The 72,089-nt window shown below is 34.4% G+C and overlaps 4 protein-coding genes and 1 pseudogene across 4 annotated transcripts in view; 2 read left to right on the top strand and 3 right to left on the bottom strand.

Moving 5' to 3' along the window:
• Nucleotides 1–22,183: 22,183 nt before the first annotated feature.
• LOC130941660 (7-ethoxycoumarin O-deethylase-like) lies at nt 22,184–24,571 on the top strand. The gene is made up of 2 exons (XM_057870217.1): nt 22,184–23,268; nt 23,807–24,571. Exons 1-2 carry the CDS (start codon nt 22,261–22,263, stop codon nt 24,377–24,379), a joined length of 1,581 nt encoding a protein of 526 aa, XP_057726200.1. The 5' UTR covers nt 22,184–22,260; the 3' UTR covers nt 24,380–24,571.
• Nucleotides 24,572–25,636: 1,065 nt separating this feature from the next.
• Nucleotides 25,637–37,393, top strand: LOC130940048 (DNA-directed RNA polymerase subunit beta'-like; annotated as a pseudogene).
• Nucleotides 37,394–50,591: 13,198 nt separating this feature from the next.
• On the bottom strand, nt 50,592–54,962 carry LOC130941551 (1-aminocyclopropane-1-carboxylate oxidase homolog 1-like). Its single transcript, XM_057870103.1, has 3 exons — nt 54,279–54,962; nt 52,109–52,436; nt 50,592–51,053 (listed from the first exon to the last, which is right to left on the bottom strand). The coding sequence occupies exons 1-3, from the start codon at nt 54,815–54,817 to the stop codon at nt 50,802–50,804; spliced, it is 1,119 nt and encodes a 372-aa protein (XP_057726086.1). The 5' UTR covers nt 54,818–54,962; the 3' UTR covers nt 50,592–50,801.
• Nucleotides 54,963–60,427: 5,465 nt separating this feature from the next.
• On the bottom strand, nt 60,428–61,048 carry LOC130940049 (uncharacterized). Its single transcript, XM_057868098.1, has one exon. The coding sequence runs from the start codon at nt 61,046–61,048 to the stop codon at nt 60,428–60,430; it is 621 nt and encodes a 206-aa protein (XP_057724081.1).
• A 9,883-nt stretch (nt 61,049–70,931) lies between these two features.
• LOC130940451 (receptor-like protein 15) overlaps nt 70,932–72,089 on the bottom strand; it is a 4,347-nt gene continuing 3,189 nt past the window's right edge. Inside the window, exon 4 of the mRNA XM_057868579.1 lies at nt 70,932–72,089. This exon is cut by the window's right edge and continues 890 nt beyond it. Within this exon, the coding sequence (XP_057724562.1) occupies nt 71,076–72,089 (1,014 nt within the window). The 3' untranslated portion in view covers nt 70,932–71,075.

The following is a 72,089-nucleotide window of genomic DNA, read 5'->3' on the forward strand; positions in this document are numbered from 1 at the left end:
TTTTTATCTACAATTGAATCATCTCCCATTGGATTTGAAATAGAGGTTAAGAAAGAAGGTGCACAACCTCCAAGACCCTTGGCAAATAATGAATAAGAAATTGAATTGAAAGAAAGTTGTCAAGAGGTGGAGGTAAATCAAGAAGAGCACAAGGGAGTAGAGTAAACAACAAGTCCTCCTATTGATGAGGATTCCGCATCAACATATGATCCTTTTGAGCCTAATGAATCTTTTCCCAATGGATTTGAATTTGATGTTGATATTGATCTCACTCAACCTCCAACTTATGACTTGAGTGATGGGAAAGAATTAGAAAAACTTGATGAGGAAGAGGTTGAAGTGAAAGAAGCTTGTTAAGAGGTGGAAGTTATCAAGGAGGAGTCAAAGGGAGTGAAGCTCACATTGCCAAAGTTATTGGAGACCTCTCTTCCTAAGTCGCCATCATCCTTTACACCATTCAAGTGGGTAAAATTCATACCCCTTAGCTTTCTTATTCACTTGAATATGGTTTGCTTGAAATGGATGGTCAACTTAGGAATATTTGTGGATTGAAAAGTAAAAGAGAGATGGCTAGTGGTTAGAAACAACATTCAAAGTTCATTATGGTTGAAAGGTCAAGGTCTAATTACAAGGATTATTGTAGATCTCAATCGCTTGGGTCAAGGAAGGCGTTTGTGTACCTAAGTGAGGATTCCAAGGCTAAATCACCCGGATAAAATTTTGATGATCAACTTGAAGATGGGTGTGAAAACAAGATATGGGATCCCAGATTACAAGATGAAGATCAACTTTGGGAGCTCATGTCTTGTGAAGAACTTCATCAAGGCTTGGTGAATTCATTTGGAAATGTTGGAGATTATTGGAAGACCAAACTTTGGTAGAAGTTCAAGGATGAATTCAAGAACAAGCCACCATGACAAGGAGCCTTCTACATGTCCAACATAATGACAATAAATAAAAGTGCTAGGTGTGAGACACCTCACCATGGTAACCTCTTTCCATTCTCTTATATATATAGTTGATGAATGAATTGAGTTGCCATTGTTAGGTAATTTCTTTATTTTATATCACTCTTGTATATTTTTCTTTAGTTGTTAGTTGGTTTGGTTAGATTTATGATTTAACTTGTTGGTTAATTATTTTGAATTGCATCTTGTTTGGTATTGCATTTTTTGTTTGAATTGCTTAGTTGCATGTTAAAATAAGTTTAATTTCAAGTTTTGTTTGGTTGGTTGAGTTTATTTGATAGTCTAGTGTGTTAAATAAGGTTTGGTGGTGTTTGGATGACTGTTTGGATGTTTGGAATGTTTGGTTTAGTGCTAAAACTTGAAAAATTTTGAAAAACAGAGCACCCTGTCACGTGTACGCATGACCCATGTGTACGTGTGACCCCAAGTTTTTGAACGTGCCAGGATTGTGCTGGTATTGTGCAATCGCACGGTCCAGCAGAGAGTTGTGCACATACGCATGACCCACGCGTATGCGTCACGCTCTATTTCCCCCAGTCCCGCATATGCGTGACCTATGCGTATGCGTCACCCCTCCATTTTTCCAACCCACGCTTACGCGTGGGCACCCCTATCTCACATACTCTTCTTTTCTTCTCTTCTCTCCAATTCTTTTCTTCATTTCTCTTCTCCTCTCTTCTTCCCTTCTCCAACCATTATCCACCACTACCATTTACCATCCACCATCATCTCATTTAGTTAGTTAGGTTAATTTTTGTTTTAGGTGATAAGTATTGGATTATTGATTTGATTTGCTGTTTCTTAATCCTGAAAATATTTATTGTTAGATTTATTTGTTGAGGTTATAATTTTTTGATTGGTATTGAGTTTTGAATGTTGAACATTTGTGAATACCAAGTATTTATGACATTACCTTCCAAACATTCTAAATCTTTTGAATTGTATGTTTTGACCACCATGTGATTTGAATTCTTTACTTTGACTAGGCAAATTCTTGTTGGATGTTATGCATTTATCTTAATGCATTGTGTTGCTTGATCATATGCATCCATATGTTATACTTATGCCTTAATGATATGTTGACCCTTAATTAATTAACTATGTGCTCTACACATACTTGAAACTATTCATTTTGGCATAATGCTTCATTTGTGAAATTGGATTGTAAGCTCACCTACAGGCATCTTTTTGAATTTCTCAAGCTATATGGACCATGCTTGCTGTGATTGATTTTAACTTCTATCTCTCTTTTCCTAAGTTGCATAACAACCATGTATCCCACTTCATGTCAATTAGGTGATGTAAATAAACTTCAAGTGTGTTATTGATTGATGTGTAAGCTCTATATTTCATTTAGTTCATTGAATTCTTTTGCACATCAATCAATGTCCACTCATTATCCATTTCTCAATTGCTTGAGGGTTTTCATGCTTCTTTATTGCTTGTTTGTTTGTCTTAACCTACAAGTTTTCTTTGGAGTATTTCAAGCACACTAGAATGAGTGAAGTTTATACTTCTTTTGTGTAAGTGTGATATAGCTTTTGATTCTAGTGTGTGATTACTAAATCGCATGCAATCTTAGAATTTGCACACTTGTTTTCATCAATGTTATGCATTAATTCACTCAATTCATTCTAGTGATTCTTACCTCATTCCAACAATCTACGCTTTCTTGCTTTTGCATTTTCTCATCTTACGGTGTTATTTTCTATTTTTCATGAATGATTCACCATAAGCAAAAAGGGAAGCAGGAGAAAGAACATGCAATAGCCAGTTGATCCACCAGCTGAAGGTGGCAACCCATGTAGTCGCCGTACCCCTTTACTCATCTTTGAATGCACCGAGGACGGTGCAAACTTTTAAGTGTGGGGAGGTTGTTCAACCAATTGGCCGTTTTTGGGTGAAAATTTCTAATCCTAATACTTTCACATTCTATTTTATTTTATTACTAGGTCTTTTAGAATTTTTAGTTGTATTTTCTTGGTTTGCATATATATAATAAGCTTAGTCAAAATAATAAAATTTTCCAAGAAATTTATCTATAGGACACCCCAATTGATTTGAGTAAAAAAATTTCATTGAACTTGCTTGAATTATATATTGTGGAACATGTTTTTAAGCTAAGAACACATAAGCTTGTGAGTTTTGAGCCTAATTATGTGGTTACATCATATAACCACTATTTCATTCTTGTGTGTGTTATTCTCTTTCTATTGATTGTAATATTTGATTTGTTTGATTCTTTATGTCTATTATTTTGCGTATGAATGCATTTATATGATTGAGGCCTTTATTTTATTAGCTCACTTACCCAAATAGTTTTACCCTTTTATCCACCATTGTTAGCCTATTTTGAGCCTATTTTAATCCCCTTTTGTTCTTAATTTTAGCACATTACTAGCCTTAAAGTAAAAAATCAATAAATGTCCTTAATTTGGGTCTTTGATTAGCTTAGACTAGTGAGAGTGTGTATCATTTAAGTGTGGAGAAATTTGGGAACATTGATGGGGGTAAAAGTGCATTTTAAATTTTTATTGAAGATCATGGGAATTGGGTACATACTCATACATTAAATATTTAAACCATTTGCATTGATACTCTTGTATATATTTTGTTGTGTAAAAAAAAGAAAACTAAAAAAGAAGGAAAAGAAAAAAAGAAAAAGAGAAAAAGAAAACAATAAAAGGGGACAAATGTTCCAAAGAAAAAGTTCAATAATAATCAATGCATATGTGTTGTGATAAAATAGGGAATGCATGTGTGTGAAAAAGTAAAGAATGGGTACTTAGGTTTGAATTTGAATTGTATAGGTTGTTATATGTGCTAGGTGAGGGCTTAGGTTAATCAAAGATGCAAATTTCTAGCTCACTTAGTCATATATATCCTTATCTTCATCCTAACCCCATTACAACCCATCAAAAGTCCTCATGATAATTGTATACATGCATTGAATAATTGTTGATTGTTAGATGAAAAACAAATCATAGAAAGTGTGATTAGAGGAGAATTGAGTGAATCAACCCTAAATACTTGAGCGACTAGAGCAGATACATATCTAGTGAGGGGTTCGATTGCTCAATTCTATGTTTCCACCGGTTATTATTTTTTTATGTTGCAAGTTGTAAAATCTTTTCAGTAACTCAATTCAATTGTGGATTTGATTTGATTGTGATTGCTTTAGCCCTTATGTTTATATATGTATTCGTAGAAATTAATTTATTTTGACCAAGTAGTTACGTTGCATGCATTTAGATAGATTGCATGTAGATATGTTGCATTTAGATAGTTTACTTGCATTGAATAAATGTTGATACCCCTTTCTTGTATCTTTCTTGGTTTAGCATGAGGACATGCTTGATTTAAGTGTTGAGAGGTTGATAAACTTCAATTTTGTGGTTTATCTTGTATTGAATTTAGTAAATTTTATCAACATTTCTGACATTTATTCAATAAAATAGCATGGTTCTATGAATTTCTCCTAATTTGTGCTTAAGAATGAACATATACCTTTTAGGCCCTTAATTTGCTAAAGTTAATTCACTTTGATTCCATTCGATGCCTTGATGTGTTTGTTGAGAAATTCCAGGTTTAGAAGGCAAGGATTGGATTGAAGGAATAAGGAAAAAACATGTAAAAGTGGAAAAGAAGAAATGAAGTTTTGAAAATCTGCCATGCGAGGCGTACGCATGACCCATGCGTACACATGACAAGAGTTCATCAAGCGACGTACGTGTGACACCTGTCACGTGACCTTATTAAAGAAATATGCTGAGGGTGATTTCTGAGCTCACTCTGGCCCAGATCCAACTCATTTTTGAAGTATTTGAGGCCAAAATCAAGAAGGAACAACGGGAGAGCAATTAGGAATAGCTTAGTAACATGCTTTAGGTCATATTCTAAAGAGAAAAACTCTCTTTTTTTCTCTAGAATTAAGGTAGAATTAGGTTAGATTTCTCTTAGATTTAGTTTTAATTCTTGTTTTCATTTAGTGTTCCTTGCAATTTATTGTTCTTATATCTTGATTCTTCTAGTTTTATTTGTTATTCCCTTTATTTTGTTACTTTTATATTTATGAACTCTTTGTTGATTTTAATTTCTATTAATGCAATTTATGTTTTTGTGTTTATTAATGTTTAATTGAGTTGTTATTGTCATTTTCTTGCATTGGGTAGTTTTAGAATTTATATTTCTTGCCAATTTACTATGCTTTTCTTTTATGCCTTCCAAGTTTTTGATAAAATACTTGGTTGGATTTTAGAGTAGATTTTCACTTTTGGCTTAGATTGAGTAAATTAGAGACTCTTGAATTATCAAAGTCTCTTGTTGATTGGTGATTGATAGTTGCTAGTTGGCTTGAGCTTCACTAAATCTAGTCTTTGATTATTAGGACTTGTGAACTTAAGTTGATTTTGCTCACTTGACTTTCCTTCATTTGTTAGAGGATAACTAAGCGAAAGCAATTTACACTTACTATCACAATTGATGAAGATAATGAGGATAGGAATTCCAATTCTCAACCCTTTCTAGGACCTTTCTTAGTTGTTAGTTTTATTTTCTTATTCATCAAACCCAAAACCCCAAAAATATACACCCCATAACCAATAATAAGAATACTTTCCAGCTTCCTTGAGAGACGACCCAAGATTTAAATACTCTCGATTTTTATTGGGTTTGCACTTGTGATAAATAAATTAAACTTTGATTGAGAGTGATTTGTCGGTTTGTATCTATATTTACAACGAAATTATTTTTGTGAAAATTTCTAATCGACGATTTTTTTCTGTCATCACTCAATTAGTGTACAATCTAATTTCATTATTTAATGCATAAACTTGGTAATCAAGGTAATAAACCATGAAAACAAGCATCACTTAGTAACCAAATGCATCATTTGTAAGCAATTACCAAGATATAAATAATAAATTCAAATTACATGGTGGTCACACATGAAATTCAAAAATATCCAAGAACATTCTTAAGGCAATATCACAAACATTAAAGATGCAAAATTGATGTACTCAATTAGCAATTGGCAAGCGACAATTCAAAACAAGGATTAATCTTTAGCAAAAACGACCTTAGTGTAGTGAATAAACACAATCAAAATTATTCAAATAATTTCAGTATCAAAATTCATCAAAATTAACAGTAAAATAGTGACTCATCAATACAGTCAAGTATTTTTCAAATAATTTAGTAGCAGAAATCAGCAAATAGCTCAATAATTCAACACTTTTCTGTAATCTCAGGGCCTAATCCAACCTATTCTAACTTATCTTATTCACCTAAAATCACTAAAATAGAAAATTAAACTAATTAAATTATACTAACTAATTAATTAACTTGAAGTAATAGAATTTGAAAGAAATAGAGTTCAAACAAAAAATCTTGAATGTAGGACAAGAGAAAATGGAGAAGATGGGTGGAAGGTGCAGTGGCGGCAGAAACGGAAGTGACAAAGAATTTTCAGCAGCGGCAGGGGCGTTTGTAGCAACAATAGGGGCGTTCACGGCAGCGATGGGGCATTTGCAGCAACAGCGATGGAAGAGGTTGATGGAGAAGAGAGATGAGAAGGCTAGAGAGAGTGGGACAGTGAGTGGTTAGACAGAGAGGGAGAGGGAAAGAGAGAGAGGGGGCAGGTGAGAGGCTAGAGAGAGAAAGCGAATTTGAAATGAAAGGAGGAGAGTTCGTAGTTCGAATTTAGAGCATGGTTATTGTCAAATTAACGGCGGATATCTCCGACGGTAACGCAATACGGATCACTAAAATGTAGCGTTCTATTAAAGTGTCTAACGTCGGATTTTTCCGACGATAACTCCGATGCTAAATTTGGTGCCTATTTATCTTGTTTTCTCGCCATAAGTTACCGGCAATTTTACTGTCAAAAGAGGCTATCCGCCGATAATTATTTGGTATGACGAATCCCACAATAAAACCATCGCTAAATCTATGGGTAAAGCTGACGCTAATGTGCGACGCTAAATCCGACGGTAAATTCGACGATACTTAATGCGTTTCTTGTAGAGTTAAGTATCGAAGTCTCTTGCAAATACTTTCCAGTGTTGTTCAGGGTCGACATAATGGCACATTCAAGACCCTCGTTATCACCTCCGATCTCCTTTTTCTCAAGGCCAAATCAATTGAGTTTGTTTCCGATACGTCTTGGAACATTTTTCAAAAGTTTTAATTATTCTATTGGTCCCTATAGTTTTGCGAAATTTTCAATTAGGTCTCTATACATTTTTTCCTTTTAAATGGGTCTTTGCACCATTTTTTTTTCAATTAGGTCCTCTTGACAGTAATTGGCTTAATTGCATAGAGATCCAACTAAAAAAAATTGGTGTAGGAACTCAAATAAAAAAAAAGTGTAAAACCCAATTAAAAAAAATTAGTACAAAAACTCAATTAAAAGAAAAAAAATAAGAATCTAATTAAAAATTTTGTACAACTGTAGGAATTAACAGAATAATTAAATATTTTCAAAACAATATATCATGCTTTTAACTACCATTCCATTTCATCTAGATAAGGTTTAATATATGTTTGAACATTCAAGCGAGAATATTTTATTTTGATTTGAAGTTGTTTCAGATTTTGTGATGAAATTTCATTACGCGATTTTCGGATCAAGCTTTTAGAACATGATCACTTGCATATCCCGTTTTATTGTGTGTTACTCTTTTAAAATATTCATTATGTAGAGAATTTGATTAAGACATGTGCTTCAAATAACATAAAATAAAACGGGGCCAAATAATTCAAAGTTCAAAACTTAATAAAAAATATATAATTATTTGTCCATTTTACACTTTCATTAGAACCTTAATTTCTATACATAAACATTGTAAAACAACTTTGCACTGTTAAACAAATAGAAACTTAATTAGTAATACAAAATTGAAAACCAAATAGGAAAATTGTATGTTTACTTGGCAGCATATGTTTGCTTTAAATTTCTTTGTTCAACTACCTGTTTATCTCACCTTTATTTTTTTATGCCATTTGTAACACTTTTCCTGGTTTGATTTCTTTACTGTAAGTGTTAGTATTAGATATATAATTATTTATATATTTTTTTTAATAACTTCAATTCTTGGAATAAGTACTCTTTTTGTATGGTATCATAAATTTTCAGCCAAAATTAAAATAAAATCCAAAAGATAGTCTTACTAATAAAATGCGTTAATAGATATATAACTACTCATGTATTTATACTTCATATCTTAAATATTGGCTTATTCATATGCATAGAAGAAAAAAGGATATAGAAATGAATAATTTTAAAAAATGTTTCAAAAATGTGATGTTTGAAATGTCACCGCCGTAAAAGAATATAAAAAATACGATAAAGAACATGTAAAATACTAATTCATCAATATTTATCAAGGAACATGATATCTTGGATATAGTATTCATATATAAAAAATGCAAAAATACCACATCTATTATTTGTAAATAAAATATTAATTAAATAGTAATGAACATTTTTAACTTTAATTAATGTTTGGAAATTATATCAACTTTTAAACAATTTTAATTTTAATTAATATACTGATGTATGTTACGTTAACTTTTGAATGATTTTAATTAAAAACTGATGTTACATCAACTATTAAACAGTACTAATTTTAAATGATGTACTGCAATATTGTATTTCCACATAAAAAAATTATTTAAAAAATTATAAAATATGAATTGTAATATGTCATTTTTTGCTATAAATACCCAATTCTTTATTTGTAGAAGATGCACTCCATCTTACTCTCACTTTTCATATTTCTGTTTATGTGAATTTGTTTCTTGTGCTGCACAAATCTGTGTTTCTTCTTCTGTTTTCGCTTAATGATTTTCTTTATATTTACGTCAAAAGGAAATTATAAAAAATAGATGTTCCAAGTATTATTATCTTAATATATTTTAATGAATTTGTTCACTACAACATATTGGGTATATGGTCATGGTTTTTTTGTTAAGATAAAATCTGTGACCATAGACTCCTATGGTCACGGTTTTTTATTATGACAAAAAAAATTATGGTTACGATTTTTTAAAAAAGAATGACCATAAAGTACCTATAGTCACGATTTTTAAAAAAAGAGTGAACTAAAAGGGTTTATGGTTATGGTTTATGGAGGTGACCGAAAGGGGTCTGGTCACAATTTTTTGAGGTGACCAAAAAGGGGTATATGGTCACGGTTTTTTATAAAAGGGTGACTTAAAAGGATCTATGGTCACCGTTTTTTGGGGTGACCTAAAGGGTCTATAGTCACGATTTCGGGGATGACCTTAAATGGTCTATGATCACAGTTTTTCAAAAAATGATGACCTAAGGGTCTATGGTCATGGTTTTGAGAGGTGACCTAAAGGTGTCTATGGTCACAGTTTTGGGGGTGACCTAAAATGATCTATGGTCACGATTTTGAGAGGTGACCTAAAAGAGTCTATGGTCACAGTTTTACGAAAGAGTGACCTAAAAGGGTCTATGGTTACAATTTTTTGGAGTGACCTAAAGCGATATATGGTCATGGTTTTGGGGGGTGACCTTAAATGGTCTATGGTCACGGTTTTTCAAAAAATGGTGGCCTAAAAGGGTCTATGGTCACGATTTTGGAGAGTGACCTAAAGAGATCTATGGTCAGAATTTTGGAGGTGACCTAAAATAGTCTATGGTCATGGTTTTATGAAAGGGCATCCTATTTTGATTTGTGTTGTTTGAATTAAAAACATAGGGATAAGTATGATTTTGGTCCCTAACGTAGAGGCCGAAAATTTATTTCGTCCCCGGCTTTTTTTCGCTATGAAATGGTTCCCAAGGTTTTAGTTTGTTTTAAAATCGTCTTTTTTACCAATTTTATTTTTTTCTTACCAAATTACCCCTTCATTAAAAAAATTTTAAAATAAAATAAATATAAAATAAAAAAAGAAAGAAAGGGATACAGAGAAGCGGGGTGGGTAGAGAGGGGAGAGAAAGAAAGAAAGGGGCGGCGAGAAAGGGGGGAAAAGGGTGGAGGGGGGAGAGAAGGAGGACGCCATGCCGCCACACCACCGCCCGCCGCTGCACCACTGCCCGCCGCCGTACCGCCGTCCGCCGCTTCTTTTTACCGCCGCACCATTGCACCATCGCACCGCTGGCCTGCCATCTGTGATCCTGCCACTGCCCAACCGACGCACCACTGCCCTGCCGTCTCTGATCCCGCCACTGCCCGCCCTGCTGCCCTGCCGCATCGCACCACCGCACCACCATCTTCTTCTTCTTCTTTTTCTTCTTCTGTGAACTGGATTTTTTGTGAAATTTTTGAAATTTAATTTTTGTGATTTGGCTTGAATTAGAATTTGTTGTTGCTGAATTTGTTTATTGAATTTGGGTTCTGGTGTTGATGATGATGGTGGGGGTGGTGGTGGATTCTGTAACACCCTACCATACAGAGTCTTATGCTTAAGTCATAGTTCAGAGATGGCAAGGTATTACGACCTCTAAGATAAAAATTTAGTACGTATAGTAGTATGAATGATTGATTATAACTAGGAGCCTTTGTAGAAAAAGGGGATAAACAAAAATCGCAACTCAAAGCGCAACACTCCGGTCGATAACGTAACGAACAAGGATAACCAACGCGTGATTATATATATACAAAGGAGTGTCAAAAACAGGAATATCAAGACTCAAGATCCGGCTGCGAAGATAACCGGTCCGAGCATAGTAATATATACATATGATAAAAATAAGGAAAACCCCAAAGGAAACCCAAAGGGACACAAATACATAAAACCTATTCTCCAAAATCTCCCATAAGAGCAGTCATCACAGTTTGTATTATTTAATGGAGATAAAAGTATCTAAGCAAAACATATAAACCAAAACATAATCCCGAGAACAAAGGATCTTCGCAATTCTAGAAGTCTCCAGCATGCCTCAGCGGAAAACTTCACATCCTGCATCTGAAAACCACAAAATCCGCATGGGTGAGAACCAGAGGTCCCCAGCATGGTAACAACTTCCACATATATAATACATAATAATGGAGGAAAGCCGAAGGCAATCCTAGAACTTCCTCCAGATAATATCAAAGCTTATAAACAAGCTAAACCATATAAGGGCATCTGACTAAAGATTCTTCAGTCTAACTAATACTTCCCTTTCAATTCCTTCAAACCTCCCATCCACCAGCAGGAGTATAATGTAGCAAACACAAATATATCAAACAAGAAATATACAAATAGGAGCAATTAAGGCAATTAGACAATTAGCAAGTAGTATGCAGTCAAATAGGCAATCTCAAACAATTCATATAGTATGCATATGATGAATGCCTGTCCCTAGTGGCTGATGATATCATCTGTCGGTTATAGAGCCAACCCGACAAGTCCTGGTAGCTAACCCTTGGACTGTCCCTCTGTCACGCATCCCCAACTCGAGTTATACTCATCATAAACTTGATCATAATCATGATCTATATCCATCACCTTCACTGGTGAATATTTACGGGGGCGAGCTCATCCGGGTCTTTCACAGTGCCCGGCCACACTTATGACATAGGGTCAAAAGAGCTTCGAGTCTCAACCTGGAGCACGTGGTGGCTAGCCACTGCTTTCTCCCAGGAAAACTCTCATCTCCATTAGTGGAAGTGAAAATCACAATTATCAATAATTCAGCATAAACATGCATGAATTCTCATCCATGGATCAACATCCATATCAGCCATCCGGCTCACGGTTAAATCCATAACCAGCCAATATCCATAGCATACACAGCTATTCCGGCTCACGGTTCAATCCAGAACTAGCCAATATTCATAGCATACACAGCTATTCCGGCTCACGGTTCAATCCAGAACCAGCCAATTCATAAACAATTACAGCCTTTCGGCCCATGGCCTAACAAGCACTTCCACCACCATCCTCCACATCTCACATAATCATCTTTGATCCTCATTGATCATTCATTTTTCCCTTGCTTCACTCGCAAGTTACCTCATTCACTAGCCCCTTTTTAATAGCTAGGCATGTCATAAAGATTTAAGACATAAATGGTGAGATCGGAGGCTTAGAAGTATGAGATTTGGCTTTGAAAACTCAAAAATCAACTTTGGGATGAAAAACAAGGCCACGCGTACGCGCACTCCACGCGCACGCGCGGATGGCCTCAAAAACTCATCGACGCGCAAGCGTCATGCACGCTAACGCGTGGCTTAAAATTTTGCCAATCGACGCGCACGCGTCAACCACGCGTACGCGTGGGTGTTCTCGTGCCCCAGGCACAACACTGGTACAGTTCTGGCATAACTCTCTGGAAAATGGCTGGGCATTGGGTGCAGCACAATCGGCGCGCCCGCGCACATCACGCGCACGCGTGGATGGCGCTTTCTGGAAGATCGGCGCGTACGCGCCAGGTGCGCCCACGCGCAAGGGGTCATTCTGCTAAAAATTTTCTAAGTTAAAAGCTGCAGAATTCACAGAATTAAACCCCAATCTTCCGACGGACATAACTTCCTCATTTTAAATCGTTTTGCACCCGTTCTTCGAACGGCATGGACATCCCGGATCCAATTTCATTTCTAAACAGATTTGGTACAAAACAGAGATCCGTAGTCCAAGTTATGTCCCATCAAAGTATACCCAAAAAAACCATATTTTTCATACAAAATCACAAAGTGCCATTTTCAAAACAAGCCATTTCCAACTCTTTTCAAAATCTATCAAAACATGCCAATTTCATCCCTTTTCTTTGAAAATCAATCAAAATATGTCAAATTCAACATCAAGCCTCCTCAACTCACACATTGACACATTACCACAATTTATAAAATCACTACCTCATCATTTTAACCCACTTCACCCAAGTGGCTCAAACTCAAACATATTGACATATCATATACTATTCCTCATGCCAATTCTCAACAACACCAATTCCAATAAATTATTATTGTACACAATCAACATCATATTCACCATCAACATGGTTCAACCCACCATTCAACCATAACCAATCATCAAGCATATATCACAACATGCATATTTCTCATACATCATACCACCAAGGCATCAAATATCATCATCACATATATGACCACATCATATATCTCAATCATTCAACAACATCAACAATTCAATGCCTATCTTAGGGCCTCTAGCCTAAGTATTTCCTACTACATTACATATTAGATACGGGAAACCGAAACCATACTTTAGCCGATTTCCCAAGCACAACCGGAGCACTTCCAAATCACTTATCCACAAGCTCTCAAGGCCTTAACACCTCCAAGAACAGATTTTTCACCACCAAACCCTTTCCAAGCTTTTCAAAATCACCAATCAAGCTCCAATATTCACATATACACAACCTAAGCCACAATCATCATACCCATACACAACATCTCAAAACCCAAACATCATAAAATCACAAATTACACTAGGGTTGAGAATCTTACCACACCCAAGGTCCAAAGAGACAAGATTAACCTTCTTCTTCAAGAGAGTTGGGTCCTATAACATCAAAGAACCCAAAATCTCAACATTTTACCCATGAAACTCGAAAATAAGGACTGGAATTTCGAATAGCAACACGTGGCTTACCTCAAGATTGATTGTATGGGTTTTGTAGAGCTCTCCGCGGTGAACGCGTGGCCGCAAACGGAGCTCTAGATCAAAAGTTATGGTGGTTTGAAGATCAACCAAGGGAGAAAACTTGAGAGAGTGTTCTTCCCTCCATGGCCTCCATTTTCAGCATGTGAGTGTGTTTAGTGAGGAGAGAGAATGCTGAAAACTAGGGTTTTGGTTTAGTTATGTTGGGCCAAGGGCCCACTTTAGGTCCATTTGGCCCGGTTTGGCCCGTTCGGTCCAATCTTGGTCCGAATTCCATAAAATTGGTACCAAAATTCTCGTCTCAATCTCCTCTATCACATTTAGCCATAAAAATTACATTTTAGGCTTTCTAGAATAAATTCTCATTTATGGGTTAATTAGCCGTTAATTAACCGGGTTTTACATTCTACCCACCTAATTGGGAATTTGCCCACAAAATTCAAATGCAATTACCTGAGAATAAATGCGGATAATCCGTTCGCATCTCCGACTCAAGTTCCCAAGTGTGTTCCTCAACACCGCCTCGACTCCAAGCCACTTTCACTAAAGAAACCTCTTTTCCACGCAACCGTTTGATACTAGTATCATCAATTCTGACCGGAGCCACTGGAAGCGTCAAATCTTCCCTTAACTGAACCGACTCAGGTTCCAACACATGGCTAGCATCAGGAGTGTACTTCTGAAGCTGCGACACGTGAAACACGTCGTGCAGGTTCGAAAGATGAGGTGGTAGAGCCATCCGATAGGCCACCGGTCCGACCCTCTCCAGGATCTGAAATGGACCAATGTATCGAGGATTCAATTTCTTTGCTTTAATCGCCCTACCTACTCCCGTAGTAGGAGTAACCTTAAGAAAAACATGGTCTCCTTCCTCAAATTCTAAGGGCTTTCGCCTCTGATCGGCGTAACTCTTTTGACGACTCTGCGCCGTAAACATCCTATCTCGGATTTTCTTGACTTGTTCAGTAGTCTCAGCTATCATTTCTGGCCCCAACAAGCTTTTCTCTCCAGCTTCATACCAACATAGCGGAGATTGACATTTCCTCCCATACAAGGCCTCATACGGAGCCATTCCGATACTCGCATGATAATTATTATTGTATGCAAACTCCACTAATGGCATATACCGATCCCAACTCGCCGGTTGGTCCAAAACACAAGCTCTCAACATATCTTCTAGCGTTTGGATCGTCCTCTCAGATTGACCGTCTGTTTGAGGATGGTAAGCCGTGCTCAAGCTTAATCGGGTTCCAAAAGCTTTCTGAAATGCACCCCAAAACCTTGAAGTGAAACGAGGATCTCTATCAGAGATTATAGTAGCAGGTACACCATGAAGTCTCACAATCTCCTTTATGTATAACCGTGCTAGCTCCTCGAGGGTGTAAGTCATACGAATGGGTAAAAAGTGAGCTGACTTCGTCAGTCGGTCCACAATCACCCAAATAGCATCAAAACCAGCCCTAGTCCTTGGCAATCCAGACACAAAGTCCATTGCAATACTTTCCCACTTCCATTGTGGAATCTCTATGGGTTGCAATATCCCGGAAGGTCTTTGATGTTCAATCTTTACCTTTTGACAAGTTAAGCACTTTGAAACATATTCCGCCACATCATTCTTCATACCCGGCCACCAAAACATCGCCTTTAAATCATGGTACATCTTAGTACTTCCCGGGTGAATGGAGAATCCACTTTTGTGTGCCTCCTTTAAGATATCATGCCTCAAGGTGCCAACATCCGGCACAATAATCCTACCCTTGAATCTCCATAACCCATCTATTTCTTCCGACACTCTCCACTGTTTTCCTTGCTCAATAGCCGGTATCACCTTCCATAACGCTTCATCATTTTGATGAGCCTTTAGGAGTTCGGACTTAAAGTCACTTGAGATTTCTAATCGGCTCAAACACAAGGTTCCGGATACTTCTCGAGTACCAATTTTCAGACTCTCGAATCCCTTGAGCAACTTCTCCTCTTGGAGCATCATCCAAGCCGCATATAACGACTTCTGACTTAACACATCCGCCACTACGTTCGCCTTTCCCGGATGGTAATGCAACTCAAAGTCGTAGTCCTTCAACAATTCCATCCACCTTCTCTGCCTCATATTAAGCTCTTTCTGATCAAAGAGATACTTCAAGCTCTTATGATCAGAGAAAACTTGGAACTTAACCCCATAGAGATAATGCCTCCACACCTTCAAGGCAAACACAACCGCAGCGAGTTCCAAATCGTGCGTAGGGTAACTAACTTCATGAGGTCTCAACTGTCGTGAGGCATACGCCACCACATTACGATGCTGCATCAGCACGCACCCTAGACCCTTCAATGAGGCATCACAATACACCTCAAATGGCTCATTCGGCTCGGGTAACACTAACACAGGTGCAGTGGTCAACTTTTTCTTCAATGTCTGAAAGCTCTCCTCGCACTCAGGAGTCCAAACAAACGGAGTGTCTTTGTGGGTTAACTTTGTCATTGGCAAGGCTATCTGTGAAAAGCCCTTGATAAACCTTCGGTAATAGCCAGCTAAACCCAGAAAACTCCTTATCTCTGTTACGGTGGTTGGTTGCTTCCAATCCATCACAGCCTCCACTTTAGTTGGATCTACGGCTATTCCCTTCTTACTCACCACATGACCCAAAAACTTCACCTCACTCTTCCAAAACTCACACTTAGACAGTTTTGCATAGAGTTTCTTCTCCTTTAGAATCTGCAACACGGTCCTCAAGTGTTCCGCATGCTCTTCTTCAGTCTTGGAGTAAATCAGTATGTCATCAATGAAGACAACAACGAATTTATCCAAAAACGGACGGATGACCATAGAGGCTATGGTTACGGTTTTAAGGTGGGGTGACCATAGAGGCTATGGTCACGGCGAAAACCATGACTATAGATTAGGCTATGGTCACGGTTTTTACGCGTGAGCGTGACCATAGATTAACCTATGGTCACGGTAATAAAACATAGCCTAAAGTGGCAGAATTTGAACACTACAACTGTGACTATAAAAACCGTGACTATAGATAAAAAAATCGTGACCATAGGTCTATGACTATAGCAGAATAGGTCACGGTGAAAAAGCCGTAACCATAGGTCAAAAACCGTGACCATAAACCTATAATCACCCTTTTCACTAGCTATAATAATGAGTTTTTACCGTGATCATAGACTTTTTTTTATTGTAATGGTTGTAAATTGTGATAATGTAATTAATAATAATAATATATAATAACAACAACAAATGATGATAGATGATGATTATATTTGGAATTAATAAAATCTAAAATTTTAAATAAATATATTTAAATACATTTTAGCCAATATCTAGAAAGAAAATTATTTTAATATTAAAGAAAATAATTGGTTTTATAACTAATTAGTAATAATAATAAATTATAAAACATTTGAAAAAAATAGAAACAAATCCTTCGTAGTTATGGGACAATTTTTTCCGAAAGAAAGCTACAAAAATTGTGTAACTTTCTTTTCAATTTCTGAATTTGTTTCTTGTGCTGCACAAATATGTGTTTCTTCTTCTGCTTTCGCTTAATGATTTTTTTTATATTTACGCCAAAAGGAAATTCTAAAAAAAAAATAGATTTTGTAAGAATTATTATCTTAACATATTTTAATGAATTTGTTCACTATAACATATTGGGTATATGGTCATGATTTTTTTGTTACGATAAAAAACTGTGACCATAGACTTTCTATGGTCATGGTTTTTTACTGTGACAAAAAAAATTATAGTTACAGTTTTTTTAAAAAAATGACCATAAAGTACCTATAATCACGATTTTTAAGAAAAGAGTGACCTAAAAGACTCTATAGTTACGGTTTACGGAGGTAACCTAAAGGAGTATGGTCACGATTTTTTGAGGTGACCAAAAAGAGTCCATGGTCACGATTTTTTAGAAAATGGTGACCTAAAAAGATCTATGGTCATGGTTTTTTGGGGTGACCTAAAGGGTCTATAGTCACGGTTTTGAGAATAACCTTAAATGGTCTATGATCACAGTTTTTCAAAAAATGATGACCTAAGGTTCTATGCTCACGGTTTTGGGAGTGACCTAAAGGGGTCTATAGTCACAGTTTTGGGGGTGACCTAAAATAATCTATGATCATAGTTTTTCACCGAGACCAAAAGACATCTATAGTCACGATTTGAGAGGTGACCTAAAAGAGTCTATGGTCACGGTTTTACGAAAGGGTTACCTAAAAGGGTCTATGGTTACGGTTTTTTGGTGTGACCTAAAGCGATCTATGATCATGGTTTTGGGGGGTGACCTTAAATGGTTTATGGTCACAGTTTTTCAAAAAAGGGTGACCTAAAAGGGGTCTATGGTCACGGTTTTGGAGAGTGACCTAAAGAAGTTTGTGGTCACAGTTTTGGAGGTGACCTAAAATAGTCTATGGTGACGATTTTATGAAAGGGCATCCTCTTTTGATTTGTGTTGTTTGAATTAAAAACATATATAGTTTATAATGTAAATTTTATGATTTAGATTTTTTGAATTTCTCCTTTGTAGACTGATTTCCTGATTATAAAAAATTTGGGATATGATTATGCTATAAAAAATATAAAAAAACAGAATAAGATATGATCATGGCTTTAAGATGGGGTGACCATAGATAAGCTATTGTCACGGTAAAAACTGTGACTATAGATAAGACTATGGTCACAGTTTTAAGCTGGGGTGACCATAAAGGCTATGATCACGGTGAACTGCGACCATAGATAAGGCTTTGGTCACGGTTTTAGGTGGGATGACCATAGAGGCTATGGTTACAGTTTTAAGGTGGGGTGACCATAGAGGCTATGGTCACGGCAAAAACCGTGACTATAGATTAGGCTATGGTCACGGTTTTAATAGAAGGGTGACCTTAGAGCAACCTATGGTCACGGTTTTTACGCGTGAGCGTGACTATAGATTAACCTATGGTCACGGTAAAAAAACGTAGCCTAAAGTGTCAGAATTTGAACACTACAACCGTGACTATAAAAACCGTGACTATAGATAAAAAAATCGTGACCATAAGTTTATGACCACGGCAGAATAGGTCACGGTAAAAAAACAGTAACCATAAGTCAAAAACCGTGACCATAAATCTATAGTAACCATTTTCACTAGCTATGATCATGATTTTTCACCGTGATAATATACTTTTTTTATTGTAGTGGTTGTAAGTTGTGATAATGCAATTAATAATAATAATATATAATAACAATAACAACAAATAATGATGATAGATGATGATTATATTTGGAATTAATAAAATCTTTTAGCCAATATCTAGAAAGAAAATTATTTTAATATTAAAGAAAATAATTGGTTTTATAATTAATTAGTAATAATAATAGATTATAAAACATTTGAAAAAAATAGAAACAAATCCTTCGTAGGATGGGACAATTTTTTCCGAAAGAAAGCTACAAAAATTGTGTAACTTTCTTTTCAATTTCTTTGACCGCTATATGCATTATGCCGCGCTCTTTAATATTTTAATTTTTTGTATATATCACATCTTGGTAACATAATCTATATCTTCACATATTTGAAACTTAGTTTTACTTTTGTTATATTGAAAATTTCTGTTAAATACCTGTGTTTTTCATATAGGAGGCGCTTCTTTATTTAATCCTTTTTTTTAATATTGTTTTTGGAGGGGACTTAACATTTAACAATGTTTGATATTACTGATTAGAGTCAAACATTACTTCAGTTTTCGCCACGCCGATACTAGGTTAAGCTGTTATTTAATCGCATTGATTAATTAATTGGATGTTCACATACACGCAGACATAATAATAACCGCATACGTGTATTATTTGCTAGGGTTTTGTATACAAATACCATACTAGAAATAATAACAAGGACAAGCTGATTGTTTCTGCTGAAACGTGTTTGATTCAGGTTGTTGAGAGATTTAACAACTCCAAATTAACCATTTCAAAAGAATCAGAGAGTAAAGTTAGGTGTCCTTAAAATGTGTTAAAATTAAAGATCATATAACCATTCATATATTTTTTTATCGGCTTAAATTAAAAAAAAAATATTTCATATCATAAAGAAATTTTTGTAAAAAGAGCGTACTAAAATATAATCATTTATATATAAGCGGTTGATTTTACTATCTTATGATAATACACAATTTTTCAGAAATTGGTTAAGTCTCTCATCATTCATCTACTATTTTCATAGGCACAAGTGTATTTTCAAAAAGAAGATATAGCAAAAAATTTGCTCAATAAAAGGAAAAACAGACTGAGTACGTTTAATGGAATCCTATATGACAGTGTAGTATTCCTTGCAAAAACATTAGGTGATTGTAATAATATATACTTTATGTCTCCTTTTTTTTTTCGTGGCGCAAGTCACCAGCGTCACATTTTTATAAATTTTTCGAGTTATTTACTTTTATAATCAAGATTTTTTTTCTTTATTTATGAAAACTAGCCAAGATATAGATTTGTGTTTTACAAAAGTGTTCTTGTGCTGAGAAATATAACTCGTCCTATTTTAGAATTGAGCTCGTCTTCGCCTAAAATAGATGAAGTATAAATCGATTTCGAAAGGACCAATAACAATGAACACTTACAAAAATACTCTAACATTTAAGTAAATAAGATTTAAGAATAGTGTATATTTAGAGTAAAAAGTGTATTTTTTATAAATATTTGTATTCGATAATACTAAAAAAACCAAAAAAATAATTAGAACTTATCTTATTAAATATTCATTAATTATCACAATAATTAATAAATATTAAATAAGATAAAATATAACTATTTTTTTGTTTTTTTTTTGTTACCAAATATTTTTAATTTATATTTTATAAAGTCTTGTTCTACACCACGTAGTATGATGCAGTCATCTTTTTTAACTTGATTTCTCGATTAATCAGCATAACGTTGAGATTATGTATAACAAACTCTTATCCTTTTTTCATTATAATTGAATTAACAATCCCGCTATGTCACCAACATCATTTTTGCCAACATCTGTTTACTCTTATTTATAATTGTGTTTAATGAATGCGTCTTTGTAGATGTGTCTAATGAAAATATCTTTTTTATAGTTGTGTTTAATAAAAGTGTCTTTATAGATATATTTTTTGGATGTGTCTCTTTATATATGTGTTCAAAATATAATAACTAATCATTGTTGACAATAAGTTGGCAGATAATATGTTGGTACTTTATACTTTTCCAATCATATATAAAAAAAATATATAAATATATAATAATCGGTTCCGCTACGTTACCAACAGCATATCTGCCAACTTCTGCCAACTCTTATTTATAATTGTGTTTCATGGAAGTGTGTTCGTGAATGTGTCTAATAAAAATGTCTTTTTTATAACTGTGTTTAATAGAAGTGTCTTTATAGATATATTTTTTGGATATGTCTCTTTATATATGTATTTAAAATATATTAATTATTAGACACATCTACGAACACACTTTCAAGAAACACAAATATAAATAAGAGTTGACAAAAGTTGGCGAATAATATATTAGTACCCTATACTTTTTCTTGAATTAAACGTGGAGTATTTATATATCACGCCTGCCGATTTATAAGCAGAGGCGGAGCTTCTTTCTTAATATGTATCTTGCACTAATAATGGACAATGCTATTATGCTAAAATGGGATTAACAATTTCACAAGACTATATATATCTAATGACACAACTTCTTACCTCACCCTTTAATGAAAAGAAAAACTAATTGAACAAAACTACAAGCTTATTTAGATTTTTTTTTATGTAATTTAGTGGTATTTTAGGTTTTATTGGTTTTTTAAATTTAAATTTACATTAGACAAAATACAAAATTTTTCAATAAATATTAGTATAATTGTATTCATATATACTAATAAAGAATTTGTAAGCCTTTAAAATATTGAATAATTTTTTTATTTATCAAATTTAATATTATTTTATTAATTTTTCAATTGATTTTTTAAAAAAAAAACATCAAACATTCAATAAATATTCTAATTTTTAATATTTATTGTTCTAACTATAATTTTTTACATATTTTACGGTTTATAATACTTTAATTTTTTACAATTATAATTTTTTTTTATATATCTTTTGTCATACTAATAACAAACTTAAAAATAATTAATACAATAGCATTATATAATTTTATGTTAAAATTTTTGCCCCTTTAAAATTTCTTTTAAGCTCCGTCACTGTTTATAAGCTAGTTGAACACTAGCTATAAGGGACGGATCAAAAAGTGTTGTTATTGTTGTTTTCTATTTTCTTTTATTGTTTTCTTTAGTCGTTAACATTGCTTAATTATTCTATTAGAGTTTGTTCAACAACGTAACCTGTGCTAATGTCAAAGTGTTTAGACGCGCTTCGATGTCATGACTACCCATGATAATATAAAATATGAAATAATCACTATTTAAATTACCCCAAATGGACATGTGTTAAGATTGACAATAAATTCAACTATTCTTTGAAGATATTTAAAAAAATAAAAAGAAAAACACCACGTGTGTGAAAGATAATGGATTATTCATCTTAATTAGAGTCACTGCACCACTATATAAACAAAGCCAGAGATGTTCCTTACTCTCATCACCACAACCACTTGCATCAACACACTTGACACTACTACACTCTCTATTATTATTTGAATCAAAACATACAATAATTATCTGATTTTGTTTTTCTCATAAAGACATTAATGGAATCAACATTGTTATTAGCACATTGGCATGCATCAATGAATTCAACATTATTTGGTGAAGTAATTCTTGAACCAAATAATGACCATCATACCCTCTCAATCTCTATGCATTGCTATTCTTACTTGTCCCTATCATTGATCCTTGTATTGATGACATGCATTGTCACGAAATTTGTTCATGCAAAAAGAGAAAAATCAAAACACAAGCTTCCATTACCACCAGGACCTTCCTTTTTTACCATGGTAAGAAACCTTGTTGAGTTTTGCAATAAGCCACAACAAACATTGGCCAAGATTGCTAAGCTTTATGGCCCTGACATAATGTTTTTGAAGTTTGGTCAATCAACCACTGTAGTAATCTCTTCACCAAACATTGCCAAAGAAGTTCTCCAAACCAATGATTTGTTGTTCTCCGATCGAACGGTTCCGAGTATTGTAACCTCCCTTGATCACCATAACTATAGCTTGCCCTTTTTACCGGTTTGTCCACTTTGGAAAGATCTAAGGAAAATATGCAATGAACAATTGTTCTCCACCAAAGTCCTTGATCTAAGTCAAGGGCTTCGGCGCAAGAAGCTTCTAGATCTTCTCAACGACATGCGAAAATACGGCCAAACAGGCGAAGCTGTTAATGTAGGACACGCGGCTTTTAGGGCATGCATAAATTTCTTGTCCTATACTTTTGTGTCTGAGGATTTTGTTGAATCTGTAGAGAATGGAGAGTACAAGGACATTGTGTCCACTCTCTTGAAACTGACTGGAACAACAAATGTGGTGGATATTTTCCCAGTTTTGAAAATATTTGACCCTCAAGGCCTCCAAAGACACACTATCAATTACCTTACCAAATTCTTCCATAGTTTGGATAAGTTGATTGACAAAAGGTTGAAGCTGAGAGAAGAGAGAAATTATGTCACAAATAATGACATGTTGGATGCACTCCTTGATGTTTCTCAAGAAGATAGCAAGAGGATGGACAGGAAAAAAATCAGACACTTTCTACTTGTAAGTTTTTCTTATCCTTTTTTATTTGTCCGTATGATTAAAGGAAGAAGTAGTTAAAATAAATTTACAATTAATTACTAATTATCAAGAAAACATTACAAATATGTTATTAGGGTCAATATAATTATAAAAACTGTTTGGAAGTGTTTTTTTTTTTTTTTACTAACTATTCCATGTGAACAGTTTTTCTAAAAATGTTTTGATGTGAAAAAAAAAATTCTTGCACTGTCTAAGAATGAAAACTACTATTATAATCAGTGCTCTAAAGGTTGTTTTTTTAAAAGCTATTTTTTAATGATAACTTTAAATTATTTTATACGTTAACATTTTTTGTGGACAAATCAAATCATTTTACTTTTGACTTTTAAAAACTGTTACTAAACATTCGTAATTTTTCTTTCAACAATAAGTTGACATTTGACTTCAAATGAATAAAACAAAAATGTAAGCTACACAAAGAAAGACTTTACAAATGTTAATTGATCGATATGACAGTTTCATTTCTCATCTAGAAAATTTTGGTTCAATTATATTGTAGGATTTACTTGTAGCGGGAACGGATACAACAGCATATGGATTAGAAAGAGCAATGACTGAAGTACTCCACAATCAAGAAGTTATGTCCAAAGCCAAACAAGAGTTGGAACAAAACATTGGAAGAGGTAATCCTATTGATGAGTCCGATGTTGCCAAACTGCCATACTTACAAGCAATTGTAAAAGAGAGTTTACGGTTACACCCTCCAGCTCCACTCTTGCTCCCAAGAAAAGCTAAGGTAGATGTGGAAATCTCAGGTTATAGGATCCCACAAGGTACAAGGGTCCTCATAAATGAATGGGCTATTGGAAGAAACCCTAATGTGTGGGACAATGCCAATTTGTTCTTGCCAGAGAGATTCTTGGGATCTAAAATTGATGTTAAAGGAAGAGATTTTCAGCTGACACCATTTGGAAGTGGAAGAAGAATTTGTCCTGGTTCTCCATTAGCTATGAGAATGATTCATGTCATGTTGGGATCACTACTAAACTCTTTTGATTGGAAACTTGGAAATATGGACAAGGATCAACCCCTCCAAGCTATTCCTCTTCCTATTATAATAAACAATAATTAAGGATCGTGATTAGTGGGTCTCCTTCCCCCATAAAGTTGATTTAATAATTGCTCTGATCTAGGCTCTATATATATAGTTGTTGTTCACTTGTACTACGTATTTGCTAGCTAGAATATATATTACACTTTTAATTTGTCTTGTAATAAGCTTCATTATATATATTGTTATAGTCAATTTTAAGTGTTTGTTAGGTTTGCAACAACTATCGAAAAATACAAGTATGTGTTAGAGTTTGAAGTTATAGCATTTGTATGGTATAGAGTTTGCTATTTGCAATAAAAATCTCAATTTAAATCTCCTTTTTGTTGCATCATTTCTTTCTGTTTTTCCACTTTCCTTTTTTCCCTATTATCCTTATCCAGTTATTACTCTATCAATTCATGTTTATAAACATTTACTATAAATATTTTTAATATGTTTAACGATTTATGTATCTAAAATTATATTATATTATATTCAACTACTTTGTAAATTAATTTCTTAATCTGAAAGAAAATCAAAATGGTCATTACTCATTAATATAAAATAGAGGAAGTAATTTATTAGAATTTAATTTTGATAGTTTAAGCTTTTTCCAAAAAAAAAAATTATTCATGTTTAATTTGCTGTACATTCACATGCATATATACATGTGCACTACACTTCCTTAAAATATTAAGAGAAAATAACCAATAATTTTTTGATTTTTTATTTTTCAGGACATTTTTATTTTTGATCATTTGAAAATATTTTTAAATTCTCCACCTCCTTAAAAATTGAATGGATTGGTTTCTCTGTGCAAATGCTCAGACTCAACGAAAAACTATGACGTGACTCTCATTGGAATGACCTGGTATTACGGGTGTACACGTTGCATATGAGTGGAATGGTAGTTTTAAAAACTGGGTAAAAAATTCCTCTCCCTCAAAACTACCTAGTTTTGTATGACAACCAGTTCTCCGGCCCCATTTCCTCACTTCCCACCAGTTCGCTCTAGTTCCTTTACCTCTCCCACAATCACTTTGCCGACCAGATTCCGGTCGCCATGGCAGGTGCTCTCTACTCTACGCTTGTCGATCTCGATCTATGGTCCAATAACCTCACGGGTCCAATTTATGACGAGTTCACTTCGTACTCATCTCTCGTCTCGTTCGATATATCGTCGAACAGATTCTTCGGTGAGTTACCGATTGAGATTTTCGTGAAAATGGAGGGACTGAGGGAGCTTTCTATTGGGATCAACCAGTTTGAAGGGGTGCTCCTGAGTCATTGACGGAGATGGTAGGTTTGGAATCGTTGGATCTGAGTTCAAAAACTTCTATAGTACAATCCCAAAGTGGCTGTGTATGTCAAGATCTTAGGAATCGTTTGAATGAACTGTTCCTACATAATAATCATTTTACGGGTTCTATTCCGTCCACTTTCAGCAACTGTTCCAACATAGTTGAATTGGATTTGAGTTTCAACTACCTGAATAGAACCCTTCCACTTTGGGGTCACTCTCCAACCTCCGAGACTTATCATATGACTGAACTGCTCACCAGTGAGATTTCTCAGGAGCTAGGTAACATAAAGATGCTGCAGAATTTAATCCTGGACTTCAATGAACTCATAGGAAGCATCCCTGCGGGTTTAAGCAAATGCATGTAGTTGAATTGGATTTTCCTTTCGAATAACATGCTCACAGGTAAATTCCCCTGGGTTGGAAAGCCTTTGAATTTGGCGATCTTGAAGCTTAGTAACAACTCATTCTCCGGCAATATTCCGTCGGAGCTGGGCGATTGCCACGGCTTAATTTGGCTAGATCTCAACACCAATAAGCGGAGCAATCCCGAGTCGGAGAAGATTGCAAGGTGAATTTCAGTTTGAGTGGAATGGTAGTTTTGAAAATTAGACAAAAAAGTCTTTCTCTCTCATATGCCACGTGTGCACTTGTAACGCCAGTCATTAGAACGAGATGTCACATTTTTTTGTTAGGTTTGGCGGAGCCATTTGCATGGATCCATCCAACATTTAAGGAGGTGAGAGATTTAAAAGTATTTTCAAATGGTTAGGAACAAAAATGTCCACATAACAAAAAGTCAAGGATATATTTATCTTTCTCTTAAATATTAATTAGTGAGAGATATTTGTTTTAATGAAAACATTTGCTTTAAAGAGGGGATTGCCAACTTAATTTAAAAGGACATCAGGCATGTTTCTGACTCATTATTCATCCTTAAGAATGATATTTGTTGATTCATTCCGTTGTGTTTTTGTTATTTTGATTTTGAGTTTGTAGTAAAGTACCCAAAAGAAATTCTTAAATTAAATCAACGCAACTACATTAGGCATGATTTATATTTGAGTTTTTATTTAATAAAATAAAAATAAGATAATTTTTTTTTTATTGAAAACGTGGTTATATGATTTATGATCGAGCAACAAAATAGTAATCATGCTGTGTTCGTGATTTACTACAAGAAGAAATAAGGTCAAAATCGTGGTTCTATTCCGTAATTTATAGTTTCACATCAATTCTGATTGGAATACTCATTTGATAGTTATTATTATTATTATTAGAGATATAGTAATTAATTACATTCTTAAATTAAAAGAAATATATATCATAATATAATATCAAAATTTGAACTTCAACCAAATTAAAGATGCTTCCAGTTTGGAGACGAAATTTGGATTTGGATGAATGTTACACTGAGCACTCTTGAATTCTGTTGCTGGAAAGCTTGGAGACGTCATGTTTAGATTTTTTTTTTTTTTTTTTTTGAAAAGGTAAGTTCAAGAGAAGAAAATGAACTTCACGAAACTTTCAGCAAATAAGGAAGAGTATGTCACACTTCTATCACTTCGGAGCTTTTCATTACAAAAATGCACAAAAATTAATTACATAAAATATTTTCATCATATATATACAAATTCCAGCTTAATTGCCTAACTACACAGTGAACAAACTAATTAATTAATTAACTAATGAAATTTTTTATCTATTAGTTATGTACAATCAACTGTTAAACTAACTATTTTATATGTATGGTTAACTGATATACTAACTGTTGAGTTTAAAAAACTAAAATGATGATCAAACATTATTAATTAATTGTTTTATTTGATGAATTTGGTTTGTGTGCAAAAAAAATTAATTTTTATCTTGGTCCAGTTATTGCAAGTCCAGTTTAACCATAAACAAATTTAGCCTAATATAAATTTATTTCAAATCATGTGACTAAATTTTAAAAGGATAGTGAAACCAATTGACCCAAGGAACAAATGTCTAAAGCCCAAATCAATATTCTCTTTGGTCAAACTCCATCACAAATACTTGATCCAAAATTTAGTGACTGAAATTTGAGAAAGAAAAGGCAAGCCCAATCACAAGCCCATGAAACAAACTTGATGAATTAAAAGGAAGAGAACCAAAAGTTGCCCAAAGCCTTCAAGAACCCATACGGTGATCACAAAATTAAAGGGTCCCACTTTGTAAAGTTATCATTCTTAGTTATTGAAAGTAAAAATTCAAGTGAGTTTAATTTCATTAAAAGCATGTTTTAATTACTACACCCTTGGTAATTGAAACTCCAAAATCAATTCAATTTAATTTGCATTGATGGCTTCCAATGAAAGTTTCTCTCTTCTCTCTCCTCTCTCAATTGCTTCCGTCAAATCACATCATCTTACAAGAAAGAAAGAAAGAAAATAGAATGCATAGAGAGTGATTTATGACCAAAAGCCACAAGCTCCATATGAAAATTCTCTCTTCTCTCTTCTCTCTCTTGTCTTTTGGTCACATCCATCAGAGAAAAAGATTGAAAAAGCTATCAGAGAAGCCTATGGAAGAAAAAGACTATGAAGAAGAAAGGAAGATCTTTACTTCAGAAGGAAAGATTTTGAAAGATGGCTTCAAGATTTTGATGCCAAGAAAAGAAACAATTTGCCTTGGTGAAGAAGCAAATCTGAGGTGAAAAAGTTTAGTTTCATTTTTGTTCATCAAAGAAAGAAGATACCGGTTGAGCTACACGTAGGAAGAAGCAAAAATAGAAGGCAAGAAGCTGTCCTAGGTTAGAAGATCATCAATGGTCCGAATCCTTTCTTGGAGCCAAAGACAAAATCAAGGGTTCAGATGGAAGGAGCTTGATGAAAAGGGTTGAGGGAGGTACATGTATGTTGGTTTTTGATTTTCCCTCTCTCTTCTCTTTGTTCGAACCGCTGCTGTTTTTGGTTGGAGAAGAAGTTGCTTGGTTGAACTGGTTTCAACCTTGGAAGTTTTTCATTCTATAATAAGGATGAACGGCCAAGGATTGAGATCAAGGAGTGAGAGCACACGTTTGGGTTCCCATAGCTCTTTAAGCTGTTTATTCTTCTCCTTCATGACTTTCATTAAATATTTCTTTTTCTCAGTTTAGTCTGTCTGTATTTCATTGGTAAAAGGCAAAATGTGAGGTTTTGTAAGAAAAAGCTAATGAGTGGAAAAAGGCATAGAGTTAAAGAAAAAGCCATAGTTATCTCAGAAATTCTTTGTATGTTTTTCTGTTTTGTTGTCATGATCCTGAGGGGATTCTCTTGCAAGTTGGGTTATCACTTTGCAGTTGAAAGCTAGTGTGAGTCATAGTCCCTTGCAAGTTGGATGAGCACTTTGTTGTTGAAAGCTTAGTTTGAATCCAAGTCAAATTTAGATTGGGTTTAGAATCTGGACTTGTCCCAGATTAGATTGGGTAGATCCTAGGAAAAGAAATTGGTGTTTGTAATCTTGAAAAAGAGATAGTGAAATTTTATCATTGTTGTGATGGAGACTGGATGTAGGCCACATTGCACCTAGTGGCTGAATGGTACACGAAATCGTGATACACAACTTCGTGCAGCTGACCAGCAAGTGCACTGGGTCGTCCAAGTAATACCTTACGTGAGTAAGGGTCGATCCCACGGAGATTGTCGGCTTGAAGCAAGTTTTAGTCATCTTGTAAATCTCAGTCAGGCGGATTCAAATGGTTATAGAGTTTTGATACTTAAAAGATAAATAAACATAAAATAAAGATAGAGATACTTATGTAATTCATTGGTGGAAATTTCAGATAAGCGTATGGAGATGCTTTGTCGCTTCTGAACCTCTGCTTTTCTACTGCCTTCTTCCAACCATGCGTTACCTCCTTCCATGGCAAGCTGTATGATCCTCTCGGATGAAAACAAATCCATCTGCGCTGTCACTGTAGGGCTAATTATCTGTCGGTTCCCGCTAGCGTCGGAATAGGACCATTGTCCTTTTGCTCACTATCACTTGTGCCCAAAATTCGCAGGTTTGAAGCTATTTACAGTCATTCCTTCCCAGATCCTACTCGGAATACCATAGACAAGGTTTAGACTTTTCGGATCCCGGATCCTACTCGGAATACCACAGACAAGGTTTAGACTTTTCGGATCCCAGGAATGCTACCAATGGTTCTAGCCTATACTACGAAGATACTAATCTCATGGACTTGGTCCCCTGTATTAGATATCCAAGAGAGTATACTCCAGCTGGCGTCCAATGACTACGTTGAACATCATGTAGACCACTTTTGTGGTTGTCAGGCACGCGGATCTTAGCTAAGCAAGTAACAAAGATTGGGTGATTGTCACAGGTCACCCCTTCATTCTGACTTAACTGAATTAAGAACAAGAGTATATATTGGAGAAGAAGTAGGCGTAAATTGAAGGAAAAACAATAGTACTTGCATTAATTCATGAGGAACAGCAGAGCTCCACACCTTAGTTGAAAATACACAAGTGAAAGGATTCGGCCATGCCTCCTAATAACATGAACAAACGAAAAAGGGTTCAAAGACCAAACCCAAGATCAAAGATGATCAAAAGATGATCAAAGGATCATCAAAGGATAAAAATACAATAGTAAAAGGTCCTATTTATAGAGAACTAGTAACCTAGGGTTTACAGAAATAAGTAAATGATGCAGAAATCCACTTTCGGGACCCACTTGGTGTGTGCTTGGGCTGAGCATTGAAGCTTTCACGTGCATAGGCCTCTCTTGGAGTTAAACGCCAGCTTTGGTGCCAGTTTGGGCGTTTAACTCCAGCTTTTAGGCTAGTTTGGGCGTTTTACGCCAGAATTTTTATGCTGACTTGGAACGCCAGTTTGGGCCGTCAAACCTCGGGCAAAGTATGGACTATTATACATTGCTGGAAAGCCCAAGATGTCTACTTTCCAACGCAATTGATCGCGCGCCAATTAGGCGTCTCTAGCTCTAGAAAATTCATTTCGAGTGTAGGGAGGTCAGAATCCAACAGCATTTGCAGTCCTTTTTCAGCCTCTAAATCAGATTTTTGCTCAGGTCCCTCAATTTCAGCCAGAAAATACCTGAAATCACAGAAAAACACACAAACTCGTAGTAAAGTCCAGAAATGTGATTTTTACATAAAAACTAATAATTATATACTAAAAACTAACTAAATCATACTAAAAACTACCTAAAAATAATGCCAAAAGCGTATAAATTATCCGCTCATCACTGAACCAGGATATATTTGGTGTCAATTCTTCTTCTTTACTCCTTTCTCTGTTTCTGTTAATCAGAAGACGAAAACAAAAGTGTTTCTTAACTCGACACGAGACAAAACAAAAGTGTTTCTCAACTCGACACGAGACAAAAGCGAAAATATCTCCTAAAGTTTGTTTGAAAAATTAGAGATTGAGATTCAGCGAAAAAGGGGTTAAGATTCAACCCCCATTCTCTTAGCCACTGATTACCATCACTAACTCAAATATGCCCTTTTCCAATCAGAATCATTTTTATTTAATATTCTAAACTTGCCATGACATTTTTGAAACATATTAAGAGCTAGTGCTTTAGTCAATATGTCAGCTGTTTGATTTATTGTGGAGACTGATAATAGTTTATCATTTATTCTTGCCATTTATTTCTAACAACATGACAATCCATTTCTATGTGCTTCATCCTTTCGTGGAACATAGGATTTGTTACAACATGCAAGGCTGATTGACTATCACAGTAAATAGCATTTGATTTCTCTAATTTGATATGCAAATTTTCCAAAATATATGTAATTCACTGTGCCTCACGTACGGGTTGCCATAGCTAGAGCTCTATATTTTCAACCTCACATAATGAAACTGTGAATGTGTTTCACTTCTTACTTTTTCATGACACGATTGATGTTCTCGTGAATAAATAATACCAAATGTTGATCTTCTTGTGTCTGAGCATACTCCCCAATCGCTATCCGAAAAATCACATGGCCTCAAATTTGTCTAAGATGAAAATATTAGGCTATAGTGCAAGATCTATTTTCAAATATCTAAGCACTCTTATAGCAGCCTCAAAGTGCTTGTTAGTATCACAGTCTAAAAATTGACTCAATCTCCCTATTGCATAACCTATAGCTAGTCGTGTGTTTGTTAAGTAGAGTAATCTTGCTACCAATCTTCTATACTCTGAGCTGGAGTTGAGAGGAGTTTCAAAATCTCTGGCCAGTTTGATTGTAATGTCCATAGGAGTTGAAACTGCTTTACTTCCCATCAATCCATAGTCTCTAAGTAGATCGAGTCAATACTTTCTTTGACATACTGCAATCTCCCTCTTGCTTTGAACTATTTCTAGTCCTAAAAGGAATTTCAACTCACTAATATCTTTGATACAAAATAGATCATGTAAGTAATCTTTGATTTCCTGTATTTCAGTCATATCATTGCCATCCATGATTAAATCATCTATATAGACGAGAATGGCTATGAAGTTTGAATCACTAAATTTTGTTAAAAGGGTATAATCATTCCTTGACTGAGTATATTAAACATCAATGAAAGTGGTGCACAACTTGGTGTTTCATTACCTTCTATTGCCTGTTAGCCTGTATTTGCGAAAACATACCAATTGGTAGAACCCTTGATAAAAGAAAAGATGTCGTATATGAATCACTTACATATTCCTCTGAATTATATGTATCTATGGGATTAATGGGAAAAGCAATAAGGATATCCAAGAACAAACAATTTTTATTGGAAATATTCCTCTAATGAACTCCTTGGAAACTTCTATAGTAAATGGAATTTATAGAATTGTAATCAATTAAATATTGGAAAGCCTTGGTATCTATTGTCGGTCAGAATTTGACCATAACGGGATTTTGGTCTATACTGACACTATAATATCGGATTGGGGAGGGAAATTAGAACTAGAGATTGATAGAAAAGCAAAGATATGGCCTCGTGTTAGTAGAAAACAGAAAATATCTATTCTAGTTCTATTATTAGCTATGAGTTTGAATTTAAACAAAATTCTAGAAAATGTTTGCTATCCTGAACTCTTCTTGTCTTTCTTGAATGATAAGGAAAAAAATTGGGTCAAAAGAAAACGCCATTTTGGAGTTTTATAAATAATTTGCTTGTGTAGGCAGAGATCATGTATTTTCTGAATCTTTGTGCAAGGAATTACAAAAAAAATTTTCACCAACAATGTGAATTAGGAAGGATTGGTCAACGAAATCTGAATCGAAGATTGAATCTTGATATACCTCAGAACAATATATTTTTGTTACCACTAGATATATTGGCAGCTGCCGATCATTTGATTGGAATGAAATTTGGAATGGGTACACTTGATGATATGAATCATTTGAAAAATAAACATATTCGTTCTGTAGCAGATCTCTTACAAGATCAATTCGGATTGGCTCTGGTTCGTTTAGAAAATATAGTTAGAGTAACTATATGTGGAGCAATTAGACCCAAATACTTCACCAACAACTACTTTTGAATCTTTTTTTGGATTACATCCATTATCTCAAGTTCTGGATCGAACCAATCCATTGACCCAAATAGTTCATGGTAGAAAATTGAGTTATTTGGGCCCCGGAGGGGTGACGGGGCTGACTGCTAGTTTTTGGATACGAGATATCCATCCTAGTAATTATGGACGCATTTATCCAATTGATATGTCTGAAGGAATCAATGTTAGACTTATTGGTTCTCTAGCTATTCATGGAAGAATTGGTTGTTGTGGGTCTATAGAAAGTCCATTTTATGAAATTGATAAGAGATAAAAAAGAATATGGATGCTTTTTTTTACCACCAAGTAGAGATGAATATTATATGGTAGCTACAAGAAATTATTTAGCACTGAATCGAAGTATTCGGGAGGAACATATTGTTCCAGTACGATATCGTTAAGAACTTCTGACTATTGCATGAGAAGAAGTTCATCTCCGAAGTATTTTTTCCATTCAATATTTTTCTATTGGAGTTTCGCTCATTCATTTTATCGAGCATAATGATGCAAATCGAGCTTTAATGAGTTCAAATATGCAACGTCAAGCAGTTCCACTTTTTCGGTCCGAAAAGTGCATTGTGGGAACAGGATTGGAACTCCAAGTAGCCTTAGATTCAGGGGCTTCCGCTATAGCGGAACACGAGGAAAAGATATTTTATACCGATATTGAAAATATCCTTCTATTGGGCAATGGGGAGACTTTAAACATCCCATTGGTTATGTATCAAGGTTCTAATAAAAATACTTGCATGCATCAAAAATCTCAAGTTCAACGCGGTAAATGCATAAAAAGGGGTCAAATTTTAACGGACGGTGCTGCTACAATTTGCGGCGAACTTGCTTTGTTAAAAAATATACTAGTAGTTTATATGCCATGGGAGGGTTACAATTCTGAAGATGTTGTACTCATCAGCGAATGTCTGGTCTATGAAGATATTTATACTTCTTTTAACATACGGAAATATGAAATTCAAACTCATGTGACAAGTCACGGTCCTGAAAAAATCACTAAAAATCCCACACCTAGAAGCCCATTTACTCCGAAATTTAGACAAAAATGAAATTGTTACCCCCAGATCTTGGGTAGAGACGGGCGATATTTTAGTGGGGAAATTAACGCCTCAAATGAAACAAGAATCCTCGTATGCCTCGGAAGATAGATTATTATGAGCTATAATTGGAATTCAAGAATCCTCCTCAAAGGAAACTTGTCTAAAACTACCTATAGGCGGTAGAGGTCGAGTTGTTGATGTAAGATGGATTCAAAAAAAAAAAAGAGGTTCTAATTATAATCCAGAAACTATTAGAATATATATATATATATTACAAAAATATGAAATCAAAGTAGGTGATAAAGTGGCCAGGAGACATGGAAATAAGGGTATCGTTTCCAAAATTTTGTCTAGATAGGATATGCCTTATTTGCAAAATAGAAGACCCGTTGATATGGTCTTCAACCCATTAGGAGTTCCGTCAAGAATAAATGTAGGACAGATATTTGAATGCTCACTTGGATTAGCGGGGGATATGCTAGATAGACATTATCGAATAGCACCATTTGATGAAAAATATGAGCAAGGGGCTTCGATAAAACTAGTATTTTTTGAATTATATGAAGCCAGTAAACAAACGTTGAATCCGTGAATATTTGAACCCGAGTATCCGGGCAAAAGTAGAATATTGGATGCAAGAACAGGGGATCCTTTTGAACAGCCTATTATAATAGGAAAGCCTTATATCTTAAAATTAATTCATCAAGTTGATGAAAAATACACAGACATTCTTGTGAGCATTATGCACTTGTTATGCAACAACCCCTTAGAGAAAGGGCTAAACAAGGAGGACAGCGCATAGGTGAGATGGAGGTTTGGGCTCTCTAGGGATTTGGTGTAGCTCATATTTTGCAAGAGATGCTTACTTATAAATATGATCATATTAAAGTTCGTCAAATAGTACTCGCGACTACGATCATTGGATGAACAATACCAAAACCCACGAACGCTCCAAAATCCTTTCGATTACTTGTTCGAGAACTACGATCTTTAGCTATGGAATTGAATCATTTCCTTGTATTTGAGAAGAACTTCAGGATTCATAGGAAGGAAGCTTAATTGGATGGAATCATCATTTTTACTCTATAATTGATCAATATAAACATCAACAACTCCGAATTGGCTCGGTCTCTCCTCTACAAATAATTGCTTGGGCAAAAAAAATCTTACCTAATGGAGAGATAGTTAGGGAGGTAACAAAGCCCTATACTTTTCATTACAAAACTAATAAGCCTGAAAAAGATGGATTATTTTGTGAAAGAATTTTCAGACTTGTAAAAAGTGAAATTTGTGCTTGTGAAAATTTTTGAGTGATCGGAGAGAAAAAAAAGACAACCAAAAATTTTGCGAACAATGTGGGGTAGAATTTGTTGATTCTCGGATATGTAGATATCAAATGGGCTATATAAAACTCACATGCCCATTAACCCATGTGTGGTATTTGAAACATCTTCCTAGTTATATCGTGAATCTTTTGGATAAACCTCTTAAAGAATTAGAAGGTCTAGTTTACTACGATGTGTGATTTGATCAAAAATTTTATTGTACAGATTTTGAACAATAAACTATCATTCCAATCAATTGATTTGGGATGTCCCATATCTGACGTGTCTCTGAAAGTGAGTAACATGAAACTCAGAATTTTAGGTATAGGAAATATTTTCTATTTAATTAAAAAGGGGAATAGATCTATGGTTTAATAACAAAAAAATATAAGCTTTACCTCATAAAAAAGGACCTTTTGTGGGAATTTACTATAATTCTATTATTCTATTTCTTTTCTAAAGAACGGAATTTGTGTTCAAATCAGCAAAAGTATCATGGTTTTTGAAGTTTATCTATCATATATAGGCTTAGATAATAAGGATATCGTGACATAACCATCGAGGTTAAGTCTGGGCCTAAAAGATCACATGAAATTATACATAAGATAGACAAGTAAATCTCTTATGAATTTAGAGATACTCTTTTATTTTCAATTAAAAATGAAGGAGATTTTCCATTCGAGGGGAGTAGACCACTAAAAAATTTTATACCTCTTTTTCTGTGATAATTGAGAAAAGGAGTTCATTAACAATGAAAAGTTGTTGAGTTTTTCTTTAGTGATAACTTGAGTAAAGAGTAAAATTTTTTAGATTATTTGATTCTCCATTTTATAGAATTTGAACGCAGAAATTCATTATTCTTTATTTTGGACTTAATTATTTAAGCCGGATGAAAGAAAACTTTCACATCCGATTTTGAAAGGGGGAGATCCCATTGATCCATTAGTTGGATTCTATCCAAATTTTTTGTTTGCTAGACCCGTCGTTAAAAATCCTACTTTCTTATGATTACGAGGTTTATTCGAATATGAAATCCAATCCTGAAAATATAGCATGCCACTTTTTTTACTATACAGGGTTTCGATGCATTTCGAAATAGAGAAATTTCTAGTGGAGCGGGTACTATTTGAGAACAACTAGGCGATCTGGATTTGACAATTCTTATAAATTCTTCATTAGTAGAGTGGAAAGAATTAGGATAAGGGGGATCCACGGTAATGAAAATGAATGGGAGGCTCGTCAAGTTGGAAGAAGAAAAATTTTTTGGGTTCAACGTATAGAATTAACTAAACATTTTATCCGAACAAATATAAATCCGAAATGGATGGTTTTATGTCTCTTACCAGTTCTTCTCCCCGAGTTGAGATCTATTATTCAAATCGATGGGGAAAAACTAATGAACTCAGATATTAATGAACTCTATCGAAGAGTTATCTATCGGAACAATACTCTTATCGATCTATTAACAACAAGTAGATCTACGCCAAGAGAATTAGTAATGTGCCAGGAGAAATTGGTACAAGAAGCCATGGATACGCTTCTAGATAATGGAATCCGTGGGCAACCGATGAGGGATGGTCATAATAAGGTTTACAAATTATTTTCAGATATAATTGAAGGTAAAGAGGGAAGATTTTGCGAAACCCTGCTTGGAATTGATTATTTGGGGCGTTCTATTATTGTAGTAGGACCATCACTTTCATTACATTGATGTGGATTACCTCACGAAATAGCAATAAAACTTTTTCAAACATTTGTAATTCGTCGTCTAATTCGAAAGCATTTTGCTTCGAACATGAGAATTGCTAAGAGTAAAATTCGGGAAAAAGAACCGATTATATAGGAAATCATACAAAAATCTGTCCAACTTGCATACCAAATCTAGTGAAGGCAGGTGATGAGTCCATATTTGATGATTAATTTTGTCTTGAATTGAGTGGATTTCATTACATATACTCACATTTATCCATTTGAATAGCATACTCTTGTGATTTCTCTCTAAATTGCACCTAATTGTAAAAACATACTTTTTTGTGCTTTAGTTAATCAATTTAATTTCACTTTTATTCCATTCGATGCCGTGATAATTTTTGTTGAGTGATTTCAAGTTCAATAGGCAAGGATGACTTAGGAGAAGTGGAAGGAAATCATGTAAAGTGAGAGATTTCGTGAAGAAACAAAGGAGAAGAAGACACTGTTGTGTGCGTATGCACACCTTCCTATGCATAAGCACAAGTGAAGATTCAGCCAGTGTGCGAACGCACACAACCCTGTGTATACACACAAGTCCTAATGTGTTACTCACTTAAAAAGTTACGTAGCTCGCAATTTTGGGGGCCTTTTTGGCCCAAATTTGGAGTGCTGAAGCTAATCAAAGGGGAAAACACCTTAGGACACATACATACTTCATTATAGTAACTGAGAATAGTTTTTAGGTTAGTTTTCTCTTAGAATTTTCTCTCAATTCTCTCTTAGGGTTTATTTAGTGTTTATAGCAGAAATAGCTAATTTATATTTTGATCTTGGATATTTGCTTGATTCCATTGTAAGTAGTTTTTAACTAACTTTCTCTTTAAATATACTACATTTGCTACACTTTTTTTTTTATAATAGAAGCTACTCTATTTAGTTTAATTACTTGTGAAAGAGTTTCTTGTTGATAAATTTGATATTTTATGGTTTATATATATTTGATTGGTTTGCTATTGTTAATTTTGTTCATTGATTAGTTATAGTTTTAAGTATCTTTTACACTTTCACTATGTTTTGCTACTATGTCCATCAAGTATTTGTGAAAATGTCAATTATAAATATGGAGTAGATCTTCAATCCTTGGCTTAGGATTTGAGTACCTAGGATCCTAGAGTCAATAATGTCCAACATTTAATAGTATTTTTACCCGTAATAATATTACGGGAATATAACTTTTTTAAAACTACGATCTACTTTGTTCTGACAGTATAGATTATTGATAAACCCCATTTTTAGAGTTTATCTTGTGTTGAATTTAGAGGATTTTGTCAACTTGTCTCCCATTTATTCACTAAAATAGCATGGTTTTATAAATTCTCCTTTAATTGTGCTTAAGAGTGAAAACATACTTTTTAGGTCTTAAAATAGCTAAATTTAATTCACCTTGATTCCATTAGATGCATTGATATGTTTTTTAAGTGATTTCAAGTTTATGAGGCAAAGATTGGATTGAGGGAATGAAAAAAAAAAGCATATAGAAATGGAGAACTCATGAAGAAATAAAGGAATCGCAAAGCTGTCAAGCCTGACCTCTTCGCACTTAATCGATAATAACATGAGCTACAGAAATCCAAATGAGGCGGTTCCAGTTGTGTCAAAAAGCTAACATCCGGGGCTTCAAAATGATATAATATTTGTCATAGTTTCCTACCGTTTAAAGATGATTACGCGTGATGTACACATATGCATGGGAAGTTGCATGTGACTCAATAAAGACAACTTGTGGCCAGCGATTTCTGAAGCATTTTGGGCCAAATCCAACTTATTTCTGATGCTATTTAACCCAAAGATTGAAAAGGGATGAACCATCTAGTTAGTTAATTAGTTTTAGTTTAGTTTTCATGAGACTTTAGTTAGTTTCTAGAGAGAGAAGCTCTCTCTTCTCTCTAGAATTAGGGTTCTTAGTTTTAGATCTATATCTCTCTCTTCTCTTGCTTCAATTTTTCTTTTTCTCTTTAATTCTTCTCTTGTAGTTGTAGCATCCTACTTCTCTTGTAGTTTCTTTGTACTGTTAATTATAGTTTATGAATTCTTTTGTAGATCTACATTTCTTCTCAATGCAATTGGTAAGTTCTTTGTTGTTTCATAATTATTTTGCCTTTCTATTATTAAGCTCTTGCTTTTGTAGTTGTAGATTCCTTTAATTCTTGCAATTAATAATGTTTGCCTTTATTGTCTTCTATGTGTTTGTTGAAATGTCTCTTTTAGTTATGAATTAGATTTTGTTCCTCTTGGCTTTAGTTAAGTAATTGGTGACTCTTGAGTTATCTAATTCCTTTGGTGATTGATAATTAGAAGTTGTTAATTGACTTGAATGCCACTTAGCTAGTTTTTCATTATGAGTTGGCTAGGACTTGTGGACTCAAGTTAATTCATCCACTTGACTTACCTCTATTGTTAGAGGTTAACTAAGTGGGAGCCATGAACAATTCTCATCACAATTGATAAGGATAACTAGGATAGGACTTCTAGTTCTCATACCTTGCCAAGAGCTTTCTTAATTGTTAGTTCATTTCCTTTGTCATTTATGTTTCTTGTCTCTTACTACAAAATCCCAAAACATACCTCATAGCTAATGACAAGAACATTTTATTGCAATTTCTAGGAAGAATGACCCGAGGTTTGAATACTTCGGTTACTTTTATAGGGGTTTGTTACTTGTGACAACCAATTGTTTGATTGAAGGAAGATTGTTTGTTGGTTTAGAACTATGCTTACAACGAGATTTCATTAGTGAAATTTTTTATCGACACTCAATTTCTGTCTCATCAAAATGGCGCCGTTGCCGGGGAGTTGCAATTGTGTGCCTTGTTATTGGTTATTGTATATATGTGAATATTGTGAATATGTTTGTCTTTTGTTTGTTTGTTAGTTTTTGTTAGTTTTAGGACTCTATTAGTTTTGTTTTTATTTGTTACTATGAATTCTCGTTCTTGTGGTTTCGGATATGGTTATGACTATGTTGTAGGTGATGAAAACTTGAATGATGGCTCACATTATGGGAGAGATGAATTTTTGAGAAGGGAGTCACATCCATATGAGCAATCATCATGGCAACCTCCTCATTCAAGCTACTATGATGGTAATCCCTCCTATAATGCATATCATTCCAATGGATATGATGGTTCTTAATATAGTCAACCACCATCATTTCATGCACCATACTCTTAATATAGTCCTCAAACACCATCATTCCAACCACCATATTCTCAATCCACATCCTATTTCCACCAATTTCCTCCACAAAATCCTAATCCATATTCTCCCTATGCATATCCTTGTGATAACTATGAACAAGGAACCATTGAATCACCACCACTCCAACATCTTTACCCTTCAAACCAAGTTTCCATGGATGATACACTTGGTATCATTCCTCAAGAGCAAGAAGAGCTCCAAACTGCACTCACTAGTTTCACCTCTACCCTCCAAGAATTTATGTCCCGTATACTTCTACCTTCTACCAACAACCAAAACACCTTCTAACCTCCAAGCTTTGATGAACCTCCTTTCTACCCACATGATGAATTCTCCTTTCCATCACAACCTGCCTTGGAAGAATATCCATGTCCATCAATCCAAGAGCAATATGATCCTAAATATGATCCTACTTATGTTAACAAAGTAGAACAAGAATCAAAGGATCATCTCAAGGAAGAAATAGATTGGCTTCAAGCATCCATCCGTCAAAAATTGGATTCGTAGAATTCATGCCACAAGCAAAGTGTGTCCATAGATGATTGTGAAAAAGCAACCGAAGAGTGAAGTATGAGGAAAATTTTAGAGTCTCAAGTTGAGAACAAGGAAATGGAGTGTGCTTTGAAATAAGTGGAAGAGATGGAGATTGTTGACAAAGAAGAAGTGGAAGAAGACCTTGGGGAGGTTGAACAAGAAGAAAACTCCATCATTGAAGACAACTTTACACCAAGTGACAATAGTGATCTTGTTGAAGCTTCTTCCATGAGATGTGAAACCGATGTTGAGGAGGCATGTACACAACCTCCAATGCATGTTTTGATCAATGAAGAAGAGTTAGAAGAAGTTAGCAAACAAGAGGAAATTGAAGGAAGTTGTCAAAATATTAAAGTCATCAAGGAGGAGCCAAAGGAAGTGGAGCCTACAATATCAAGACCATTGGATATCTTCCTTGTTAAGTCACCATCCAAATTACAAATTGAGTGGGTAATCATCTCATCCCTTAATTTCCTTGGCCCATATCAATATGCATTGTTAGAAACGGATGGTCAACTTAGAAATGTTTGTGAGTTAGAAAGTAGAAAATAGTTGGATGTTGGTTGGCAACAAGAATCAAGGTACATAGTGGGTAGAAACTCAAACTTTGGGATTCAAAGGTGGAGTGGTACTCAAGTCAATGGAATTAGGATGATGACTAGGAGTTACAAGGAGAATTCAATAAGTTTGTCACCTTAGTGGGAGCATGAAGATCAAGAAGAAAGGGGGTTGACAAACAAAGTATGGGACCCCGGAATATACATAGACAATCATCAACTTTGGGGCCTAGTCACTTGCTTACGCTTCCTTGAAGACCTTATACGCCTAATTTGGGATCCCGGAGGCTATTGGAAGTGCAAACATTGGTGGGTATTCAAGGATGAATTCAAGAATAAGCCACCATAACAAGGACCCCATCAAATGTCCAACTTAAGGACTTAAACTAAAAGTGCTAGGTGGGAGACACCCCACCATGGAAAACTCTTTCCATTCTCTTGCATATATACTTAATAAGTGATTTGAGTTGCCATTATAGGTAGTTTTCTTCTTTTCTATACTTTTATACATTTTGTTTCGATTGATAGGTTGTAGTAGTGTGTTTTGATTAGTTTAAATTATTGTTAAAGTAGGTTACTTGAAGTGCAAGTTTTGTTTGTTTTGTCTTTGAATTTTTTTTAAGAACTTAAAGATTTTTGTGTTAAATTTGAATTTTAGTTGCTTTAGAATGTTTATAGGTTAGGAGAGTGTTAAATTATGTTTTTATGCTTATAACAAAAAGAGGTATCCACGCGTGAGCGTAGTAGACACGTACGCATCGTTGGCTTTCGCAACTCCTAGTACAAAAACCAGAGAGTTATGCAAAAATTGAGCCAGCACTGAGCCTCACGCCTGTCCCCACTCACATGTACGTGTGCATGACGCATCCGCGTCGATGGTTCTGATCGCGCAACACCCATGCGTAAGCGTGGGCGACGCGTACGTGTCGATTGCGCCATCTGTAACTCTGGGTACATTTTCCAGAGAGTTAGGCGAGATTTATGCTGATGTTGTGCCTCACGCCTAACCCTGCTTACGCATACGCACGCATGACGCGTACGCATCCCCCTACTGATCTGCGCATCCACGCATAAGCGTGGATGACGCGTCCGCGTTGCCTCACGCCCTGTTTTTCTCTTTTCTTCTTCTTTCTTCTTTCCTTCTTCTTTCTTTCTACCTTTCTTCTTCTTTCCTCTTCCTTTCTTACTTTATTCTTTGCCCTCTCTAAAGAAAAAAAAAAGAGTTTTTTTTTCTCATCTTTTATTTTGATTATTACATTTGCATACTTTTATTCATTGCATTTTAATTTTGTTTTTATAGCTTGTTCTCATTTTATTTTCTAAGTCTCTTCTTTTAATATTGGTGTTGAATTCTCTTACTCAATTATTGAGAATTTCTTGCATTATTTTGGTGCTTTGTGACTTGTTTAGTATTAATGGTCATACTTGTTCCACACACAAGATTAGTGCTTTAGTCCTTCCTAATTCTTTATTCTTTGTTTTTGTACTTCATTATCATTGAGTTAGGATGGGACCAAATGCTTTCATGCTTATCACTAATCTTGTTCGTGTCAATTCTTGTTTGAACTTGATGCTCAACATGCTCCTCATGCTTTGAGTTTTCTCTTGCATCAAGTATTAGTTGATATGCCCTTTGCCTATATTGCTTTCTCACGTACATGCGTAGCTAACATGTAGTGGAAACCCTACTTTTATTTGGCATTAGCCCCCGCCTATGTTCTCTTTGCTTTGATATCTTTGTTATAGGTTTAATTTTCTTTCTTTTTCTCTCCTTTTAGGTTGGACACCAAGAAGGAAAAAGAAAAAGTTTCTAAATGGAGTGACAAACAAGTCATCCGCACAATCTTTGGAAGAAACTCCTCAGTTGTAACAACCCATCCACCTTGCTCTTCTTTGCATGCACCAAGGACGGTGCAATCTTTAAGTGTGGGGAGGTCATCTAACTGACTTCCGTGGGTGACAATTTCCTTTTTTCAACACCAATGTTACCTTGTTGTTGCATTGCATGATAAGTTATATGTTAGTTAGAATTTGTACATATTTTTACCACTTCTTTCTTATTATGACTACTTGGTTAGGGTGATGATTTCTTTTCCAAGAAACTGTTTTAGGACACCCTACCAATTTGAAATTTTTTTTGTTGAACTTGCTTGAAAGAATTTATTTTGGAACATAGTTTTTGAGCTAAGAACACAAACTTGTGAGTTTTGAGCCTAATTGCGTGGTTACATCTTATAACCACTTATTTTCCCTTCTTGTGTGCAATTGTTCTCTTTCTATGATTGTAATCTTTGATTTGTTTGATTTTTTATGTCCATTATTCCATGTATACATGTATTTATATGATTGAGGCCATCATTTCATTTAGCTTACTTACCCAAATAGCCTACCTTTTACCTACCGTTGTTAGCCAACTTTGAGCCTACGATTAACCCACTTTGTTCTTTAATTTAGCACATTACAAGCCTTAAAGCAAAAAATGTTAAATGTCCTTTATTTGGATCTTTGATTAGTTTAGGCTAGTGAGTGTGAGTATCATTCAAGTGTGGGAAAACTTGGGATATTGGTTGGGATAAAAGGGTGTTTTGTATTTCTATCAGGAATTTAGGAAATTGGGTACATGCTCATGTATTAATTATATGTAAAACCATATGCATTGATGCCTTCGTATATATCTTATTGTGAAAAATAAAAGAAAAAAAATGATAAAGAAAAAGGAAAAAGAAATATATGAATAAAAAGAAAAAAATATAGAAAAAGAAAAGAAAATAAAAGAAAAAGAAAAAAAAGCAATAAAAGAGGACAAAATGCCCCCAAAGTAAAGATTAATAAAGATCAATGCATATGTGTGGTAATAAAAAGAAAATGCATGAGTATGTGAAAAAGTAAAGAATGGGTAGTTAGGTTAGTACTTAAATTGTATAGGTTGCCATAGGTTAGGTGGGAAGTTTAAGTTGATCAAAGATTCAAATTCTAGTCCACTTAATCATATACAATCCTACCTTGACCCTAGCCCCATTACAACCTTTGAAAAGACCTCATGATGAATGTATGCATGCATTGAATAATTGTTGATTGTTTGATGAAAAACAAATTTTGGAAAGCATGATAAGGGGAGAATTGAGAGAATCGACCCTATACACTTGAGCAACTAGAGTGCAAACACTTCCGGTGAGGGTTCGATGCTCAATTTCATGATTTCCGGCTTTCATGAGCGTTCTTCTTGCAAGTCTATTTGAACTTCATTTTTATACTTGAATTGGTAGGATTCATGAATCGTCATATGACCTTAGCCCTACCTGTTTATACATGCTCTTAGAGGATTGATTTATTTTTAACCAAGTAGGTAGAATTATTTTGCATTTAGTTGCATTCATTTAGATATGATACATATAGATAAGTTGCATTGAATAAATGTTCATACCCTTTTCTTGTTCTTCTTGGTTTAGCATGAGGACATACTATTGTTTAAGTGTGGGGAGGTTGATAAACCCCATTTTTAGGGTTTATCTTGTGTTGAATTTAGAGGGTTTTGTCAACTTGTCTCCCATTTATTCACTAAAATAGCATGGTTTTGTAAATTCTACATTAATTGTGCTTAAGAGTGAAAACATGCTTTTTAGGTCTTAAAATAGCTAAATTTAATCCACCTTGATTCCATTAGATATCTTGATATGTTTGTTAAGTGATTTCAGGTTTAGGAGGCAAAGATTGGATTAAGGGAATGAAGAAAAAGTATGTAGAAATGGAGAACTCATGAAGAAATGAAGGAATCGCAAAGTTGTCAAGTCTGACCTCTTCGCACTTAATTGATCATAACTTGAATTATGGAGGTCTAAATGAAGCAGTTCTAGTTGCGTTGGAAAGCTAACATCCGGGGCTTCAAAATAATATAAGATTTGTCATAGTTTCCTGCCGTTTAAGGGTTGCGTATGCGTGATATACGCATATACATGGAAAGCTGCACGTGACTCACTAAAGGCAACTCATGGCCAGCGATTTCTAAAGCATTTTGAACCCAATCCAACTCATTTCTAATGCTATTTAACCCAAGGATTGAAAAGGGATGAACCATCTAGTTAGTTAATTAGTTTTAGTTTAGTTTTCATGAGGCTTTAGTTAGTTTCTAGAGAGAGAAGCTCTCTCTTCTCTCTAGAATTAGGATTCTTAGTTTTAGATCTATATCTCTCTCTTCTCTCTAGAATTAGGATTCTTAGTTTTAGATCTATATCTCTCTCTTCTCTTGCTTCAATTTTTCTTTTTCTCTTTAATTCTTCTCTTGTAGTTGTAGCATCCTACTTCTCTTGTAGTTTCTTTGTATTGTTAATTGTAGTTTATGAATTCTTTTGTAGATCTACATTTTTTCTCAATGCAATTGGTAAGTTCTTTGTTGTTTCATAATTATTTTGCCTTTCTATTGTTAAGCTCTTACTTTTGTAGTTGTAGATTTCTTTAATTCTTGCAATTAATAAGGTTTGCCTTTATTGCTTTCTATGTATATGTTGAAATGTCTCTTTTAGTTATGAATTAGATTTTGTTCCTCTTGGCTTTGGTTGAGTAATTGATGACTCTTGAGTTATCTAATTTCTTTGGTGATTGATAATTAGAAGTTGTTAATTGACTTGAATGCCACTAAGCTAGTCTTTCATTTTGAGTTGGCTAGGACTTGTGGACTTAAGTTAATTCATCCACTTGACTTTCCTCTATTGTTAGAGGTTAACTAAGTGGGAGCAATGAACAATTCTCATCACAATTGATAAGGATAACTAGGATATGACTTCTAGTTATCATACCTTGCCAAGAGCTTTCTTAATTGTTAGTTCATTTTCTTTGCCATTTACGTTTCTTGTCTCTTACTAGCTACAAAAACCCCAAAACATACCTCATAGCTAATGACAAGAATATTTTATTGCAATTTCTAGGGAGAACGACCCGAGGTTTGAATACTTCGGTTACTTTTATAGGGTTTGTTACTTGTGACAACCAATTGTTTGATTGAAAGAAGATTGTTTGTTGGTTTAGAACTATGCTTATAACGAGATTTTATTAGTCAAATTCTTTACCGACACTCAATTTCCGTCTCATCAATTATCCATGGCACAGAAGATTTATAAAATCAAATTACTTTTATAAAAAAAGTCGTAAGTTGATAAAAGTCTGTGGCTAAGAAGACCAAAGTATCTGTAGATAAAAAATTAAATAATAAGTTTTTTTGTTATTATTTTTATATGAAAAAGTCTAATTTTTTATTAATAATTAATTTTAACATTCGTTATCTAAAATTTAAAATAATTTAACGTGTATACTTTTATATTTAATTAGGTGTTAACTGTTAAGTCTGTTGCAAAATAGAAATAATTAATTTGTATACTTGCTATTTAAAAATAATATTTTTTCTCTATGTATATAAAAATATAATTAGATATTAGCATAAAAAAATTATACTGATAGTTATAAATTAACTCAAAATTATTTTTTTTTAAAATAATTGAATCTTGATTCTAACTTTTAATTATAACATTAGTATTCTCTCAAAATTGTATGTAATAAATATTTGAAAGAAGAAAAATGAAAATATAGATTAAAAAGATAAGCGGTAAAAATTTAAAACTAAATAAAAAACTAGAAAATTATGTATATAATAACAATAACAATAATAATATTTTTATTTAAATTATATTATTTTGTTAATTTCATTTTCTGTAGAAGAAAAAGATAGAAAAATAGAGAATGAGAGAAAAGAGAGAGAAAGAGAAAGATGAAAAATGAGAGTGAGAGTGAGAGTTTGTTAATTTTTTAAAAAGAAAATTTTATTTAAATTGTAAAAAAATATCGGATGACATATTTTGATTTGTCAAATTACTAATATAAAATATAAATTATATATAGAGTAAAAATAGTAGAGAGAAATAGAAAAATGGAGAGAGGTAGATGAGAGAATTTAGGAAAAAAGTTTATTAATTTTGAAAAAAATATTTTCTCTCAATTTTAGTAAGAGAGTATCATGTGACACATTTAATTATTGAATTAGATAGTAATATACTTCAATTTCAATTTTAATGCAATTATAAAATATCTGTTACACATTTTGATTGTTAAATTAGTAATTAATCATTGATATTGATAAAGATATATAAAATAGATAGAGTGATTGAAGGAATGAGAGAAATAGAGAAAGGAAGAGGAAAAAAGGGAGGAGGGAAGAACTCTTTATTTTTAGAGGGAAAGATTTAATTTCAATTGCAATGAGAAAGTGACATGTGGCACATTTTGATTGTAAAATTAGTAAAGAGGAGGGAAGAATTCTTTAATTTTGGAGAGAAGGATTTAATTTCAATTAGAGAGTGACATGTGGCATATTTTAATTGTAAAATTAGTAAGGAGGAAAGGAAAATTCCTTAATTTTGAAGCGAAAGATTTGATTCCAATTACAATGAGAAAGTGACATAAGGCACATTTTAGCTCTAAAATTAGAGATATATAATAGATTTTAGGTTGTTAGTTGACTCTTGTTTCCACTAACGCTAGCTTTTTACTAAGTTAATTAGTAAGTTAGTTAGGATTTGTGTATTAATAAGACCAATTAGGCTTATTTGACTTACCCTCAATGTTAGGATTGATGAAGTGACATTAACTCATTGTAATTGCCATAGTTGTGGTTATGACAAAGAAAGGATCCCTTAACTCTCAATTTCAAGTCAAAATCCTTTTATGCATTGAACTCGATTCGCATTAGTTTGTTGCTTTAATTCTCTTTATTTGTATTGATTGTTCTTTTGATTTAGTGATAGCTTGTTAGTTATTCTTGTTCTTACTTGTTAACTTCATTGCGTTATTTATTTGTTAATTTTCATTCTTGTTATTCCCTTGTTTAGTTTCTTTAATTGCTAGTTCTTTAATTTTCGTTCTATGCTTGAAAATCCCCAATTTCACAACCAAATTTGTATGCACATGATTGCTAGTCCGAGAAAAAATAACTTGGAAAGTAAAACTTCCGGTTATTTGATTTGAATTGTGATACTCTTCTTCTAAATTTTGATTGCGAGTCATTTTATTGGTTGGGACTATACCTACAACGCGATTTTCATTCCTTCGATTTTCTAACCGACAATCTAGCTCGCATCAGCAGGTTCAAATCTAGAGGTGGCTTTATGTATACTTCCTCAGGTAAATCACCATGTAAGAAGACAGTGTTCACGTCTAGTTGATGAACGAACTAACCTTTTACTGCTACTATTGATAAGATGATCCTGAGTGTGTTCATTTTAATAACTGCACTATAAATTTTAAAATAGTCAATACCTGCTATTTGAGTAAATCTTTAAGCAACTAGCCTTACTTTGCAACGTTCAATAGAGCCATCAGATTTTAATTTTAACTAGAACAGCCACTTATATTCCACTGCCTTCTTCTTATTAGGGAGTGTGGTAAGGGTCCAAGTCTTATTTTCTCTTAGAGTATTGAGTTCAGGATTGATGGTTTCTTACCAACAATGATCATTCGCGGCCTAGCATACATTTTAGGTTCAATGCGTTTAATTTGGGTTGTGGAGAATGAAGTTGAAGCAATAGATGAAACTGATAAGAGTAGAAGAGGTAAAGAGGACTCTGACTCGAAGAATAAGATGTGTGTTTAATTTAAAAAAAAAATTGTTGTCTAGATATGAATTTTGTTTATTATGAGAAGATTTTACACATAAGTTATGTACAGATAGCTATTAAACTAACTACATTACATGTATGGTTAACTGATATACTAACCTAAGTAACAGTTTTTTTACGGTATTATCAACATGGTAAACTGAAGATTAATTTGTTACGGATTTAAACTTCATTTAAGAATTTGTTACTGGTTAATAGATTGCTAAATGCACAAAATGATAAGTTTCGAATTTTTAACACTTACTAAAATAGACTAGTAAATTAATCACTAAATCAACCCAAATTGATTGTCATTGTTTAGATCTGAATCACTCGAAAAAATCATTCAATTATTAAATGGCCATTCAATCCATAAAAGGATAAGATCAGCATGTTCTCTCCAGTAGTAACTGAATTCATTCTTCCAATTTCCTTCATCAATCTTGCAAAACAAGTCATCAGGCATGTCCATACCTTTAGCTGAGTCAATACTTTGTTTTTGTTTTCTCTTGTTTTATATGAGTTAATACTCAAAATGACCATTGAAATTTGACCCTCGACGTAATTTGGTCCTCAAACTTTTAATTAACTCAAATTGCACACTGAAATCTTGATCCGTGTCTCAATTTGGCCTTTCTGTCATTTTTCATTACCGAAAAACTGACCAGACAATTTTAAATGACACCTGGCACTGTAACGGTTAGATGACGTAGCCAACTTTTTTAAGGCATCAATTTAACCCCTCACAATTTGAACATAAAACCTAGCGCAATCCTAATTCCCCCCAAATCGTAGTAGTATCTCCAAAAGTTGGGAAGGATATTGGGGAGTAGCAGTCAAGGCTCAGGTAGTTCTATCAGAGCTCGTTTGTATGGTGGTTGGGTGAAGAATGCACACCGTGACAAAGGTGAGAAGGTTCTACATTGGTGCGGTTGTGGGTTGCATCCTATTTTTCGGTGGTCTGAGACAGATTCCAATCCAGAGAGATCATTTTATAGATGTCCTAACTATAATGTGAGTTGGTTGAATTATTGCAAATTAATTGTGTATCTTATTTCTTAAATTCTTGTTAGTTTTGTAGTTGTTTTTTTTCTCATTTTTTTTTATTTTTGATGTTGTAGACTGCCGGTAAAAAATTGTGCGACTTTTTTAAATGTGCAGATATTAAAAAAGAAAAAGAAACTATAATTGGCAAAAATGAAATTTCAGTCAGCAAAGACCATATACCATTAAAAAATATCTAAATTTTTGCTTAGTATCTTTTGAATATATAAGAATAGTTATAATATATCTAAACGTTTTTTATTGAGATGATGAGCAATAAAATCATACTCTATTATGCTTATGTAGTAATTTATCAGACATATATAGTGATTATTATATTATATAATAACCAAGAAAATTTTCAACTAAAAACTATACCTCTAATAGAATAGATGTGGTTGTGAGATGCCCATAAATCTGTAGACCAAGAACTAGGATTCATATTTATACAATTTTTTGCTTTTTAAATATTATCAATACTTCCAACATATATATCTAGTTTATTCAGTTTCAATTATATTGCTAAGTGCTAACCAAACCAAGGCACCTCTATTCAGAAATTCTCAACTTAAATCCTAAAGTCTTGAAGAGGATTGTTTCCAAGGCCTTTGGCTCTAAAGTAGGCTACATACTCTGCAATTGTGGTTTCTTTAAATTTCGGAGGATTGTCTTCAGATAATAATTCTTTTATCGGACTGACGAGCTTTGTTGATGAAGCGAGACTGTTATAGCCAAAAAAAGATGCAACAGATACTCTGGAATCATTTTTATTTGCCAACACTCTATGTTGAACACTTTTAAATCTGTCATTCGTTAGTAGCTACAATTGAAGAAAAATACCAATCAGCTTACTTCTGCACTAGCAAATTATGCAAATCTTTCATGCATTTTGAGCTTTTTATTGATATAAAGTAATAACATATGTTTGAACTTAGAACTGGACTCGCGAAAAAAATTTGTTTATTGACAAATGTAAAATTAACCATAAGAGTTAACTACCAAATTGATATTCAAAAGATTTAGGTATTGTTAAAATAATATCTAAAAGACTTTATTGATAAAAAAAAAAATTTAAATAATTTTAAAATTTGATAAAAAATGATCAAATGTCAATTACTATCGTTTTTGTTAATGAAAAATCCTGAAGTGACTAACGGAATAGATGCATTTGATTATCTTTGTCAGAATTTTTGTAAATAAAAATTTAAAGATATTTTTATTAATAACTTCCCTGAGATGTTGTTTTATCAGCGCCTGAAATTTTTGAGAATCAATTTGGTAATTAACTCCTAATAATAAATATAAAGCACGAAGAGCACATATAAACGCATCAAAATATCTTTTACAATAGACATTCTTAGTTTAGTACTATGTCTTAATAACAATGTTAATGTCTTTTTTCTACCATACATATGTAGGTAACGAGGCAATAGATATAAACAACACCCACAACAACTGTTACATGAATATGAAGTATGAACACATTAAATAGAGTATGATATCTACGATTTTGAAACGAGTTCATTTTGAGAGTTAACTTTTTTCAGCCAAAATTTTAAATTGTAAATTTTAAATTTTATATTCTAAATTCTAATCTAAAATTCTAAATTTTCTAAAAATAAAAATTAAAAGAAATAAGTTTTAAAGAAATTGACTAATATTGATTATTTGAAAGTCGATCTTTGTACTTTCTCGTTCAAAACATCTTAGTATTTGACCTAGAAAAAGTACTTGTTTGATACATATTGTTTAGTTATTTTTTATTTTATTAATGTAACAACGACTCAAAGATACGCTAAATATCGTATCGAATATTTATGTTGGTAATTTGGTATAATGCATTTTACGCTATAAAAAGAACAATAAAGAACTTGCCTGTAGAAGATCACCAATATTAACCACTAAAGTTTCAGGCACAGGGTGTACATCAACCCATTTGTCGTTATGAAGAATTTGGAGGCCACCAATATGGTCTTGGAGAAGCACAGTAAGAAAAGCGCCATCAGAATGTTTGGTGGTTCCCATAGTGAGTTCTGGCTCAGGGCAAGGGGGATAGTAATGGCCGGCACAACTAATTTGATCAGTACAACCCAATTCCATATCTCTTAAATAATTTGAATGCAGATTTAGAGATTCTGAGAGTAATTCAAAGAGTGTGATTCCTAATTTCATAACATTATTCCCATACTCTAAAAGTATATCCCTACAAAAAAAATGACATGATCAATAAGCAAGTAAATAGATATAGAATATAAATTAATGTCCTTATTTCTTTGTGTAACTATGGAGAATATAATAAAATAGAACACACAAAAGATAAAGACAAAAATTAATATTGTTGTATTTTATTTAGTGATAAAATAAACATAAAAAATAAAATATAATTATAAAAAATTGCTATAAATAATAAAAGAAAAAAAAGATTGTACCTTTTATTAGTATTTCTGTCTTCTTTCTATTAGGGGTGGCAAGTGGGGAAGCCCGTCTCGCCCCGCCAAAAGCCCACCCTTTGGCGGGTTGATCCGTCCCGCCCCACCTAGTGAGGCGATTCCAGAATCTTACCCCGTCCCGCCTAACGGCGGGCTAAGCCCGCCAAATATTCTTTTTTTTTTTTTTTTTACTTTAACTATTAAATAATATATATAAAGGCATAAAAAAATCTCTTCTGTTTTTTTACTTTTAACTATTATAATTTCTAAAGGTATAAACAAATTATAATTTTTATATTCACAAATATTAAAGTTTTTGTAATTATAAATATCTAATTAACATAATTATAAACCAAATTTTCATCCAACACATAATTATAAATATTGTTTCGAAAACAAAATAAACATAATCCAAAACATAATTATAAATATTGTCTCTAAAACAAAATAAACATAATCCAAAACACTCAATTTTCATCTTCATTCTCTTGTAAATTGGGTTGGGGGAAGTTGGGTTTTGGCAAAAAAATTATAAAAATACCCCTTACCAAAAAATACTAAGCCCGGCGGAGAAACCCACCCCGCCCCGCCAAAACCCACGGTTTAAGCAGCACGGGTTAGGCGAGCTTTTACTATTTGGCGATCCCAATTTTCTAGCCCGGCCCGCCTTTTTTGGCGGGTTACACGGGCCGGGCCCGGTGAATTTAGGCCCGTTTGCAACCCTTACTTTCTATCAATAAAATTACCAAAAAAAATCATTTTTAGTAGCTATTTATTTTTTTATTGGCAATAAAAATAGCTGCTAATATATTTAGGGCCCGTTTGAAAAGTTTCAAAAATAATTTTTTTGAGCTTTTCACTTATGAAAAGTAGTAGTATTAATGTCTGGTGCAATTTTCAAAACCAAATTGCAACTTTTTAGAAAGCTATTTTGAAGCTTATAAAGAAGTTAAAAAATATGACTTCTCTCATAATACTACTACTTTTTAACACATTTCTATAAAATAAACACTTTTAAAACTAAAAATTCAAATACAAAATAATTTATTTATAAGTTATTTTTAATATAGTCATTTATTGTTTAAGTTATTTTTTCAAAAAAGAACTTAATTAAACTGTTTACCCAAACTAGGCCTTAATATTAATTAGACAATAGCAGTCTTATACTTTATCGTTAAAAATTTTAGCGGCAATAATATAATTGTCAGTAAAAACTTTTTTAATATCCACAAAAAAATGTATAATTATCATTATAATATATAATAATAACTGCAAATATATCATTATCACAAAAATATAAGTTAAATAAGACATATAGTTATTATTATGTTATTATATTATTTCCACTAAAAATTTGCCCAGAAAAATAATTTTTGTTGTAATACAAAAATTCAAATATATCAATTCAATATCTGAAAACACAAATATCTATGTTTATATATCCCCATCTTGGTATACTCTCTCAGAACATATATATGTTTGTATTGGATTCTATTGCTGTATGTATAACTTTATATTTAGTTCCAAACACATCCTTATTAAACATTCCAAGATCTCAAGGGTAAAAAATTTGAAACAGTATGCATATAAATTAAGGAATATGAACATAAATATACCTGCATACTTCTGGCAAGTCTTGAGGTTTGCCAATCAGAGGAACTATTTGGCATCCAAAAGTATCTCTCCAATTGAGTGCTGATGAACTATAAAGATCAAAATTACTATTATAAACAAATGGCTTCGTATTATCACGGCTATATACCTCTTTCTTAACCTCAACATCTTGTTCAAAGAACCTTTTAATTCCCTCTTTCATCTCCTCAAGAACACTCCCAGGGATGCCATGATTTACCACTTGGAAGAAACCCCATGTCTCAGATGCTTCCCTGATTCTTGAAACAACTTGTTGGCGTGTGATTGGATCTTTGGTAACATCTTCAAGATCTATGACAGGAATCAGGTTGTGCTCTGTGTTGGAGGAATTTGGGAATTTATCAAGTGGATGATGAAACATAGTTGGAATCTTTGTAACACCTCCATCAACAAGACCCTTAACACCGCCTTTTGTGTCATCAAATGCCTTCAGTGCACTCATCCTATCATCACTATTATTGATCTTCTTCACTATTGTGCCTTTTGCTTCTTCACTCTCCATCTTCCTTAATGACCTATAATTCTTTTTTGGTGTTTTTTTTGGGTGTCTTCTTAGTTCTTAATGGCCTATAATGTTCAACATGTTATATATCCTGGTAGATAAGATTATAGAAAATAATCATGAAAATATTAATCTAATAACATTAAACCACGAGGTGTAATTTGCATTGGTATATAATAACTTATCTAGTCTCTCAATATTATATAAGAGATGACTTTGAAAATTCGCTTGTGAAAATAACATTTTATTATGAGTCATTTTCTCTTTACATAAATTATTGTGTGGTGCATGTATAATATAATGCATAGAGGAGTGTTATATGCAGTAATTTTTGTGATTTATAATTATTAAATAATTATTAATAATATTTTTAATAATATAAAATTTTATTCAATAATATAAAATTGCTCACCTCTTTTTTATTAATTATATACTAATCAAAATTTAATAAAATTGTTTGGCCTAAACTTTTCCTAATGCATAAACTCATTAAGATAGCTGACAAGTTTTCAATTATTGCTGGTGGCTCGTTTTTTTTTTTCACTTTTTTTTTCGGTGACCTTTTTTGGCAGACCTCCCAATGTCACATCACTATACCGACTAAATTATTGTGTTGGATCATGGATGCATCATAAGGATAAACTACAAATATTAATATAATTAAAAAACTCAAAAGTGATACTATAAACTATCAATATAAATAAGTTTTGATTAGTCTTTTAATTACATAAAACTTAATTTTAAATTTAATTAATATATATAATATATAATATCAGATACTTTATTTATTATTACAAAATTTTAAACTCTCATATTCTACATACTGCTGTTTATCATTGAATTATCTGTTATACACTTATACTTTTAATAATTAATAGAATTTAATTTTAATATATTAAAAATTTAAAATATTTTACATAATTATTTAATTATATTTATTATTTTAAATGTTCATTCAAGTAATTAATATAAAAGATATTTATTTTGATCATATAGTGTTATATAATTAAATATACGTATAAAATTATTTTATATTATCAAAATATCAAAATTTAATTTTAATTAAATAAATAAATTTACAATTACCTAAATTTCTATATTTTAAATAAAATTGCATTTAACCAGAATAACAAATAAATAGTAATGAGTGGTGGAGTATACTTTTCAAAATTTTCAAAGATAAACTTTTCGTGTTTTTTAACGGTGCATTTAATTTATATTATTACAATTGTTTATTTTTAAATTTTGTCTGGTTTTTTTAATATTATATAAATAAAATAAGTGACTATGGATAATTGTATATTCCATAGATTTTGCTTTTTGTAGAGATAATTTTTTATCTATATTTAAAAAAGTAAAAGTAATGTTTAATTTTTATTTCTATTTTTTAAGAGTTTAAGTAAAAAAATTCAAAAATATTTGTTTAAAATATAAAAAAAATAAAAAATCAACATTTTCATGTATTATATATCATATTTGAAATAAAATATATCTTTATAAATATTATATTTGGATAAAATAATTTTATATAATAATATATTTTTAACAAAATTAACTACTACAATATTTTTAATTTTTTTTAACAAATAATCTATATATTTTCAAGTAATATAAAATAATTAAATTACTTATTTTATATTTTATAATTAAAAATAATATTGCATCATAAGTTAATAACTAATATTAATAAATAAAAAATATTTTTATATGTATTTATATACTTTATGTTTATTTATTTTAAAGAAAGAAAATATAATTGTCATTTTTAAAATGTTATGTATTAAAATATATTTATTTACGTATGCACTAACATATTCTATATTTATAAAGTCTATCAATAATTTTCTTTCATAATATTTTTTTATTCTTATTTAATAAAATCTAAAGGATTCTCCGTTGGTTTAGAAACTATACTTACAACGCGAACTTATTTGTGAATTCTTTACCGATAGAAAATTCGCTCGTCAAATGCGTGTCTGACAACCACTTCCGTTCTACTTAAAAACAAGCTTGAATGCATATCTCTTGGCCTCCTGGTCCACGATGCATGGTTGCCTCTCCTGAAAACAGAGCTTCCATTCCGTGCGATCAGAGTCTTCGTGGTATAAGCTAGAATCAATTGGCAGCATTCTTGAGATCCGAAAAGTATAAACCTTGTTTGTGGTATTCCGAGTAGGATCTGGGATGGGATGACTGTGACACGCTTCAAACTCACGACTGTGGGGCGCAGTGATAGTGCACAAAAGGATCAATGGATCTTATTCCGACACGATCGAGAACCGACAGCTGATTAGCCATGCGGAAAACCGTAGAGGACCATTTTCACTGAGAGGATGGATGGTAGCCATTGACAATGGTGATCCACCTACATACAGCTTTCTATGGAAAGGAGTATGAATGATTGGATGAAGGCAATAGGAAAGCAGAGACTCAAAGGGAACAAAGCATCTTCATACGCTTATCTAAAATTCCCACCAATGAATTGCATAAGTATTTCTATCCTATTTTATGTTCTATTTCATTCTTTTAATTATCAAAATCCCATAACCATTTGAATCCGTCTGACTGAGATTTAAAAGACGACCATAGCTTGCTTCAAGTCGACAATCTCCGTGGGATCGACCCTTACTCACGTAAAGTATTACTTGGACGACCTAGTGCACTTGCTGGTCAGCTGCACGAAGTTGTGTATCACAATTTCGTGTACCAGGACTAAAAAAAAAAGCTGATACCACAACTTTCTCTCAACAACCACAACGAATGAGTCGAAGGACTCCTACAAGAACTTCCAAAAGGGTAACTATTTCCCACCTTTGCACTTCGAATTAGAATATTGCGAAAATCACATTTGCTTAACAATTCTTGATTTCAAATTTTCTTTAGTTAAGATTGCAGCCGTCGAGTGATAGGTCCTCTGAGGATCATGAACCATCCATTCAGAACATCTTTGCTGCATCCTCACAATCAGAGGACACAATTGATTCAGATCCAGGTCCTCAGCTAGTTCGAAGGCCAAGACTCATTCTAGTAACATTATCATTTCTATATATATTTCATTTAGGTTAGAATAAATCTTAACTTATTACTGTGTACCTTACATATCAGCCCACCACTGCTGCTCAATCAATCACCTCACCTCTGGCACCTGATCAGCCACTGCTACAACAACAATATGACCAAGGACACTCTACATCTCATGATTTAATCCAAGCTACAGAGTCCGTTCAGCCACTACGAGTTGTTTTTCCGCCTCCTGCTGGAACACAGGTGGTTGATTTGACAAAAGACCCTGCTCAGCACTCTCCAACATAGACTCAAATCCTTGGACTTACCTCACCAATCAACCAAGCTGCACTTTCTGCTGAATACCAAGTGGCTCCAGACTCTGACTCTGTCTCTCGAGTTGCTGAAACTACCAATTCAAATTCTCCTCGATCCAGGGTCTTAGAAACTCCCTAAGGACTCTCCAGTCCCCCTCAACAGGCTGAATTTCAAACTCCCCCTGGTCAGAAATCTGGAAACTTGGGTGCTTCTACCACACCTACAAGTTCCACCTTAACCAACCTGGTTTCCATCTTAAATCAAGCCATCAAAGAGGACGAAGTTCCTGTTCCTGCACCAATACTTCCCAGACTTTCTACATCTAGTCCTTCATTCGAGTTGAATGTTGATACTCGAGAACAACTTCGGTCACTTCTTAAACTCTTAGATCATCCACCTGCTGAATGGATCAATGATGCAATTCTCAACCAGCTTTTATCTGATCTTTTGAATTCTACCTTTGAACTCTCGACTCCTACTCCACATTCTGCCATAGTCCAACAATTCAAACAGCTTGCCAACAACAGTGTAGCTTTCCAAAATAAACTCCAAGAGATCGAAAATGAAGAAGCTAGGATCAAAACTGGAGTAGAAGGTTGTGCTGCAGCCCTTCAACCAATCAAAGCTTCTTGTGAAGAATTCGATATGAGAATCTCTCAGGCTATTTATATTCAAGCTTTTTATGATAAGGAATAGATAAAACTTGAAACAGAATTGGCCCAGATCAATGAAAAGCTTGTCAAAATACGCAAGAGACGACCTGATATAGCCATACCTCTGACTACTGTCCAGCAAGAACAACAACAACTAATCCAAGAAATTGTTTCTATTGAGACCAAGCAAGAAGAATATGTGAAACAACTTAACAAGGTCCAATACAAAAAGTTCAAGCATGCTGAGGCACTTTCAGCTTTGGACAACAAAAGGGCAAAGCTACGCTTAGTCTTGGCAAAACTCTTGGCGCCTCATACCTCTTAGATTTCAGTATTTGTAATAATTCTACTTTCTTTTGGACTTATGAACCTTGACTTCAATTTGGCAAACAAAAATATTGCTTTAAGTATTTTCCATTAATCGAGTCAATTATATTTCCCGATTCGATATCTTTGATTCGATATGCATTTTCCGAATACAATCCTATCATATGGAAATGACCTTCCCAAGTATGGGACCATTTGCCAAGAAATCTCGATTTCTTTTTCATTGGCAAAATAACTTTTAAAACCAACTCACCTATACTGAAATACTTTTCTCTTATTCGATGATTATAACTTCAAGCAACACTTTTTTTTTGTCAAACCATATTCTCAAGTGCCAGGGTTCGCTCTGAATCTATATCATTCAACTCATCAAACATTGCATTCCAGTAATCATCGACTGGCAAATCATTCTGTTTTGATACTCTCAAAGTATTCAAATTAATTTCTAGTGGTAGCACCGCATCATGGCCACAATCCAATTTATAGGGTGAAGTACTTGTTGACCCCCTTGGTGAATTTCGATAAGCCGATAATACTTGACTTAAAGTTTTATGCCACGTTCGGGGTCTATTCCCGATATGCTTCTTGATCAGACTTATCAGGATTTTATTTGCTGCCTCCACTTTCCCATTAGCCTGTGCATAATAAGGAGTTGAAGTAACCATATTGATATTCCTCGAAGTTGCAAAATTTTTAATTCGATGACCAGTAAACATATTCCCTTGATCAGTGCTCAATGTTTGAGGAATTGCGAATCGATGGATTATATGTTCCTCAATAAAGTCTATTATTTCATTTTGACCAACTTCTATTAGGGGAACCGCTTCAACCCACTTTGTGAAGTAATCGATTGCTACCAAGATAAATTTATGCTGTTTCGATGAAGGAGGGTGAATTAATCCAATTAGATCCAAAGCCCAACCTCTAAATGGCCATGGTTTTATGATTGAATGCAACTCAGATGTTGGGATCTGTTGTATCAAACCATGCTTTTGACACTCCTGACACGCCTTTGCATATTCAATACAATCTTTGATCATAGTTAGCCAATACACATGATTGCGATATAACACCAATTTCATCTTCTTCCCAGCCTGATGGGCACCACATATCCCTTTATGGACTTTGCCCAAAGCAATATTTTGATCATCTTGGCCTAAACATCTCGAAAAATTTCCATCGATCTCTTTCTTATATAACTCATCAGCCACAAGACAAAATTCATCGCCTGCAATCTTATTTTTCTTTCAACTGGGGTGCTGAGACTCTTCAAATACTCAGCAATAGGATTTCTTCAATCATTATATTTCTATTCATCTATACACAAAGCCTTTTTTTCATTCGCATGTACTAAAATTTGATGGACACTAGCCAATTTTTTAAGAGTTTCTAGACCACCGATTCTATATCTCGAAGAAATTTGGGATAATTCATTAGCAATTTCATTATGAATCATTGGGATGTGAACCAGAGAAACTTTTTGAAAGGAGGTTAACAACTCCCAAGCAGTTGTTAAATACTTTTGCAACTTCTCATTATTGCATTTAAACTCCTTCGATAACTGCTTTAAAACTAACTGAGAATCCCCTAGTATTTGGACTTCCAAAGCCCCTTTACTAATTAATATTTTGAGACCCAAAATCAAAGCTTTGTACTCTGCCACATTATTCGAGCAAGGATATTTTAATTCAAACAAGAATTCTGATGGAATCTCCTCTGGTGAGATAATAAGAATTCCAACTCCTGCACCATCTTTATGCTTCGATCCATCAAAATATAACTTCCAATAATCAACTTCAATGTCGATTACATTTGCCCCCTGGTCATTCAGATTATTCGAATTATCAACAAGAAAATCTGCAATGACCTGACCTTTCACAGCTTTGGCTGGGACATATTGTAAATCAAATTCAGTCAAGCTAGCATCCATTTCCCTAAACGCCCTCGTAACATTGGAAAACTCAACATGTATTTGATGAGATCAGTTTGTGCTATAACCTTCACTGATTTAGCTACCATATAGCATTTTAGTTTCATACAGGCATAGTATAAAGACAAACACAATTTTTCTATCGGGGAATACCTTGTCTCGATATCAGTTAGAACTTGACTAAGGTAATAAACAGTCTACTCATGCCCATTCTCATCATCTTACGCTAACATACACCCAATTGTGTTTATAGATGTTGCAATGTATAATTTTAAAGGCTCATGTGGGCGAACGTTTGCCATAATCGGTGCCCTAGATAAATAAGCCTTAATTGAATCAAATGCTAGTTGATGCTCATTTGTCCATTCAAACTGTGAGTCATTCTTTAGTTTCACTAAAAGTGCAAACACTCGAGTTCATTCAGAAAGATTCGAGATGAACCTTTTGAGGTAATTCACCTTTCCTAGGAAGGATTGCACTTCTTTTTTCGATTTGGGTGCAGACAATGCCAATATTGCATTTGCTTTATTTTTATTGATTGCAATTCCTTTTTATGAACAATAAAACCTAGGAAGTTTCCAGCTGACACCCCGAAACACATTTTAAAGGGTTCATTTTTAATTCCTTCTTCCTCATGGTGACAAATGCTTTTCTTAAATGATCAATGTATTGACTCACTTAAATCGATTTGACCATAACATCATCGATATATACCTCCATAAATTTTCCAATAAACTCATGGAATATAGTATTCATTGCTCGCTGATAAGTTGCACCAGCATTTTTCAAACCAAAGGGCATAACTACCCATTCATAAGTACCTAATGCCCCAGGACAACGAAAGGCAGTTTTTGACATATCATCTTCTGCAATGAAGATCTGGTTATATCCTGAATAACCGTCCATAAAATTTAAAATTTTATTTCCCACTGCAGAGTTGATCAACATAGCCGCAATCGACATAAAGTATTCATCTTTCGGAGTAGCATTATTTAGATCCCGAAAATCAATGCATACCCTTATTAACTTCCCATTTTTCTTAATCACAGGAACAATATTTGAAACCCACTCGACATAACGAGTGGTTCGGATAAATTTTGCTTTAATCAAGCGTTCGATTTCCTCTTTAATCTTTTGATTTATTTTTGGAGCAAAACGACATGGAGTTTGCTTCATAGGTTGAGCATTTGGTTTTAAAAGGCAAAAGCATAATCCCAAAATAAGGCTAAAAAGTCATCCAAACAAACTAAAAAGGTTCCACACGAGAACATTACCTAAGAAGTTGTTTGGAATTTGACTAAAAAGCCCGGACGGCAAGTCGCAAAGACGATATAGAAAGGGTGTTAACGCAGCCAAAGAAAAGGCATAGTTTTGAAGGACAAAAAGGGGAAACCCCTAAGGTAAATACCACCTCAAAGGGTGTCAAGCCAAGGAAACCCAAAGCACCTACATAAAGGTTGAAGAGCAACCTCCTCCAAACAAAGGTTGAAAAATAACCTCCAAATACAAGCATATCGACACAAGTAAATCAATGCATCATTCGACACAAATTAAAACATTAAAGACTCAAAGGCTGCCGTGAGAGTTTAAAGTGTCTGTTTTTAAAATAAAGGTTGCTAAGAAGCAACAAAGGAAAAGTGTTAGAAGGTCATTCACAGAAAGTTACAAGAAACCAACAAAGTTCAACAACTCCACAGGTCGGACTATACAATACATAATCAAAACAGAGGTATAAAAAAGATCACAAGGGGTCCAAATTCACCCTGATAACAGCATCTTGGGAAGAAGGTGGGACAGTCGAGATTGGGGTGGCACTAACAACTCCATCTGACCCATTCAGGATCTCTAGGTCAGGCTCGGGTGGGACCACCTCGGCAGACGGGGTTGTAGAAGCTGAAGCTGCAGAAGCCTTGGCCAGAGGTGCAGGAGGAGGACCCTCATCATCATCATCTGGGGCAGGCACAATCTTGCCATCCTCCACCACGTTGTCCATACTAAAAAGAGAGAGATCGACCTCGGGAGCAAGAACCCGAACCTGGGCCTTCAGATTTTTATACATGTCGGTCATACTGCTCACCATATGGCCTTGTAGCTCAGCGTAATCATCTTGAGCAGATTGAAGCCTCTTCCGAGTCTCCAAAAGCTCACCATATGTGCGGGTATAGCTCTCCTTATACTTTTTAGCAGTCTCCTCGGTCAGGTTAGCAGCTTCCTCCGCCACAGTAGCACGATCCTTTTCCTTCTCTACATCAATCTCTAATTTAGCAACCTTGGCGTCCAGCTCATCCTTCAGACCCTTCACCCTATCGTATTCAGCCTTGGCCTCCTCCAAAAAGGCCTTGGTAGCATGGACAGGAGAATCCCGGACAACCCGAGATAAGGTCGCACCAAGATTGGCCATCCGAATGCTGTTGCTCGATATAAAATCAAGATGGTGGAGGATTGACACGTCGTCCAGAGGAACCCTTCCATGAGGAGCAATCAACTCCGTGGCAAAGGCCACACCATCGAACTCTTTATCATTCAGATTATAAGTCCCAACAGTCTTTTGCTTCTTAGGAGGGAGACCAGCAGAAGTAGGGGAGGAGATAGTACCAGTGGTCATCCGAGGTGGGTCAGAGGAAGCCGTTCGAACTCGCGGGGTCGGGATAATCTTTCTCGGACCCTGAGATTCAGCTGCCGGTTTCTTCGGAGGCAACTGTTCTGAAGAGCCCTCTCCCGAAGTCTTCTTTGACAAATTTTGGGTGGCCATCGCCTTCTTAGCTTTTTGGAAAGCCTTCATGGAGTCTGAGGATGCAACCATCTCTAAAAGGAAGCCAGGAAAATAATTACATTAATAGATGAGGGCAAAATTTCAAATCAATACAAGAAACCTTTCACAAAAGAAGAGCTTGAGCGCTACCTAGCTCGGAACGGAGGAGAGTAGGATCCCCTAAAAACTTCTTAGTATCCAGGTGAAGAGGTTCCCCCCCAGTGTTCCTCCAAAACACCCACAAAGGCCTGTTCTACTTCATCTAAACTCTCCTAAGGGTATTTTAGGACTACAGGGTCTTTTTACCACCATAAAGGAAAGGTCGGCTCATCATTTTCATCCAAAAATAAAGGGCGAACACCCTCAACAGCTTGAACTTTAAAATAGTAAATTTTAAAGTCTCGAAAGGAGTTGTCAAACATGGAAAAAACCTTTTTTCCTTGGGTGGTGCAAAAAGAGACCCAAGAAGCCTTCTTCTTAGCCACTCCAAGTTTGGTCAAAACAAATAGGTAAAGGAAAAGGCACTGGGAAGGATGAACACCTAGTTCTCGACACAACAACTGGAAAATCTTTATAAAGGCCCAAGAGTTCAGATAAAGCTGCGAAGGGGCCACATTACAATTCCACAAGAGCTCAGTTTTGAAGGCAGTAAAAGGAATGGTAATATTTAGCTGGGAAAAGAAGTAATCGTAGGCATAGAAAAAAGGATGCTCTTCCCAACCTAAAGGAGGAAAGTTAACTCTCTCCTCAGGGTCAGGCGACACCAATTCGTAATTCTTCTCATCCTCTCTACGCTCACAAATCCTATGAAATCTCCTAAGCCTCTCACAGTACTCTGGGTCGGCCACAGTGACACACATCAACACTATGGAATCTAACCAATCGGCCATACCAGCATGGACCTTTGTGGACATCTCAGCAATGTTCGTACGAGAAGACATATAGTAAACTACACCTACAGCAAAAGAAAATACAAAGGGGTCACTACCAAACAACTCAAACAAAAGCAAAAAAGGAAGAAACAACCAACAAAGCAACACGTACGGAAGTAAAAGGGCATCCTAGGGTTCATAAAAAACAAAGAATCAATAACAAAAGCCCAGAGGCACCCTTTGGAGGCAACGATACAGAACATAGAAAAAGAAACGTAAACCGCCAAAACCCTAGACTTCTCAAACAAAAGTAAACATCAGAAGGTAGTGACAGAAACCTTAGTGCCTACATTTCCGAAGCCAACAGAAATAAAAAAAATCACAACTTTGAAAGAAACAAAGACATGCAATTACCAGAAAGCTTCAACCTTTTCAAAAGAAAGCTCAGCAAAGATCAAAACTTTGTACAAAAAGAAAACATGCAAGAGTAAAGCGTAAAGGAGGATGATAAATAAAACACATAAAGGTGTGAAGCAAAAGCACCAACCTACAGAAGAAGACAAATGAGCAAGCAGCAAGCCACGAACAATCTCTACTAAGAGATGGGAACTCCGAAAATCCAAGAAAGAAACAATCTTGGAGTGTTGGGGCAATCAGAGGATGAAGGAAAGGAAGCTTCTTTCGTTGAGCAAATGAGACGCATGAACGATCCAAGAGCAAAACTCCAGGAAAAAAGTGAGCTTAGGGGCAAAATCGAAGGGGTCAGACGAATGCAGTTTTGCAAAGAAGCAAAGGAGCAGGGAAACAGAAGAGAGAAGGAAACTGAAAAAAGCAAAACCTTTGCTTTGATTTCAAACAAAGTTTAAAGAGGGAAAAGAAACGGCAAAACAAAATGAAAGCCCAATCAATAGGCATTAAAAGCGCGTGCATATTCCCAAGAAGGTAACCCCCTCGAGGAACAAACGCAGCAATAAAGGAGCGAAAGCAAAAAACACTTTGCATTTAAAAAACGATGCAAAGCTCGCAAATAGAGGAGTGGACCGGACAAGATGCTTGAGCACGACTTTTTCAAAGAGATCGAGACTCAGAAAGCACGATCTCATGGAAAGGTCCAAGTTCAAGCAGGGGCACTGTTCATAGCTTGGGCTGAGCTATACAGTCCGGGTTGGACGAAGAACAAAATGACCGACCACTTGTAAGGTTGGATCGTCACCGACCTCTTCCCAAAGAGCTTGACCAAATCACCATAGAGGCCCAAAACAGGCCCAAAGCAGAAGGACACAGCCCACCTAAAGATGGTTGGCCAAAGGATAGGTGATCTCACCCTCAAAAAGATAAGATAAGATAACAAACTTATCTCAAAGAAGGTCAGCCTACACTACTATAAATACACTGGAGCACGCAGGTATAACTCATACTCCAATTCTACAAAAAACCTGCTTAAAACCCGTGCTGACTTAAGCTTCGGAGTTTCTTACAGGTACCACCCCCCTCCGGTGATCAAGGACCCGCAGCACCTCCAGCTCCAACAAGTCAGATACAATAGCTCCGATCACACCAGAAGATCTCGTCCGAGATCGACCTCATTATTTCAGGTAACCCTTGGAACACTTATGATCTTGTATCTTTATCTTGTGTATCTTATCCTTTGCGCTTTCAGTTGATCGTGTGAATGCTTCGCGCTTTTATATCTCTGTTTTGAGCTTTATTTCTTCATCGAGCTTCTAGTATTATTATTTCCTTCTATATATATTATCATACAAGCTTTAGAACTGTCGTTGTACTTTGTTATCTTTTTCTTTCTGGCATGAGGTAAGGCTTAGGGTAATAGGGTGTTATACTTTGGGTTCACGTTTTCTTTTTAACGTTCTCAGTTAGTGGTGCTTAGAGCCTTTGGCTTCTCTTTTATGGAGGTTATTTGCACTTGGCTTTGAATTTAAATGTTCTATCTCAAGATTTTCTTGACACAGAAACACCACATGCACTTAACTAGGAAAACAACTCTTTGAGATTTGATTCCTTTATACCTTCCTAACCATTGGTGCTCAGAGCCTTGGGCCTTGCTTTTTGTTTTTTCTTTTGTCTTTTCTTTTCTTGTTACTTCTTGATTTTATTGACTTTTGAAAACCTCCATAATACTTCTCTAAATTTCATTCCATGTCTTAGAGCTTCCCATGCAATTTTTCACAAACATGTAACCTCATGACATACTCACATTATCAGAACCTTCACTTTTCTTAATCTTACTTACCCCAAATTTTAAAAAATTTCTTCAACTTTTTTCATTCAAAAATTCTTTGTTCCATGCTTAAGATGTTGGGTGCAAGAAATTTCAAAAGTAAGGTGGGATGAAATATGAATGAATCATAATTATTAACTAAGAACAAAAACAGATGCAAGATATAAGAAATAAAAGCTCAAGGATAGAGTTACTTCCCTCTTCATCATCTTCTAGGCTATGTAGAGCATAGCCTCCCACACCAAACTTAGAATGGTTGCTTGTCCTCAAGCAACAAAGAAAAATAGTGGTGATAAAATATGAATAATCATGATTATCTAGTGAAAACAAATAAATGGTGCAAAATCTTATTCAAATAAAACAAACGAAATTAAAAATAAAAAAATTAAAGACAAACTAAAAGGTTATCGACGGTTGGGTTGCCTTCCAACAAGCACTCTTTTAACGTCATTAGCTTGATAGTTAATGCTTGTAAGGTGGAGGATGATCATGGTGCTTCAACTTCTCTCCTCTCACTGTGAATCTTATCCCATTGTCTTCATCTATGAGTTCAACATGTTCAAGGGATAGAATCATGTGTACTGTATATGGCTTCAAGGAATGGGGAATTAACATTACTTTCTTCCCTTGAGAGAAATCTTTTGTTGGGATCTTCTTGTTTCTCCACCCTCTGGGTACATTCTTGAGAACTTTTTTTTCTTCATTTGGTGATACACTCCCAATACCAAACTTAGGTTTGATATCAGGAGATTTTGGAGGCTTAGATCACTTGATTTATCCTTCATGCAATTCTCCTTCTCACTTGAATGATGCATGGTTTTGAAAACATTAAAGACTAATGTTCATCATGCACTCTCAACATGAATTCACCCTTTTAAACATCAATGAAGGCTCTCCTAGTGGCTAGGAATCGTCTCTCTAGAATAATAGAGGCATTCACATCCTCTTCCATGTCAAGAATCACAAAATCTGCTGGGAGAAAAAACTTTTCCACTTTGACCAAGGTGTTCTCAACTATTCCATGTGCATATTTGAGTGATTTGTCTGCTATTTGTAGAGCTATTCTTATTGGTTGCTCCTCTTTAATTTGTAACTTTTCATCACAGACAAGGGTATTAGATTGATACTTGCTCTAAAGTCACACAAAGCTTTTTCAAAGAGTGTATTTCTAATGGTGCATGGAATTTAGAAACTCCCTGGATCTTGCATTTTTCTTGGCAAATTTCTTTGAATAATTGCACTATATTCCTTGGTCATCATTATGTTTCATCTCCCTTTAAAGTCCTCTTCTAGGATAGCAACTCCTTCATGAATTTATCATAAAGAGGCATTTGTTCCGAAGCTTCGTGCTTGGTTTTATCCTTTTGCATAGAGAACCTGGTTAAGAACTTTCTGGCCAGGTCGTCGAAATTGGTTATCGATCTGGGTGGTAGGTTGTCGAACCACTTCATGGCCGCATCCGTTAAAGTAGTCGGGAAGGCCTTACATTGGGTGGCATCGGAAGCATCAGCCAGGTACATCCTACTTTTGAAGTTGATGAGGTAGTGTCTTGGGTCAGTTGTCCCGTCATAGAGATTCATATCGGGTGTTTTAAAATTCTTGGAAACCTTTGCCCTCATGATCTCTTCTATGAATAGATCTTCTCTGCCTAAGGGGCTTTATTCCCGATCCGACATGTTAGTCTGGTTTCGAAGGTCAGCTTCTAGCTTCCGGAGGTTTTCTTCTGGCTCCCTATGTCGTCTTGCTTCTCTCTGTAGCTCTTGTTCTGCTTCCCTCAGCCTCATGTTTGAGCTGTTCTAGTTGATTTTCCTGGCCATGAACTAGGTCCAGGATCTCGGTTGTATGAGGGGTTTCTCACCTTCAGGATGGTGAATTTTGGAATGGACCCTCCAGGGACGTGAATTTTCTAATGGCCCTTCTTCAAGGGGTTCACGCGTTTGATGTGGTAGAGGCAATATTTGTCTTCCAGTTGGGGCTCAGCTTCAGATTCAGAAGTCGTGTGGATGTCTTCATGTTAATAGTCCGTCATTATTAGAAGGTGAATTCCAGGTCCCTGACAATGGTGTCAATGTTCCGAGGGTTACTTGAAACGTTGATTTGGGCCTGAACGTGAGGTCCAGGTCCCTTAGTACGGCAGCGTCCGATTTGTTGGTGCCGAGGTACCGCCTGTCCGAGTCCCTCGTAAGGAAGTGGGGTGGTACTTGCAAGAGACTCTAATGCTTAAATTAGCAAGGGCTTTAGGTAGGTTTTTAGTAGAGTAGAACGTGAATATACTTGAGGGGTATCAGTGTATTTATAGTAGGATCGATAACCATCTTTGTTGGAGTAGTTCTATCTTTATTAATGGATAACTGTTCCCTTTATCTTAGAATTCTGTTAAGATCTCCCTTCTAGATGTAGTGGAGGGATATCTGGAGGCAGTTACTTATTTGGGTAAGTAGAGCTGAACCCCTTTGTCGGTGTCCGACCTCTTTAAAAAGGTCGGACATGGGGTTGAGGCCTCCTTTCAAGGTTTGGACATTTTTTTTATTGGGCCTGACGTTATGTTTTGGACCAGAGTATAAACAGATATCATTAACTATGCTTTTTGTCTTTAATGTTTACCTTCTATATTTTATTGTTCAATAATCAATATGGTTAAATATGTGTCATAGGATTGAGTGGATCTAACTTAAAATAATAAAAAAAACTTTAAGAAATAAATGTTGACCTATCTTATAGGCTTGCCTTGACCTTACTAGAAATGAATATTTTCAAAAATTAATTTATCATTAAAAGTAATGAAAGAAAAGAAGGTTTGTTCAAAAAGAAATTCAGAGAATATATGAATAAGTAGGATTGGCAAGCGGGGAAGTCTGTCCCACCCCGTCAGAAGTCTGTTTTTTGGCATGCTAGCCTACCCTGCCCCGTCTAATGAGGTGGTCCAGAATCCCACCCCGCTCCGCCTAACTGCGTGCTGGCGGGCTAAGCCCGCCAAAGCTTCTCTTTGTTTTTTTTTTTACTATTAACTACTAAATAATATATATAATTTCACAACTATATTAATAAATTTATAATTTCTAAAAACATAAAAAAATTATATTTTTTATATTCACAAACATTAAAGTTTTTGTAATTATAAATATCTAATAAACATAATTATAAATCATGTTTTCATCCAAAACATAATTATAAATATTGTCTCCAAAGCAAAATAAACATAATTCAAAATATAATTATAAATATTGTCTCCAAAGCAACATAAACATAATCCAAAACACTCAATTTTTATCTTCATACTCTTGTAAGTTGAGTTGGGAGAAGTTGGATTTTAGCAAAAAAATTGCAAAAATAACACCTTGCCAAAAAAAAAATTAAGCCCGACGGAGAAGCCTGCCCCGCCCCGCCAAATCCTGTGGTTTAAGCGGTGCAAGTTAGGCGGACTTTTGTTCTTTAGCAATTCCAATTTTCCAGCCCGATCCACATTTTTTAGCGGGTTACACGAACTGGTCTGGCGAATTTAGACCTATTTGCTACTTTTATAGACAAGATAATGTTAACCAAAGAAAAAAGAAGCACCAAAAACAAAGCCGTGGTGGTAAATTAAATAATAAAATATTACAAACAAGTTGTTAGATTAGTAATAACCAATTTAGTCTCCCAAAAATAAATCACGTTACAAAGCACATTTACTGGAAGAAAAAAAATATCAAATATATTATTTGACCTACTTTTAAAATTATAAGAGTAATTTATTTCACAATTTCTTTTACAAAATTAAAAATCATTAAAAAATATTTTGGATAGATTGATTGCATTAAAAATTTTAGATGAAGTTTATGGTGTTTTTAGTTTTGGTGACACCATACAAATATTATTAAAATTAAAATTATATTTTTTATATTTTAATAATATTTTTATTTTTTAAATTAAAAAATATCATTAAATAATAAAAAATTTACTTTAATTTTAACAATATTTTTTAAGGCATCATAATTACTTTACTCAACATAACATAGATACAAATTATACAATAGCATGCCCAAAAACTTTATAAAAAACTTTGTAAGTCATAACAGCATACAACTTCAAGATTCTGGTACCAAATGCAAAAGTATATCCATGTCTATATCTTTACAAAACACAATATTAACATAAAGAACAACCGAATGACAAGCACGGTTTCTAGTAGAATGCATCTTCAAGGAACCAACCAAAGCATTTAAAGAGGAGCTCTTCCATAAAATAAAACCATACTCTGCGCCAATAAGGATTGATCCAAAGAATCGTCACAAATGTTAACAGCACTGTGACAAAGGATGCAACAAAACTCCAACGGAAAGAAGTGAAATCAATTACAGAATCGTCATTGTCTCCTCCACTAGGCAGATTTGGAGGTGGTGGAAGAAGTGTTGCATTGCCTCTGTTACTATTACCCCACTTGAGATATTGATTTCCTCTATAACTACTCTCATCAAAAGTACCAAATTGTCCTTGGTTAGGTGCTTTACCTGATAGATTGTTGTAGCACACATTGAAGACTGATAAATAGTGCAAGTCCTCTAACTGTAGAGGAATTTCACCACTCAAACTGTTATTTGAAAGATCCATACTCTCAATGCTTTGTAGATTGTGGAAGCTTGTTGGAATTGGACCTTCCAAATGGTTGTGGGATAAATTGAGTGCATGAAGGCCACTCAGTTCTCCTATTTGGTGCGGAATTTCTCCTGTCAATTGATTAGATGACAAATCCAAAACTGTCATGATTTCAAGCAACTCTGTATTGTACGAAAGGGATAAACCTTTTATTATGAGTTGTAACAACGGATTGAAAAGAAGACCAAACAACAGTGATTGTTTCCCTGAAGCAAACGTAGTACTATTGAAGCAAGAAGGTACTGAGCCAGTGAAATTATTTTGGGAAAGGTCTAATATCTGCAAATATTTTAACTGACATATTTGATTAGGAATGTGGCCTTGCAACTGATTACCTCCCAACAAAAGAAACATCAAACTTTGAAGGCCGCCCACACTCTCCGGAATAGTTCCTACAAATTTGTTGTTGCTGAGATCAATAGCCATCCTCATTGTTCCATTTAATAACGCTTCGGGTATTGTGCCCGTAAGACTATTTCCTTGCAAGTTAATGAGTCCTGCAGATGGCATGTTCAAGCAAGAAGGCAGTGCACCTGAGAAGTT

This window comes from Arachis stenosperma, chromosome 7 (assembly GCF_014773155.1).
Source record: "Arachis stenosperma cultivar V10309 chromosome 7, arast.V10309.gnm1.PFL2, whole genome shotgun sequence".
Taxonomy (NCBI): Eukaryota; Viridiplantae; Streptophyta; class Magnoliopsida; order Fabales; family Fabaceae; genus Arachis; species Arachis stenosperma.

Bases quoted from the DNA above. Each gene is read 5' to 3' on its own strand.
- LOC130941660 (XM_057870217.1), top strand. From the start codon at position 22,261: ATGGAATCAACATTGTTATTAGCACATTGGCATGCATCAATGAATTCA. The intron at 23,269-23,806 runs GTAAGTTTTTCT...ATTATATTGTAG, and splicing joins AAATCAGACACTTTCTACTT to GATTTACTTGTAGCGGGAAC.
- LOC130941551 (XM_057870103.1), bottom strand. From the start codon at position 54,817: ATGGAGAGTGAAGAAGCAAAAGGCACAATAGTGAAGAAGATCAATAAT. The intron at 52,437-54,278 runs GTATATTTATGT...TTTTTTTTGTAG, and splicing joins GACTTGCCAGAAGTATGCAG to GGATATACTTTTAGAGTATG. The intron at 51,054-52,108 runs GCAAGTTCTTTA...CTTCAATTGTAG, and splicing joins ATATTGGTGATCTTCTACAG to CTACTAACGAATGACAGATT.
- LOC130940049 (XM_057868098.1), bottom strand. From the start codon at position 61,048: ATGGATGCTAGCTTGACTGAATTTGATTTACAATATGTCCCAGCCAAA.